The sequence below is a fragment of the Rutidosis leptorrhynchoides genome, chromosome 3, assembly GCF_046630445.1.
Source record: "Rutidosis leptorrhynchoides isolate AG116_Rl617_1_P2 chromosome 3, CSIRO_AGI_Rlap_v1, whole genome shotgun sequence".
Lineage (NCBI taxonomy): Eukaryota > Viridiplantae > Streptophyta > Magnoliopsida > Asterales > Asteraceae > Rutidosis > Rutidosis leptorrhynchoides.
The window spans coordinates 676,367,793-676,439,881 of NC_092335.1; the positions used below are offsets into that span (position 1 = coordinate 676,367,793).

General features: G+C 34.0%; 2 protein-coding genes and 1 long non-coding RNA gene across 4 annotated transcripts; 2 read left to right on the forward strand and 1 right to left on the reverse strand.

Annotated features, from left to right (window-relative positions):
- Positions 1 to 41,974: 41,974 nt before the first annotated feature.
- Positions 41,975 to 43,359, forward strand: LOC139899568 (uncharacterized). Its single transcript, XR_011777584.1, has 3 exons — positions 41,975 to 42,073; positions 42,971 to 43,022; positions 43,178 to 43,359. It is a non-coding gene; the product is annotated as an uncharacterized lncRNA (long non-coding RNA).
- Positions 43,360 to 43,683: 324 nt separating this feature from the next.
- Positions 43,684 to 46,248, forward strand: LOC139899408 (uncharacterized). Of its 2 annotated transcripts, XR_011777466.1 has the most exons (5): positions 43,684 to 43,703; positions 43,896 to 44,409; positions 44,468 to 44,710; positions 45,901 to 45,939; positions 46,041 to 46,248. XR_011777466.1 is itself a non-coding variant. In XM_071882236.1 (4 exons), the coding sequence occupies exons 1-3, from the start codon at positions 44,328 to 44,330 to the stop codon at positions 45,906 to 45,908; spliced, it is 333 nt and encodes a 110-aa protein (XP_071738337.1). In that variant the 5' UTR covers positions 43,690 to 44,327; the 3' UTR covers positions 45,909 to 45,939; positions 46,041 to 46,248. The 2 variants fall into 2 exon arrangements, 1 of the variants encoding a protein (XP_071738337.1); XM_071882236.1 differs by having other exon boundaries at positions 43,690 to 44,409.
- Positions 46,249 to 58,154: 11,906 nt separating this feature from the next.
- Positions 58,155 to 58,924, reverse strand: LOC139899409 (uncharacterized protein At5g01610-like). Its single transcript, XM_071882237.1, has one exon. It carries the CDS (start codon positions 58,908 to 58,910, stop codon positions 58,398 to 58,400), a length of 513 nt encoding a protein of 170 aa, XP_071738338.1. The 5' UTR covers positions 58,911 to 58,924; the 3' UTR covers positions 58,155 to 58,397.
- Positions 58,925 to 72,089: the final 13,165 nt, after the last annotated feature.

Below are 72,089 nucleotides of genomic sequence, written 5' to 3' on the forward strand. Positions count from 1 at the left end.
GTGGAATGTTTGTTTTCATACTTGTGTTCAAAGTATAAAAGTAAGTAGTACAAGATGTAAACAAAGTATATGTTTCTCAGCCCACAATTTAAAAGAACAAAAGTTGTTGAAAAGGTGGGACTATGATCTCACCTCGAGTGCACGAGTATAAAAGTACTTCACAAAGTAAATGTGTGCATGAAAGTTGCTTAGCCTTGACCTAAACAAGTAAGTTGTATCAATTACCGGTTACGACACAAGGTCGGGCGAAATGTGTTCAATTAGTCCTATGGCTCGTTACAACTCGATTAACATAGCATGTAAATCAAGTTGTCAAGTTTCATGCAAGATATAAGTATAAAAGCACGTTAGAACGATTGCATAAGTGTTTGGTTAAGTTTGACTAAAAGTCAAACTTGGTCAAAGTCAAAGTCAAAGTCAACGGGGTCGGGTCAGGTATCCAAAAATTTTTCTATGAAAAATAAGCATATATAAGTATGTTGGCCAAGTTTCATGTTAATCGGAGGTGCGTAGCATAGTTAGAATTAAACGTAAATGAGACTTTTTGGACAACAGGCAAATGGAGCGCCGCTCAGATTCGTGACGCACCACTCCGTTTCAAGGCAAAAGTCTCGGTACCACTTTGTAGGCATTCGGCGCTCCGCTCAGGAATCAGCGCGCCGCTCCGTATGCCTGACAGAAATTCTGGGCTGTTTTCATGTGTAGGCTCGAACCAAACTTCAAACAAACATAACTTATGAACCGTAAACATTCAAAACACGTATCTTATATCGTTGAAAAGGTAATTTAACAAGGAATACAACTAAACACATTTCATTAAACAAAAACATCATTTAAAATAACCAAAATCTCGCCGAAAGATCATTATTTAACGTTTCAAGCTCTAAAATGCAAATGGCAATTCGGGAATCCAATTTACACATACGATATGTGACGACCCGAGAATTTCTGACCAAATTTAAACTTAAACTTTATATGATTTCGACATGATAAGCAAAGTCTGCTAAACTGAATCTCAAAAATTTTGAACTGTTCAATTGACCTTCAACCATTTCCAACGATTCACGAACAATAATTTGTTAGTAGATATATATATATATATATATATATATATATATATATATATATATATATATATATATATATATATATATATATATATATATATATATATATATATATATTAATTTGATACATTTAATATGTTATAATTGTTATCATTATTAATAACATTATTGTTATAATTAATAGAAAAATTATAATGTTAGTTATTATTATTATTATTATGATTATTATTATTACTAAAAATTATCATTTTTATTTAAAAATTATTATTATCATTATTTTTAGTACTTTTATTATTATTCTTATTAGTTTTATTTCAAAATTTCTATTATTAATAATATTACTAATTCTATTATTGTTATTAGTAAAATTATTATATTTATATTTATAATTAATGATATAATACTAAACCTAATAATACAGTTACAAATGAAATTTGTTTCATTCCAAACATCATTTTTATTTTTGTGTGAATTAGTCAAGTTTGTTACACATCACAATCAATTGTTTCCATTTTTTTTAAATGAACCACACAACTTGAAGAACGAATTCGTCCCTAATTTATATTAAGTTTACTATTTGAGAACTGTGCATAATTTGGATTCACTATTCTTGATTGGATCACTTTTTCAATTAGATCCGTGATACTGAATTATGAATTGAAAGACACTGTTTTTGTTTGTGTAATCATAATTTAATATATAGAAATATACACATAGATAGATTATCACTGATATTAAACACTCATAAAAATATCATCATTCTTGCTCTATCTCTTTACCCTTCTCAATCATCATCCTCTCTATACATATACATATTACCTTACATAATAGATATAAAAATAACTACATAAAACCCGACACCATGATCAACCACCCGACCACTTTCTCCAATCATCACACCGCCACCACCTCGACCACCATCTTTGTCACGAACCACCACCTTCATCCCCTTGAACCACTCTCAAACACGAAATCACCATTTCACCAAAACTTATAGAAATTACAATTCTTGGAACTTGACAACAAAACTTGCACTTAAAATATTAACTTGGTCGTTTCCTTCAAACCAACCATATCGCCATTATCTCAACCATCCTATCACCCAACCTATGCCACCTTAAACCATTCGGTCACCACCCATACTGCAAACCGTCATCACCATCATGATCTTCACGATCACCACCTTCAAACCTTTCTTTTTTTTTTACTCGCTACTATCTAATTCTATTTTTGTTTCATTAAACCATCAATCACCATCATATTCTTATACTACTACAATCATGAACCCATAACCAATACCATCGCAACACCTTTCTTGTATTTTTTTTGTTTCACGATTGTAATCACAAAAACTACCACACCCATATCACCTAGCCATAACTATGAACCGAACTGCGGTATTTTTTTTTTGTTCCTGTTATTTTTTTTCGATTCTTTCTTTTATTCATCAAGCATCAATTATTCCACTTGCCAATTAAATAGCTAGTGGAGAATACTTTAACTTATATTATAGTGCTTGTTGATTACCTGTCAAACGAGAACTTGGGAACAATGCAAGTCTTTGTGGCCAATATCTTTAAGCATAGGAAGACTCCACTAGTTGGTTATTAAAAAAAAAAAAGAAACAGAATCCTAAGTTATGAATTGGGCGGATATTTGAGTTACCCGAATTTTTTTCATGATTGGGCCGAAGGTTATAAAGGATTTGGGCCGAAAAAAAAATTAATGGTGGACTCCAAATAGATGTGCTTTGCTATTGGGCTAAGGAAATTGGGTCACGATTAGAGGTGATCGAGCTGTTCTATTTATAAGAGAGGTTGATGATAATAAATGGCATATGTGATCAGGGTGATGTATATTGATGTTATGATTTACGATTATGACTAGGAATTAGGATTATGAATTATGATTAGGATCATGATAAAGATATCGCGATATATGATGACGAAAATATAGTATTATGAATGATGATGAGATGTTGTGAATCTAACAATAATATAAACGAGAATGATGGAAGATTGTGAATGATGATAATCACATGGTGAACACGATTTAGATGATACTAGAGGATCACAATAAATGAAAATGTTAATTGTGATTAGGATGATTTGATGAAAACTGAAAATTAAGTTAAAAAGGATTAAATCCTAATAATAACAGAAAAACATGAGCAGATGAATGGTCAAGGATTTGAGTGTTTAAGCGACAGGTCACAGGTTCGAGCCCGGGGCAGGGACATTATATTTTGAAAGCCTATTTTAGTGAGGTAGTATTTTCATCATCATTATTATTATTATTATTATTATTATTATTATTATTATTATTATTATTATTATTATTATTATTATTATTATTATTATTATTATTATTATTATTATTATTATTATTATTATTATTATTTTTAAACATTAATATTATTATTTTTAACATTGTTATTATTATCATTTTTACTACTAGTATTATTATTATCATTATTATAACTATATTATTATTATTATCAATACTACTATTAATATTATTATTATTATTACTATTATTAACATTAATATATTTATTAGCAAGAATTATTATTAAGTATTATTAGTATTAATAAATTTTATCAAAATTTGTATTTTTATTGTAAGAATGATACAACATTTTTATTTTATTATTATTACTATCTGTATTAAAATTTTTTATATATTTTATTATTAATATCATTTTTATTATCAATATTAACATTATTATTAGTATTATCAATATTATTATTATTATAAGTATCATTATTATTAATATTATTTCTATTATTAATATTATAACAAATAAATATTAATTATATAAAAATATATTTAATACATATAACATTAACTATATAGTATTTTTATAATAAATAACAATTATTATCTAAAGTAAATAAAGTGAATATATCTAACTAAATTATTAATGAAAACTATAAATTATTAAATATAATAATTATATCACTAAGAATAAATACATAAATTTGTTCGACTTCAATTATATGTGTTAATATACATATAAATGTTATAGGTTCGTGAATCCGAGGTCAACCCTACACTTATTAAATGACGTCATATGTATTTTTACTACAAAATACAGTATGGTGAGTTTCATTTACCTTTTTACCCTTTATATTTTTGGGCTGAGAATACATGCGAAATTTTTATAAATGTTTTACGAAATAGACACAAGTAATCGAAACTACATTATATGGTTGAATGATCGAAGCCGAATATGCCCCTTTTTGCTTGGTAACCTAAGAATTAGTAAACCTATCTACTAATTGACGTGAATCCTAAAGATAGATCTATTGGGCCTAACGAACCCCATCCAAAGTACCGGATGCTTTAGTACTTCGATGTTGTTTTATCATGTCCGAAGGATTTCCCGGAATGATAGGGGATATTCTTATATGCATCTAGTTAATGTCGGTTATCAGGTGTTCAATCCATATGAATGATTTTTGTCTCTATGCATGGGACATATATTTATGAGAAATAAAAAATGGAAAATCTTGTGGTCTATTAAAATGATGGAAATGATTATTTATGTTAAACTAATGAACTCACCAACCTTTTGGTTGACACTTTAAAGCATGTTTATTCTCAGGTATGAAAGAAATCTTCCGCTGTGCATTTGCTCATTTTAGAGACATTACTTGGAGTTATTCATGACATATTTCAAAAGACGTTGCATTCGAGTCGTCGAGTTCATCAAGATTATTATCAAGTCATTTATAGTTTAGATATATTATGAAATGGTATGCATGCCGTCAACTTTCGATGTAATGAAAGATTGTCTTTTCAAAAACGAATGCAATGTTTGTAAAATGTATCATATAGAGGTCAAGTACCTCGCGATGTAACCAAATGTAAGGTATTCGTCCGGATGGATTAGGACGGGTCCTTTCACGATACGCCGTTTCGAAGGTAGTTAAACATAAAATACAACTAAACACTTACTAACAATATTTCATAGCATTCAATGCGTCAAAAATTCATTTTAATATTCATCAAACCCTAACCAAGAATCATGAATTCATCAATTTTATTTATGAAGTTTTTATAAGTCAAGCAACATACCAAAACAAAGCTAATGATGCTAGTAACACATTTAATACATGAACTTTAACATAATAACAATATTTAATCAACCAAAACTCAAGATTAAACACATCCATTTCAAGTGTTCATGCTAGTTACTCAAAACAACAAAATCGAACAAACCAAACACATATTCATGTTAGACTTGAGCCATAGACACTAACTAATACCATTTCAAGTCTATAAATAGAATTTGAGAAATCTAGAATTTTTAGAAACTTTACCCCAAGTAGTGAAATTGGTACTAAAACGTAGAGGATGAAGAGAGGATTCCAAAAGTATGATTTGTTTTGATGTTTGCTTCTTGATTTGGATTTAGATGATGAATCTTTGTTGAAGATGAAAATGGTGAAAGATGGAAGTAGTAAATGAGAGAAAAATGGAAAAGAAAAAGAAAATGGAATGAGTGGTGGGGAGGAGAGTTTGACCCATTGACCTAGTTGCCACTTTGACCCTTTGGCAACCTTAGTCCCTCGAGTTTGAAAGCGGGTGCGTGAATTAACCAAACGAATTATTTTAAATACGCGAGAGTAAACGGGAGATGTTAAGATTAAATAACTGAAATATTAAGAACGTTAGTTAACGAAAATTACGAATTTAGATAACGAAAGATATTATCAAAAAAAAAATAGACGGCGTTAAAATAAATTTAACAGAAAAATGCGGGATGTTACATATACACCGTTAAATTTTGTAACACATGTGTCACAAACATAAATGTAAACTTGGCATGTGTTTGATTCCTAAAGTGATTATATATATACTTCCATAATACTTTTTTAAATTTGTTAGAATTGTAAGAAATCAAAATCAAATTTTTTTAATTTGTTAGACTTGTAAGAAATCAAAATCAAAATAAATAGAATGGGGCAATTTAGTCAAATATGAGGAGGTTAACTGGAGATTAAGGTCTCCGCCTAACATGGTCCATTTTCAATATTTTTGGATTGGTGGGAGGATGAGATCCTGGTGTTTTGTCACAAATGGGAACTCTAAATAGTCAAAGCTAGTAGGAGAGGTTTTCGAGTATATGTCTAACGAGGCGAAACTAGGATTTTTTTCTACCGGGGGCAAAAAAGAAGTTTTTATACCGTAGCAATTTTTTTGGACAAAATTTGAAGATTTTGAGGCAAAAGTTAGAGATTTTAGGGCAAAATTTGAAGATTTTGAGGCAAAAGTTGGAGAATTTAGGACAAAATTTGAAGGTTTTGGGGCAAAATATGTAAGTTAGGGGGAAAATAAAAATCCACCGGAGACAAAGTCGAAAAACCCAAAAATTTTACCCTGAAAAAAAAAATTCACTAGAGGCGGCCGCTCCCTGACCCCACACACTTTCGCCCCAGCATCTAACTAATAATAATTCATGGGAGATGAACTCACGATATATCTACTTTTATTGTATATTACTCCGTATTTATTTGTACAATACAAGTTATTGATTTACTAATAAAAATAGATTTATCAAATATGTAAATGAAAAAAGGTTCGGGACGCGCATTGCTTCGATTTAATAATCTCTTTTATTATTACAAAATTTTAAATACATCGCTCTATATTACAAAATCCTAGCTGTCAAAGCGTCACTCATTAGATAAAAAAGTTATTTTTAATCTTGGTCGTTAAAAAAAATTATACGTGACTCACCAGTTTTGTACGTCACTCGTAACATCAAATTACACTGATAACCTAATTCCAAAATTTCATACGCTTCAATTCTCTACCAAAACAGAAGAAATTCACGATCACTCTATTAAATCGTTTTCAAGATTATCTTCTCAAATCTAATTTGAGAAGAAATATCAAGGTAAATATTTCAATGAATCGGGGTTTTATTTCATTTAATGCCTTCACATTTTAGATTTCAGAATCTTTCAGAATCATTATACAGAGTAACTGTCGTATTCATATTTCATCATTTGAATTAGTGTTTTCTTTTCTGTATGCGGAGTAATTGATTAGGTTTATGTATGGTGGGTGATTTTTTTACGAATGATTCGGCGTCTTCAAAGGTATTATTCTAACAATTGATATATGTTTCATCTGCTCTATGAATTGCTAATTTTTTTACTTTTTTTTTATTTTGTATTTGGGTTAATCGATTGTTAAACTATTTAGTTTGTTTATTTTCTTTTTGTTTTGAAATCGATGAATACCTTGGAATATAATTAAGAAACATTTCATTTAAGTCTTTCAACTGTTCGCTGAAATGCTTCAAAGAATGACGAGTGTCTATTTGATTGATTTCATTGAGAAAAAAGAAGAGCTGTAACTTGATATGGCAAGCCTTCAAGTATAGGAAATTCTGTATATCAACTATAAAAAGGAAATTAGGATCGGTATTAAAACAATTTAATGTGTTATATTGGTAAAAATTCAACTGAAAGAAGATTGAGCCAATATTCCAAATCAATAAGCATGTGGTTTGAAAGTAGGCTAAAGGCTTATCATCTTATGTCAGTTAGGTTAATTCCTTTTTCCAGACTAAGCAACATTTTTTCACATTTTATTGTATGGGCAATTAGTTGATGCTTTGTCCATGGTTTAGAGACTTACCCCATGTATTCTTTTTTTTTTTCTTTCGGAAAGTCATTAACTATTTAGTTTCGTTAGGCTATATCCTCTTTTCAAAAGTCAATTAGTTTGCAAAGACTGCTTTCCATGGGCTTGGTTGTTGATACACATATCATTCTGGTACATACAGTGTGGTCAACGTTTATCCACTAATTAGAAAAGTCACCGTTCCATTGTCCTCCAGGTTACATAATGAGTAGGCTTAGGTGCCTTACTTTTACTGACCTGATGTATGTCATTAGTTAGAATCTTCTTTTTTGTGTTGAGTTTAGAAATCATAGATTCGCCCACATACTCCTCTAATTATTGGCGTTGTTGGTTAGTTCACACTCCTATGCTTCAGATATACTATAATCTACTAAGATTTTTTTCCGAACATTTTATGGATATAGAAGTCAATCAACCTGGAAATCCATGTGTTATGTGGTTTCTGTAGTTCAGGAGGTTATACTGACTATTGAGGAACTTAAAGTAAGTTTTGAATTCGGAAAGCTAAAGTTTTTCTTACTATTTCTTATGTTACAGAATGTAGTGTTGCTTTGGATGCGATCAAGCTGGATGGGATATTACTATTTTACCACGGGATTAAGGTATGTTTCATATGAACTTGGTTACACCATTTTTTGCTTTAAGTTTTTTGTTTAGATTTAAGTCATCAATAAGAAGTTCGAATTTTAAAGTAGCGAATGAAATAAATCAGGTAATGAATATCTGATTATCTTTGTATTAGTTTTAGTTACGAGCTTGACCCATTATTAAGTCATTGTTGCTGCTTATCTGTCTTCTGAACTTTTGATTTGGCTTACCATTAATTTTGTTTGAGTTGCCAGTATGGGACTATTTGGGTTGACCCATTTCTCAAGTCATTGTTTCGATTTTTTTATGCTTCTTTTGTATTTAATTTAACAACTCTGAACTGGCCTCATATAGAAGTTGTATATGGTTAGTTTTATTTACTTCTTTACTATATAGGAGTCTTACGTGCTATAGCATTATTTAGAGAGTATCTCATATTCTATACAGTATCTCATATAGCAGGTGTATATGTCATTACTTTTATCTTATTGTGGCTTGTAGCATGTATATATATTGATGATCCAATCACAGCACAACTGCTGACTCTGCAAGTTTAAAGTGTCAACCGTGTTGAAACCCTAACTCATATATGAGGATCTTGATTTCGATATGGGTAAATTTCTATATGATTTCAATATGTTGTCGGCTTATGTGTAATGTTTGTTATGAAATGTCTCATTCATATTGATTATAAACGTTCCATATTAATTGATTTCGTCGCGAGATTTTGACCTCTATATGAGACGTTTTTCAAAGACTGCATTCATTTTTAAAACAACCATAACCTTTATTTTATCGATAAAGGTTTAAAAAGCATTACATAGATTATCAAATAATGATAATCTAAAATATACCGTTTACACACGACCATTACATAATGGTTTACATTAAGAATATATTACATCAAAAAAATAAGTTTCTTGAATGCAGTTTTTACACAATATCATACAAGCATGGACTCCAAATCTTGTCCTTATTTTAGTATGCAACAGCGGAAGCTCTTAATAATCACCTGAGAATAAACATGCTTAAAACGTCAACAAAAAATGTTGGTGAGTTATAGGTTTAACCTATATATTATCAAATCATAATAATAGACCACAAGATTTCATATTTCAATATACATCCCATACATAGAGATAAAATTCATTTATATGGTGAACACCTGTTAACCGACATTAACAAGATGCATATAGAATATCCCCATCATTCCGGGACACCCATCGGACATGATAAAATCAAAGTACTAAAGCATTCCAAATTCCAGAATGGGGCTTGTTGGGCCCGATAGATCTATCTTTAGGATTCGCGTCAATTTGGGGGTCTGTTCCCAAATTCTTAGGCTACCAAGCTAAAAAGGGGCATATTCGGCTTCGATCATTCATCCATATAATGTAGTTTTATTTACTTGTGTCTATTTCGTAAAACATTTATAAAATTTGCATGTATTCTCATCCCAAAATATTAGGTTTTAAAAGTGGGACTATAACTCACTTTCACAGATTTTTACTTCGTCGGGAAGTAAGACTTGGCCATTAGTCGATTCACGAACCTATAACAAATATATACATATATATATTAAAGTATGTTCAAAATATATTTACAACATTTTTAATACGTTTTAATATTTTAAGTTTATTAAGTCAGCTGTCCTCATTAGTAACCTACAACTAGTTGTCCATAGTTAGATGTACAGAAAATAAATTGATATATATTATCTTGACCCAATCCACGACCCAGTGTATACACGTCTCAGGCTAGATCACAACTCAAAGTATATATATTTTTGGAATCAACCTCAACCCTGTATAGCTAACTCCAACATTACTGCATATAGAGTGTCTATGGTTGTTCCAAATAATATATATAGATGGGTAGATATGATATGTCAAAACATTTGCATACGTGTCTAAGGTATCCCAAGATTACATAATATATTAGAATACATGTATAATACAATAAAAGTTAGCTAGGATATGATTAATATAGATTTGTAACAATATTTCCCATAGCTACAACAATCAAAAAATATCCAATCTTGTTTTACCCATAACTTCTTCGTTTTAAATCCGTTTTGAGTGAATCAAATTGCTATGGTTTCATATTGAACTCTATTTTATGAATCTAAACAGAAAAAGTATAGGTTTATAGTCAGAAATATAAGTTATAAGTCATTTTTGTAAGAGGTAGTCATTTCAGTCGAAAGAACGACATCTTGATGACCATTTTGAAAAACATACTTCTACTTTGAGTTTAACCATGATTTTTGGATATAGTTTCATGTTCATAAGAAAAATCATTTTCCCTGAAGAACAACTTTTAAATCAAAGTTTATCATAGTTTTTAATTATCAAACCCAAAACAGCCCGTGGTGTTACTACGACGGCGTATGACCGGTTTTGCGGTGTTTTTCGTGTTTCCAGGTTTTAAATCATTAAGTTAGCATATCATATAGATATAGAACATGTGTTTAGTTGATTTTAAAAGTCAAGTTAGAAGGATTAACTTTATTTGCGAACAAGTTTAGAATTAACTAAACTATGTTTTAGTGATTACAAGTTTAAATCTTCGAATACGATAGTTTTATATGTATGAATCGAATGATGTTATGAACATCATTTCTACCTTAATTTTAGTAGGTAAACCTACTGGAAATGAGAAAAATAGATCTAGCTTCAAAGGATCCTTGGATGGCTTGAAAGTTCTTGAAGCAAAATCATGACACGAAAACAAGTTCAAGTAAGATTTTCACTCGAAATAAGATTGTTATAGTTATAGAAATTGAATCAAAGTTTGAATATGAGTATTACCTTGTATTAAAAAGATATCTTACTATAAATAAGAAAGATTTCTTGAGGTTGGATGATCACTTTACAAGATTGGAAGTAAGCTAGCAAACTTGGAAGTATTCTTGATTTTATGAAACTAGAACTTATAGAATTTATGAAGAACACTTAGAACTTGAAGATAGAACTTGAGAGAGATCAATTAGATGAAGAAAATTGAAGAATGAAAGTGTTTGTAGGTGTTTTTGGTCATTGGTGTATGGATTAGATATAAAAGATGTGTAATTTTGTTTACATGTAAATAAGTCATGAATGATTACTAATATTTTTGTAATTTTATGAGATATTTCATGCTAGTTGCCAAATAATGGTTCCCACATGTTTTAGGTGACTCACATGGGCTGCTAAGAGCTGATCATTAGAGTGTATATACCAATAGTACATACATCTAAAACGAGTACGAATACGGGTGCATACGAGTAGAATTGTTGATGAAACTGAATGAGGATGTAATTGTAAGCATTTTTGTTAAGTAGAAGTATTTTGATAAGTTTCTTGAAGTCTTTCAAAAGTTTATGAATACATATTAAAACACTACATGTATATACATTTTCACTGAGTCGTTAAGTCATCGTTAGTCGTTAGATGTAAATGTTGTTTTGAAACCTTTAGGTTAACGATTTTGTTAAATGTTGTTAACCCATTGTTTATTATTTCTAAAGAGATGTTAAATTATTACATTATCATGATATTATGATATATTAATATATATTAGTATGATATATATACAGTTAAATGTTGTTACAACGATAATCGTTACATATATGTCTCGTTTCGAAATCATTAAGTTAGTAGTCTTGTTTTTACATATGTAGTTCATTGTTAATACACTTAATGACATGTTTAATTATAATTTATCATGATTAAACATAGTGTATCAATATCTTAATATGATTCATATGTATTTAGTAAGACGTTGTTATAACGATAATCGTTATATATATCGTTTCGAGTTTCTTAATTCAATAAACTCAATTTTATGTATATAACTCATTGTTAAAATACCTAATGAGATACTTACTTATCATAATATCATGTTAACTATATATATAATCATATATATGTCATCATATAGTTTTTACAAGTTTTAATCATTCGTGAATCACCGGTCAACTTGGGTGGTCAATTGTCTATATGAAACCTATTTCAATTAATCAAGTCTTAACAAGTTCGATTGCTTAACATGTTGGAAACACTTAATCATGTAAATAAAAATTTCATTTAATATATATAAACATGGAAAAGTTCGGGTTACTACATGTTACCTGATTATATTATGTATATACTCTGTTGGTTGAATGTTGGTTAATGAACTAAACGACAAACTTAAGTATGATGATTAACCAAAGAATATATTTTGATGATGACACATACATATGTATAAATGATGACCGACATCTTAACATAAACACGCAAGGTCACTAATCCATATTTATCATGCAAATGACCAAGTCAAACATAGCTTAAAGAAAAGAAGTAAAGTTCAGCTAAATACACGGTCAAAGTACGGTCGACCGCATAGCCAGGCGCAGAACTCCAAACTGAATTGCAACGCAGTTTTGTGAAAACAAGTTGCACGGTAGTCACCACGGTCAACCGCAGTGCAACCGCAGTTTTCTCTGTTACCAATTTTGACCAAATAAAGTTTGACTAGTTCTCGACATCTATAATTCATGAAACCTTTCTCAACACGCTTAGAATAGATGCCTTATCCATACTCAATTGAGTTTTGGTCATAAAAACACTAATCGTGGTTAATTACGCCTAATGACATCTTAATGACAAATTAACCAAGATTAGGCATAACACATAAGTGTTAATCAACAACTTGTGATCTTAATTCTTATCTAGACATCCTTAGTATGATCATCAAGTACCAACACACTTAAGCCAATGTCACTAGAACAATAATTACTATTAAAGATGACTTAGTGATTAATTAAGGGAAAATAAAGAATAATGCTTTCAAGTGTAACTAGTAAAGACTTGTAATCCTAAAATACACTTAGATACATTTAAGATAGTCACCAAGTCCCAACTAGAGATTGCTCTTCCCTTGTGCATGTGTTGAACATTAATGTGTTATTACACATTAATCATGCAATATGTTATATTGCAAGTAAGCTTGCTAAAAGCTTAAATTACAAGTTGTGTAAATATCTATATGATTGATCTTAGAGTAACTATCTCTTGCTATGTGTGAGTATTACTTGCTACTTGCTAATATGTTTAATACTCATAAATTTGTCAGCTTGATTAACATGCTTGCTATGTGCTTACTAGTTAGGATTCAAGTAACTAGTCTACTCCAACAAATTAAGTGTAAATTGGTTCATAATGAAATTATGATCAATTGTTTACTTGGTCTTGTCTAAGTAACAAATTGTGATTGCTTGTTCAAGTATGACTTAACTTTGATGTCTCTATATACTTAATGATTATCTTAGAAAGACATCATTCAATTAATCTACCTAAGCTTAAAATAAACATGACTTATGATTAATTGAAACTAGGAAGTTAATGACATATTGACTAGTCTTTAGAATTGAACCAAATGCATTAAAGTGACTAACTAAGTCTTGACCAATCTGTGATTTCCCAAAATATCAATCAAGACACTTCTCCAAGAATGTTGGGTTTACCACTAATGGAGTGTTATGTCACTTTCATGCAATAAGACTAAATCTCACACACTTAATGCATATAGTACTTGTATAGGATGTTTGGTTTCTTTTGCAGGTGCTAGAAGGAGTAAAGGTGCAAAAATGTGGTGTTCAAATTTGAGTCAAACGGCTATAAAACGGATACCAATTTTGGACTGGAGCACGCACAGTCGAACCACGGTCGACCGTGTTGGTAACCGTGTGTCAACGGCTATATTTTGAATCCTACTATAAAAGGCAAGCATTGAAGAGCATTTGAAGCTGACCCTCTTGCATATTTCAAAAGCTTATTTCCAGAGATCACAAGAGCTTTAATTTCTACTCAAATGTGATCAAGCAAGAGAAGATTCTATAATCTTATAGATATAGAATTTGGTTGTTGTAAACTTACTAATCAAAATCATTAATCTTGTGAGTTTACTTAGTGTAATTGATCAAGCATAGGATAATCGGGTCGGGTTCGGTCCATGCTTGACATCGTTAAAGGGGGATTTAAGGATAAACTGAGTTTAACTCTCCAGTCCGGAGTACCGTGAATAACCCCTTGCGAGATGAGGATCTCAATAGGGGTGGTTAAACGTAGAACCACCACCGACGGGTAGTCCGGTCATCGATGACTCACGCTAAGTTGTAGGGTTTACGTTCACAGAACGTTACCTGTATATCAAGGATGTATAGTGAAATGCTATAAGTCCGGTAGCGCGGGTATAATTGCGCTATGTGCTGCTGTTCTTAGAGTATTTGTGTGTGAAAGTGAATACTGGAATGCTTTGTGTTATGGACGGAGTCTTGTATTTCTAGGATAATCTTTCTTGTCTTCTATCGTCACGTAATAAGGTTAAAAGGATCGTGGCCTGCAAATAGTACGTCTTCAAGAGAGCTGATCCGATAAAAGTAAAAAGTATTCTTGTCGGTTCTGATCTTTTGTCTGCCAGGTGCCCTCTGCCACCTACAGCATCGCCTGACATGTGGATGCTGCCAATGCGCGCGGATGGGACTGGTGTCATGGTTGTGAGTATAGCGCTCTATGCCTTAGCGCGCACCCTTGTAAATCCTTGTGGCGATGCTAGGGATGAGCACGGGACGGAACCGGTACCGAACCGTACCGGAACCGAAAAGTACCGGTACCGAATTTACCCAATTTTGAATACCGATACCGTACCATTTTTCCAATACCGGTACCGGTTCGGTACCGGTAAATTTCGGTATTTTCCCTGTTAGTACCGAATTTTGACTGCAAAAAATATGGACTTCAAACAACATCATTCATACAAAAAACAACATCAAGAGGATCACTAAAACAGCAACATTTAAACATACCAATGGCACTCCATTCATACAATCATACAAGTTATACAAGTTATAATCATACAAGTGATACAATCTGATACAAATTTCGACTGTTATACCATACAATCATACAAGTTCTCAATATTCATACAATCATACTAGTTATATCTTTCAAAGTTCAATCATACCAATGGCATCACCATACTGATTAATTGAATGCGATATCATACAATCTTTCAAACTGATATACCATACTGATTAATTGTTAGCATATCTATCTATTGTTTATACTTAAACAGCCGTAGATTTAATTTAAGCAAATAATTCAATCACACCCTCTAAGCAAATAATATAATTTAAGAAATACAAGCCAATCCCAGAAACTAGCTATTACGATCACGTCCCTCCAACTCTTTTAAGAAAAGTATAGACATTTAGGGTTTTTCATTTAAAACTCATACCCAAAAAAAAAAAAAAAACTGGAACATGATACATACTGATATACATACTGATATATAATCTGATACAATATGATACAACTTTTTTTAAAAATTAAATAACTTACTTGATAAGGTGTGTTCATGGAAGGGATTGATGATGATGGAAGTGATGAAGGAGAAAAGTCCATGTTGATTGATGATTAGGGTTTTTGAAGAAAGGCGACGAATTTTTTTTTTTTTTTGGATGATACCGTGTGTGAAAAATCTATACAAGATAAATACTTTTCAAGGGACCAAGCGGCCTTTTCATATTCTAGTAATCTAACCTTTTAAAATTTAAAATATGGGTAATGAAATCGGGACTAATACGGGAATTTCCCGGTACCGTACCGGTACCGCATCTTTTGTACCGATACCGAAAAGCCAAAAAAACTGGAACCGGAACATGTCCCGTTTACCATTCGGTCCGGTAAAACGGTACCGGTACCGGGTCGGTACTGGTACGGGATCGGGAAATTGGTACTTCTGCTCATCCCTAGGCGATGCTGTTTGATGCGCTACACAAGCTGATCGGGTATGCGTATCATTAAGTCCCCTCAGTTCAATGGTATGCGCAGGTACGGCGCATGGCGTTGAACTCAACTTGTAACCATCCGCTCAACAGTGTGCGCAGGTGTTGCGCATGGTGTTGTCCTCAACTTGTAACAACCGTTCAATAGTGTGCGCAGGTGTTGCGCATGGTGTTGTCCTCAACTTGTAACAACCGTTCATCTATTCTTCTACTTATGCTTCAATAAAATGTTTTGTCCTGTTGCATTAAATGCAAAGAAATCGAAGCAACGTTTGTCAGTTGCTACAGTTGTCATTCCGCCGTCTTCGCCGCCTTTGGTTACCTCGTACTCTTCCCCTTCCATCTTTTGACACGTGGATCCATCTCCGCCTTTCATATTTTAACTGCCCTTTTTCAACTTCTCTTGAGGCCTCTTCCATGTTTTTACTCTCCTATAAATACCTCACAAGCATCTATTTCAATTTTTACTTCAGCTGTGCTCTCTAATCCTGCGCAAATCTTATCGGCTTATTAATTCGACTATGCTTCTTTAGCTTTTTCAGGTTAGCGCGCGCTTAGTTTCTTTTCTTACGATCTTTTGAATTACTTGTTAATAGATGGCGTCTTCTTCGTCTACTTCTGAGCCTCCAAACTGCGAGGTTGTTAGGTCTATTATGACAAAGTGCAAAATCGCGCTTTTGGTGGATTGGTACCCACCTTTGGCCAATTTAAATCCTACAGCGCCCTTACCTGACCAGCGCACGAGTGATGTTATTGATGGTAAGGTTGCCGTTTATCGACAAGTAATGGTAGAAGGGAATGTGCACAATCCTCCCACTTCTTTCTTCATGGAGGTCCTTAGCCATTTTAATATCGGTATTGGCCAACTGCACCCTTATAGTGCTTGTCACGTTACCCTCTTCGAGATGATTTGCTGCTACTATCGATTTCATCCATCGCTGGATTTGTTTAAGAACGTATTTTCGTACCGTAAAAACCAACAAAGTTGGTATTCTTTTAACGACAGAATTAACTTTGTAAAGCGCCTGAAAGCCGGTGTGCACAAGAAGTGGAAGAACTCGTTCTTCTTTATTGATGATTCTTTTATCCCTCTTGCGTATAGAAATATTTGCGCATGGCACACGGACGCTACGAATGCTCAGTTAAATGTCATGCCTCCCCTTTCCCCAGATGATCAGTAGAGACTTGGGCATTTCTACAACCGCGAGCTCCGCATCCGCCAATATAGCTCAGATATTTTACGGATTGCTAATATGTGCCCCTATCTGCCTGCCCTGCCAGTTATCAAAGACGCCAATGATAATGGTAGGCGGTAGATGGGCTTTATTTTTGTACTTGTTCTCCTTTCATTACTTTCGTCTAACTTAGCTTGTTGAATTTGCAGAGATGTGTCTAGACAGACTTCTTGATTCGCGCGATATTGAGGGCTTTCGTACTGAGACGCCCGAAGTGGAGAACAAGGACGAGCAGGACATGGATGTTGATGAGCAAGTTCATGGTGATACTACTGTTGGCGCCAGTGGATCTGGTGGCTCTAAACAGCGCGAGAGTCGTGCAGGTGATGACTCTCATCAAACAGATGTTGAAGGGGGCAAGGCGAGTGAGCCCCCAACCGAGAGTGGGAGCAAGCGCAAGCGCGAGAAGAAAGCAAAAGGTAGCTTCGTTTTCACCTAAGTTATGAATACTCGTGCTATTAATTATGTTTTTTAATTAATTCTGTTTATTCGCAGAGGCGCGCTTGCAGTTTTATGGTATGAACGATCTGCTGTCCATACCAGAGAAGACGGCAACTTCTCAATTTAACTACTTGGAGGATATCAAACTCCCCAATTACTTTGGGCACCTATCGCCCGTGGCAGCGTAGCGCTTTGACGTTCAACTGGCTATGTTGAACTTGATGCGCGCTAAATGTTGCCTTAAGGAGGTCAAAGCTCGTTTGGACGGTGCCGGTTCTTCCACACCGGGCGCACTGACTGCTGAGTAGATGCATGAACGCATCGTGCATTTGAGCTCAGATCTTGAGCAGTCAGAAAGGGCGCGCAAGGAGGCGATCAGCACCTCGTCGGCTCTAGCTACGGAGAAGGCGTCTTTGGCTTCTCATGTTGAGGGTTTGGCTGAAAAGGTCAAGTCCCTCGAGTCAGAAAAGAGCTCTTTGGAGGGAGAGCGCGAAAACTTGACTGATCGTTTACCTATTTGTCAGGTTGATCGTGACACGGCAAAGTGTCAGTTCAAGACCTTAAAGAAGGGTCTCCCCACGCTTGTTGCTCATGCTTGCGACTCAAAATATGTGAACGATCTTCTTGTTGACGCCATTCTTGCTTTCAAGGCGGAGGAGAGGCTTGTTTTCTGGAAGAAGATTCAGCCTCACGTCCAACCTTCTGAGGCTTTAGATGCCCTCATTGCCAAGGAGGTGTACCCTCTTGCGACACAGAAGAGCAAGGAAGTAGAGCCGACGCTGATGAACATCATGGTCCCTTCACTTTGTTAAACGACCCATTGTAATTTTGTAATTTTCCTTAAGAATGTAATCACTTTCTTGGTAATAATAATAAAAAAGTTTATCTTGTTGACTTCTCTTTATTGTGCATGGTTTGCATGTTGTAATGCGTTTAAAGTTTACAAGTGCGCGCCAACGATTTATACTTAAGCATATTTCATCGTGAACCATAGATTGTATACGTGCGCTAGACATGATTATGTCCTTTGCGACTTGTATGTTTCTAAGTGACAATTGTTAAACATTAGTGTGACCAGGTATATGGGTTATGTTCGTGATTCTTTTATGATCATGCGCGTAAGATCGTTTGTTAAAATGTTTGGCTAAGTTTTCATTGATTTTCATCGTAATTATACTCGAGGCATGTCAACATTTAACTTATCACATATATTGTTGTGCACACAATATATGCTTAAGTTAAGCATCCGTGTGTGCGCATCAGGAGTCTTCTAAGTGCGCCAACACTTAGGATTGTGGTCAGGCGCGACCAAAACCCTCGTTTATAGTCATGACTTACAGATCTCGAGTTCTGTGCGGGTTGGTTAGGTCAACCCAATGACGCTTAACCGTCCGGTTATAATAGACTAGCTTGTCGCCAAACAAGCTTCTGTCGCACGGGTGTCGGAGAAATCAACCCTTCAAAGGCAGGAGTGCGCTGCCTAAGAGATTGTGCGCACCATTTTCAAATTAGAGAGCTACTTTGCATATAATGGCACAAAGATTATGGCAGATGATAACTTGAAGGCAATAATTAAACATAGATAAACATGCGCGTAAAGCGCTTAAGAGACATTGTTTCATCAGTACAGATTTTTAAACATGCGCTAAACATGGCGCGCTCAATAACTTCCTATCTTTCTAATACCAGTAATAGCTGTATCCGCCTTGATCATAACTGTAGCCACATGCTCTCTCCTCCCTCAACTTCTCGTCCTTGTATTCTTCGAACTCATAGTCCACGCTGGCAATTTCGTCTCCCTCGTCGTTTTCGGCTCTAGAAGAACCGACCCCATCTTTCTTCACCCTTGCCGCGGCTTAAATACTTCGGATCTGTGGATACCATTCAAATAGTTTTACAAAACAACGAATGTGCGAGTACGTGTGCAAGCGCACTCTAATATGCATCTTATGTTTCGGATTATGTAAGATTATGCTCATTTTATTGCGGTAAGCGATAAGACTGGTTGCGCGTTTATTGCATTTCATCCGGTGAAGTAAGCACCAATTTTGCTGTTATATGGCTGCGCGTGATCTGTGATTTTAATTTTCGAAACGATTAGCTACATATGTTTGCGTGTACCTGTCGAAGTCGATAGTCCTCTGCGGTCACTTTGGACTTGAGTGTGGCTTCTCCTAGCGGGGTGGGTAGAGTTATGATTCCTCGGTAAAGGCAGGTGCTAATGGTGAAGTGTGATAGCGCCGGTTGTCTAAGGATAGCGTCGTATTCCGATTCAGCACGTATCACTTTGAAGTCGACCATCATCGTGTGCGCCCTTTCCTTGTGTTGATCATCCCGCAAGGTTAACGCTGTCCCAAGTATCCCCTTTGACCAAGCTGGGTCCCCACTAATCCCTCTGAACTGTTGTTTTACCTTTCTTAAGTTGCGCTCCACTGTGTAGGTGTGATGACCCGGAAATTTCTGACCAAATTTAAACTTAATCTTTGTATGATTAACATTTTCGACACGATAAGCAAAGTCTGTAAAACTGAATCTCAAAATTTTTGAACTACTTTTATATATTTAAATACCTTTCGGTTGTTTTCGACGATTCGCGAACAATTATATGTAAATAGATACATATATACTATAACTTGAAAAGGTAACAATGTATTAATTATTTGATACCGTACATTAAACTTATTGGTTTAAATATCTATTTGAATATATATGATAAGTTGAAATATTTATTATTAAAATTTATTTATAAATAACTTCCAATGTGTATTTAAAAACTGATTTATATATATTAAAAAGATATATACATATATATAATTTTAAGTTATTTAGTAAACGATAGTAACATTTTCAAATTGCTACAGTACCCAAAATGCTACAGTGTTTTTGAAAATCACTATTTGCTACAGTGAAATTGACTTTGCTACAGTGAATTGCTACAGTAACCATGCTTTGAATTCAGAACAGTACTAGAACATCATATGATTACATTTTGCGTTCAAACCCATCGAAATTCTTGGAAACACTTCAACTAATGAACAAACGAGAAGACAAACCAACTACACGATATCTACGAGAAGAAAGATTTGTACTTATAATCATACATCTGGAAAGCTCTCGAAACCTAAGTAAAACTTTAACACGTATCTGTGATAAATCCTTTAGCATTGTTTTTATTGAAAATAACCTTGCAGTTCCTTTTTAAAAGTATCCAGTATTATCACCCATTCAACTAGTCAACGACGACCTTTCAGACTTATAACTTTGGCATATACGTTTTTGTTATTGGGGAACCTTTTATGTTCCACCATATTAGCAGTAAATGTACCAGCGACTCCGTCACTCTGCTATTTGAAACTCTCCGGAAATCACTATATATACATTGAAACCCTATCATGTACTCATCCACATCTTGTAACAATAGTTTCCATTCCAACTATCGGGAATTTGCAATCAGTATTTTGAAATCTTGCAGCACGTCTACGCCAACAGTTATATGTGTACATATAACGTCTACCTCCTCAAATTACATACTTCAAATGTGAAGTTTTCGAAAAACACCCCAAACTATGAAACTAGTTCTCTGAAATTGGAACAATGCTGATGAAGCAGCAAAAACTGTAAACGACCTTAACAGTCAAAAGTTTGATGATAAAGAATAGTATGGTGGTAAAGCTGAGAAAAAGAGAAGGTTTGAAACTGGAAAACGGATTGAGCAAAGTATGAAGGAGGGCTGTGGATAAATCACAAAGACTAAACCTGCCTTCAAAGAATACAAATGATTCAGTATCTGCTGAAGTCATTAACGAATACCTTGCTACTAACTCAAAATCCGTTACGAACAAATCTTCTTCATCATTCTTCGATATTAGAAATTCTAAGATATCATCGTATCTTTTATTATAAATATCCTCGATATTTCTGAAGATATTTTCATAAGCATTCTTATCTGAAATCATTCATCTCTTCGCGCTATCTGTATTACATCATAAAAGAAACTATTTTAGTTTCTAATTTCTGAAAATTTTGAAAAATGGATGTTTTTGAAGTAGTGTTGGGAACTGAAGCATGAGTTAGTATAATATAATGACACTTGATCAACGTGATTATATTACAGTAAGTCATGCTGAGTTTCTAATGGAACGTGATAAAGGTTCACAGATCCCACCCTCATAATGAACCATGTTACATAACTCTTTTATTCTATTTAACCTCTAAACATATCAAGAAAATATTTTCTTGATGATTTGGTCTTTTCCGGATATTCTGGTAATTTGATAAATCAAGATCGTGCCATTACGATTACCTTCTTAGAACATTAACTATGTTCATTCTGAAATGTATACCTACGAATTCTGGACCATTATTCGCTTGATTTAAAGTCGGGAAGATAAAACAAAAGCATGAAGCTTCAAAATATCAATGAAAGTATATATAAGTAAATTGGAGAGAGTATTAACTGTGGATGTCAATAATTATGGAAAGACAGAAGCAGAGACATCGAAATATAAGGGAAGATATAAAACCCAACAACTACCCAGAAATTACAAACCGTGTATATCAATGCGTATAGCAATATAAAGACACGGGAGAATGAAAAATACTATAACCCCAAGGTAATGGTAGAAGAAAATAACTTCCTCCGGTGGTAGATGAAAAAGAAGAATGACAGATATGAAAGTTAGGAGTATATCAAGAATCAGAACTGGATGAAGCATTTTTTTACAATCTTTTGAAAATAGGAAATGAGGAAGAAGATGTAAGAGTGATGAAAATAATGAAACGGAAGAGGTCAATTTATAGCGAAATATCAAACATAGCAATCGAAGCAAATTACGCATTTAATCAAAAGAAATCTTAATTTCCTTAAATTCCGAAGAATCAAATCTTATTTAGATTATGAAGATTTTCTATTCCTTAAATTATGGAAATCAATCGTTAATACGTCAAGAGTTAAGACGAATCTCTATTCTTCATTTCACTTGATTACGATAACTTCTCTCATACGCTTCGAGTAATTGGATTATTTTATCCATATTATTCAAACATAGATAAAACTCTATTATCAACTCATATTCGTCATTAAAACATTTTTATTGTTAGCCATGACGACCTCACTCAAATTTCGGGACGAAATTTCTTTAACGGGCAGGTACTGTGATGACCCGGAAATTTCTGACCAAATTTAAACTTAATCTTTGTATGATTAACATTTTCGACACGATAAGCAAAGTCTGTAAAACTGAATCTCAAAATTTTTGAACTACTTTTATATATTTAAATACCTTTCGGTTGTTTTCGACGATTCGCGAACAATTATATGTAAATAGATACATATATACTATAACTTGAAAAGGTAACAATGTATTAATTATTTGATACCGTACATTAAACTTATTGGTTTAAATATCTATTTGAATATATATGATAAGTTGAAATATTTATTATTAAAATTTATTTATAAATAACTTCCAATGTGTATTTAAAAACTGATTTATATATATTAAAAAGATATATACATATATATAATTTTAAGTTATTTAGTAAACGATAGTAACATTTTCAAATTGCTACAGTACCCAAAATGCTACAGTGTTTTTGAAAATCACTATTTGCTACAGTGAAATTGACTTTGCTACAGTAACTTTGCTACAGTGGTATATTTTGCTACAGTAACTTTGCTACAGTGGTATATTTTATGGATGATTTAAGACTATATTTTGACAAAGGTACGATTCACGAAACGTAAAGTACAAGTTTTCTCAGCGTACGAAAGGGCGTTCGAAAAACCGGAACCGGGACATAAGTCGAGTGACAACGTATGACTTATCGGAACAAAAATTACAAGTCAACTATGCACGTGAATTTAATATAATATATAATTAATTAATTTAAATTATATATATTATATTTATATTTTATTATGTCGACAAATGTTAGGACAAAAACAATGTGAGCTGTCCCTGGTCCTCATGCGAGTCGCATGGCCAGAAGGCCATTTCCATGCGAGTCGCATGACTCCAGATTTCAGGCCAAGTGCTATAAATTCTCGAGTTTTGGCCAGATAAATCACACACACATATATATTATTTTTACTCCGTATTTATTTATTTTATTATTATTATTATTATTATTATTATTATTATTATTATTATTATTATTAATAATAATAAGATTATTATTAATCTTATTATTTTTATTATTAGTGTTATTATTTTTGCGATACAAAAATAATAATGTACATAAAATATTACGACGGAGTGCTGTCCAAGTAATTTTCAAAATAAGTTTTCGAGCAAGCTAGAGCTAAGGAAATTATGGGTTATTGCCAAGGAGGTTATGGGTAATGTTCGGGGGTATTTTTTTGTGAATCAAACCTCGTGTTTATCATCTCCGATGCGTCTACGTGCTTTCCTGCAATATTGTATATCAATATTAAACAGTGAGTTTCATAAGATCCCTTTTACTCTCTACATTTTTGGGCTGAGAATACATGCAAATGTTTTATTAACCGATATACAATATTTATATGTGTGAGTTTCATATGCTTCCTTTTTAATTGCTTTTGCAATCTATATTTTTGGGCTGAGAATACATGCACTTTATTTTAAACGCAATGGATACAAGTACATACTAAATTCTACACTGAGTTTGAACCGAAAATCCCTTAGCTTTGGTAACTAGTAACTGCCAGTTATAAGAACTGGTGGGCGCGAGTAGTAGTATATGGATCCATAGGGCTTGATATCCCCGTCCGAGCTAGAGCGCTAGCCTTTTAACGGACGTATGCTATTTGAGAAGCGTACACGTTGGTTTGCGTGTAATATTAAGATGATTATACAAAGGGTACAAATTATATAAGCATTAAAGTTTAGTTACCAGGGTGCTCAATTTTGTAGAACCGATTGATAAACGTTTCGGATGAAACAACTGAAATCTTGTGATCCCCCTTTTATGTAAAACCTATTGATAAACGTTTTGAATAAAACAACTGAACTTTTGTAATCCACATTGATATACGGATTATGTGTAATATTAAAACTATGAACTCACCAACCTTTGTGTTGACACTTGAAGCATGTTTATTCTCAGGTTTCCTAGAAGTCTTCCGCTGTTTGCTTATATGTTAGACAAGCTATGTGCATGGAGTCATACATGGCATATTTTTCAAGGAAACGTTGCATTCACCAAATCATCACCATGTATCTTATTTTGACTGCATTGTCAACGGAAGTACTATTGTAAACTATTATTTACAGTGATTGTATATATGTAGAAATTATCAGATGTCGAAAACCTTTGATTTAAATATTCATTTATGGTGTGCCTTTTTAAAAGAATGCAATGTTTACAAAACGTATCATATAGAGGTCAAATACCTCGCAATGAAATCAATGAATGACGTATTGTCCATATGGATTTGGAGCGATCGTCACAGTAGGCTAGGTTCTTGAAACAATGAAAGAACATGAAATTGACACAGCTGCCAGTATCGATGAGAATTTTATCAATGTGTTGAGTACATTCAGGCATGTAACCTTCTACCACTAGCGGAGCGCATTTCCTCTCCAAAATGGGCTCGCGCGGGAGGTGCGCCTTCAGGGTCTCATACGGCAGCAATGGCTCTTTCTCAACTTCCTTCTTCTTCTCCCATGAAAAGACATAAATGACCTTGTCTTTCTCAACTCCTTCACTCTCCTTCTTATACCCTCATGATTCATCCTTCCCCGGTTTTAGGTGTTTTAACTCTCCGCACTTAAGGCACGCAACCACCTTATCAACTAATGCTTTGCAGCGATTGGTTTCATGTCCGAAGTCATCGTGAAAGTCGCAGAACTTAGACTTATCACGTCGCGCGTACTCAGACATGCGCGCGGGCTTCTCAAACGCTTTAGAGACTGGCTCAGTCACACAGATCTCCTTCAAACTCTTGGTGAGGCTCCTGATCAAAGCTTGCTTGTTTTCCCTGGTGTCACTGTCCCTGTTCCAATGATGTTGCTGGTTGTTGTTATTCCCTTGGTGATTTCGATGGTGCTTCCTATCATTGTGGTGATTGTTACCATGGTAGCAGTAGGGGCTAGAGTCGTGTTGGATTTTCCCGAAATCACATGACTGGCATCCACCCCTTGGCGAATCATAACCGTCACGCCGACCATTTCCTGAACTTCTATAATTCGAGTACCTGGTGGTGTCTTCTTCAGTGTGCATGTGTTCGTGCGCTTCTCTTATCTCTTCTGCCAGTGTCTCTGGAGGGCGCTTCCTCAATCTCTTGCACAACGTCAGGTGGCGTTCCTGACAGATTCCATGTATGAAACTGGATACCTTCAGTGACTCTGCGCAGTTGGGAACTCAGGCCACCTCTTGGCAGTACCTATCGATGAACTGCCCTAAGGACTCCCCTCTCTCATGTTTGATGTCATGACATTCAACATGCGTCCTCCGGGTTGCGTGCATGTTATGAAATTTAAGCAGGAAACGCGTTCGGAGATCGTCATAACAGCTTATAACTGGCGCTGGCAAGTTTTTAAACCACTACCGAGCTACGCCTTCAAGTAGCGGTGGGAACTCCATGCACTTTGTCTCGTCAGCCCAGCGCTGGTTTCGCGCTATTTCTTCATACTTTTGCAAGAAGTCATCTGGGTCCGAGAATCCATCATAGCATCCCAGGGTTAGCGGTATCACGGGCAGCGGCGTAGAAACATGGCTCAGTATGTGCGCTGAGAACTTTTCTCTAGTGGGTACTGTTTCGAAAGAGGGTTTGACGGGTACTCTTGTCATCCCTGCGTACAGGTTTTTGATCATGAGCTCGGCCTTTTCGGGTTGCTCAAACTCATGTACCGTATCATCTAGTGCGGCATTCATCAAAGCATAAATCAGATTGGCTTGACTGTGGGCACGTTGTTCGCTTGTCCGAGCTGGTGATGTTGTGGATGTCCCCCTTCCTACAGACGAAGTTCCCTGCGCAAAGGTGGTATTCGTAGATCCGGGGGTGGTTGGGGAGGCATCCCTCCGAGGTGAAGGTGAGGGTCGCGCGCCCTGCGAGCCAGCGGGACTGCTAGTATGGCTGGGACTATTGCGTGCGGATTCAGTCGTTGGGTAGATGGGTACGAATCCCGTGCTTGTAGTGTTCGAGGCCCATGGTATCGGCCTAATTGCTTCCGGAGTTTTGAAGGATGCCGCGGATGCGCCAGGGGGAGGCATCTGGGCGCCTCTTGGTGGCACGCTGTCAGAAGTTCCTGTCGATCCCTTGACGGCTGGCTTAGGTCCTGTAGGCGAGGTAGCTCGGGCTTGCGTGGGCTTTGGTATTTCCTGCTTGCTAGTCATTTCAACACTTGTTACTGTATCAAAAAGAGACAAGTGAGTTATTAGCGGACATACAGAAAAAAGATCAAATCAAAATCTTTTAACTCGTGTGTCCCACGGATGGCGCCAAATGATCAAGCATAGGATAATCGGGTTGGGTTCGGTCCATGCTTGACATCGTTAAAGGGGGATTTAAGGGTCAACTGAGTTTAACTCTCCAGTCCAGAGTACCGTGAATAACCCCTTGCGAGATGAGGATCTCAACAAGGGTGGTTAAACGTAGGCCCACCACCGGCGGGTAGTCCGGTCATCCATGGATCACGCTAAGTTGTAGGGTTTACGTTCACATAATGTTACCTGTATATCAAGGATGTTTAGTGAAATGCTATAAGTCCGGTAGCGCGGGTATTATTGCGCTATGCGCTGCTGTTCTTAGAGTATTTGTGTGTGAAAGTGAATTCTGGAATGCTTTGTGCTGTGGACAGAGTCTTGTATTTATAGGATAATCTTTCTTGTCTTCTATCGCCACGTAATAAGGTTAAAAGGATCGTGGCCTGCAAATAGTACGTCTTCAAGCGAGCTGATCCGACAAAAGTAAAAAGTGTTCTTGTCAGTTCTAATCTTTTGTCTACCAGGTGTCCTCTGCCAGGTACAGCATCGCCTGACATGTGGATGCTGCCAATGCGCGCGGATGGGACGGGCGCCATGGTTGTGAGTATAGCGCTCTATGCCTTAGCGCGCACCCTTGTAAATCCTTGTGGCGATGCTGTTTGATGCGCTACACGAGCTGATCGGGTATGCGTATCATTAATAATGTATGTCCTAGTATTGTCTTAAGATCATCATTACAAAGTGTATAAGTCTTGTAACTTCAATTAGTAGAAGCATAGGCTAGCTTAGTGATCTACTTCCTTAAAAGGACTTAGGAAGTTGATTAATCTTATTTGGAGATTAATACTTGTCCAAGGTGAGGACAAGTTGATCTAGGTTGGAGTTGATCTTTCAAAGGGATAGAAAGATTAGGTTTGTTGTCTACCAAAGAAGTTGAAGACTTGTAAATCGGATCTCCACCGGGTTTGGAGAAAAGTGCTTAGTGAAGCAACAAATCCCGATTAGTGTAATCGGGGAGTGGATTAAGGTGGATAAGTTAACATCCACCCGAACCACTATAAATCATTGTGTCTATGTTCTTTACATTACTTCATTTATCATTTTGAACATATACACTACACACATCAAGTTTGAGTTGAATTGGTTGATAAAAGTTAATCGAATTCAGTGATTAATCGAAAAAGTGTTAAAAACGTATTAAGTAACTATTCAACCCCCCCCCCTCTCGTTACTTACATACTCCAATCTTGTCTGCAACTATCCTAAAGTTATGTGAGAAATGCGCTTGTAAACATTCAAGTGAAGTGGGAAATTCCTTTCACAAGCAATGGGCATATGGCTACACAACTCAAAGTTTGTTGACTATTAGTGACTCGAAAACATGAAGCGAATTTGCATTCCTGACTTGACATTTCAGGTAGATAGCGGACATGATTGTGTCTTTCTGCACTACTAGCTACTGCTATTTTTTTAAATATACTAAAAACAACTTTTTTCAGGAAGCGAAAGACTAAGTTGTGAAGTTCTTACTTCATGGAGAACCAACAAAATTCTCGCATGGTAAGGGTTGGTTTCTGATACACAATTCTCTAGTTTTTTTTTTTTTAGGTGATTATATGGGTGGGTTAAGAAAGGGTTAATCAGGTGCATGGTGAAGCATGTGCTTTTATATATCGATCATTGATTGTTAGGATTAATTATTGGAATTAATATTGAGAACCATCCTTATGTCGTTTCTTACAGGTGAAACACAAACTAACTCGACAGCAGTAAAGTTCATACAGTCGGTTTTTTCTTGTCATTAGCCCGTGTAAAGTTAGAAGTTCAATACAATAGGTACTTAGGTAATGGTTTAAAACAAATGACATGACTGAACAGATCATATTTCATGAAATGATTTTGGGAAAGTTAGGAAAATTCAATTATATTCGTGGAGTCTTCCATGTTCTATTGGTGTTTCTTTTTGTTATAGTTATTCATAATTTCTTTCAAGTTGATCCAAGTTTTTGTTGGATTATTAGGATGCCATAAGATCATCACAGTTGCAGCTATCAGCTTGTGAATAGCTTATGGAAAACCAAGTATGAGCCTGAAAGGACCTTTGAAGTCTCATATCTTAAATTACAATTTCTTTGCTCAAAGATGGTTAGTTTACTGATTCATATAACATTTAAACCCCTTCATTTTGTATCCACTTTTGACTCATTGATGAAAACAATATTGTATTTCGTTGGATTGTTTTTTGTTTGACGTATAAGTCCTATTATTACATGATCGATTTGTCTCTCTCCACATCTACTTATGCTTCATTTGTGAATGGGTGTTCATTCGTATACACTTATTTTACATTTCAAGCACATTTTATATTCTCTTATTCTAAAATCTCGCGAAGTCGCGGGTTATAACCTAGTTTAATCATTATTTTGCATTTGATAAATTTTTAACAATTGTAGTAGACATTACATATATATACTTATGTCTTATGGTCGATATTACTATTAGGAAATGATTTACATGTATACATAAATGGGGGGCGCCAAGCATCCCGCCCACCTGTGCGCTGTTGACAGCGAGCCGCCCAGGACTCCGCCCAGCTCCTTGCCCACCTTCAATCCTTTTTCAGTCATGTTCGAGGATGAAAAAATCACAAAAGTGACGGTTAGAAAAAAATTAATATTGAAGACTATTTTTTTTTTCTAACTCTATATATACATATCTGATAAGGCTAAAAAGGAACATATATTTCATAGCAAAATCCCCCAAGAAAGACAAGATTTTAGTTGCAATTGTTCCATTTTCGAGTAATATTCGTTTATTTTAAATAAGTGCGAAGACAAAAGACGAAAACGAAGATTTGAAGACGCAAAGGTCCAAAAAGCTCAAAAGTACAAGATACAATTCAAAAGGTTCAATTTATTGATGAAGAACGTCTAAAAATGACAAGAGTACAAGTTACAAAACGCAAAGTACAAGATATAAAATTGTACGAAAGGACGTTCGAAAATCCGGAACCGGGGCATGAACCAACTTTCAGCGCTCGACGCAACGGTGTAAAAATTACGAGTCAACTATGCACAAGAATAAAATATAATATTTAAATAATTCATAATAAGAATAATATTAAATAATAAAAAGTTGTTAATTGAGCATAGTTCAGGGGTCGTAAATGAAAATTCAATTTCTAATTTCGCTATAAAAGCGATGATTTACGATCAAAATTTGGGACGATTTTTTTTTTCTTCGATCATTTTTTTCTATCTTTTTCTTACTTTTCTATATCAAATATCAATATCTATATTTATAATTCTCTATCATAATGTTAATGTAATCAGATATAACAATAATCTTAATTTTAATTTTAAATTATGATAATAATAAGATTTATGATAGAGATCTTTTGAGTATGTAAGTCGAAATTCTGTCCGTGTAACGCTACGCTATTTTTAATCATTATAAGTTATGTTCAACCTTTTTATATTAATGTCTCGTAGCTAAGTTATTATTATGCTTATTTAAAACGAAGTAATCATGATGTTGGGCTAATTACTAAAATTGGGTAATTGGGCTTTGTACCATAATTGGGGTTTGGAAAAAAGAACGACACTTGTGGAAATTGGACTATTGACTATTAATAGATGGGGGGTATTGTCTAATTGAGTGACAACTCATTGGAGTCTGTCGAACCTATCTTCAAATTAATTAACCTAATAATTAATAATGATTATGGTTGTCCTATTTAGTGACGTTCATATGGAATCTGTTATAATCATTTAATTAATCAATTGGGTTGGGTAATTGATTATTCATTCTGATCAAGTGGATGAATTAATATTCATAAACTAATTAAAACAGGGGTGGATTACATACAGTGATAACTGGTGTAATTGTTGACAGAAGTGATAACTGCGTCACAGTTTAAATCCTTAATCAGTTGGAATATTTGACTTCGGGTATAAGGGTAATTTGACGAGGATACTCGCACTTTATATTTATGACCGATGGACTATTATGGACAAAAACCAAATAGACGTATCAAATAAACCAGGACAAAGGACAATTAACCCATGGTAATAAATTAAAATCAACACGTCAAACATCATGATTACGGAAGTTTAAATAAGCATAATTCTTTTATTATATTTCTCATCGTATCTTTATTTACTGTCATTTTATTACTCGCAATTTTATTTACTGTCATTTTATTTATTGTCATTATTTTACGCACTTTAATTATCGTCATTTATCTTTACGCTTAAAATATAGAATCGACAAACCGGTCATTAAACGGTAAAACCCCTCTTTTATAATAATATTACTACTTATATAATTATATATATTTTGTATAAATATAGTTAAAAATATAGTAAGTATCACCAGCTCCCTGTGGAACGAACCGGACTTACTAAAAACTACACTACTCTACGATTAGGTACACTGCCTATAGTGTTGTAGCAAGGTTTAGGTATATCCCATCCGTAAATTAATAAAACTTGTGTCATATTTTGTAGTATTTTGTATTAAAAATAATACTATTTCGTACCCTCACGCTACCACATCAAGTTTTTGGCGCCGCTGCCGGGGAGCACTAAAACGCTATATTTTTAATTTATATTTGCAAATATATATAAAAAAAAAAAAAAAACGTAAAAAAAAAAAAAAAACGTAAAAAAAAAAAAAACGTAAAAAAAAAAAAAAAAAAATTTTAAAAAAATATTTTTTTTTATAAAAAAAAATGTTTTTTTTTTTAGTTTTATTATCTTTAGATTTTTAGACTATATTCGCAACTTTTAGTATTAAGTTTAGTTTTGCCATAGTTATTTTCATTTTTAGATTTTTAGGCTTTGCCGTAAAATCCCTTAAGTGCTTATTCCTTAGACTAAGTTTTAGGTGCTTTAGAATTTTGCGACGCCATTTTTCGCGCTATTTTCTTATTTTTATTTTTCGACGCGTTTACCTATGTATCAATTACAATTCCAATTAGTAATCTCTATTTGTAGTTTTAATTTTAAGATAGTGATAGTTATAAGGTTGGATTAATCGCGTGTTTTTAAAGTCTTATAAGCCACTCTTCGCCTTTTTCGTTTTTCGACACTTTTCGACGCGCAATCTATTTCTTCCTTATTTCTCGTCATTCTAGTTATAGGACATAGAATTTTATCTACATCTAATCTAATATTTCTTAAACGGAAAGAGAAATTATTTAAGCGGTTAAGTTAATAGACGTTGACATTTTTCTGGTTCGTAGTAATAGTTGGATTTGTACGTGGACCGGGTTGTTGGAGCCAAACAGTCCTCAATTATATTGAGACCAAACGAATCATGCCCCTCTGCTGCATCTTTTGGCTATTCGAAACGTGGGCAAAATCAGAAAAAGTCTATTAATTGGACAACTTATATAAGTTTTTCTTATTTTTATAACTAATAGGATATTCTGTGAATGCACCGAGCAAAACGTTCACCACCTTTCATACGTTCACCACCTGTAACTCGATCAAGACATCTAGCAAATATTGTCGCCGTTGATTTTTCTTTAGAATCGTCATCTAGTCGAACAAGAACTCCAACTCAAATTTTCGATAATCCATCTTTTGAACCCGACTTCACAATTAAGAACCCGGAGGATACTCAGGGACAATTCCGAGATCCTGATCCACTAATTATTCCTCCTGAACTACAAACCGTTAAATCAGAATCCTCTAGTGATTCGTATTCAACAAATTCAATTATGGAAGTAACGGAACCTCTAAGTATGGAAGATCGAATGAGAGTTACACGCACGGGCCAAGGTCACGCCATTATTAAGCCAGAAGTTAATGCTCCAGATTATGAAATCAAAGGACAAATTCTACACATGGTAACTAACCAATGCCAATTCAGTGGTGCGCCGAATGAAGACCCAAACGAACATCTTCGTACGTTTAATAGAATTTGTACACTATTCAAAATCCGAGAAGTGGAAGATGAGCAGATCTATCTCATGTTGTTTCCCTGGACTTTAAAGGGAGAAGCCAAAGATTGGTTAGAATCGTTACCTGAAGGGGCGATTGACACATGGGATGTTTTAGTTGAAAAATTTCTTAAACGATTCTTTCCGGCATCCAAAGCCGTGAGACTTCAATGAGAAATTGTTACGTTCACGCAAAAGCCAAATGAAACATTATATGAGGCGTGGACAAGATTCGGAAGGATGTTGAGAGGATGTCCTCAACACGGATTAGATACTTTTCAAATAGTACAAATCTTCTATAAAGGCGTAGACATCGCCACACGAAAAGACATCGACATAACCGCTGGTGGATCCATTATGAAGAAAACCGCAACTGAAGCTTACAAAATTATTGATAACACAGCCTCCCACTCGCATGAGTGGCACCAAGAAAAAGATATCTTTCGATCATCTAAAGCGGCTAGAGCCGATTCTAGCCATGACTTTGATTCCGTTTTCGCAAAAATAGATGCTTTCGAAAGACGAATGGAAAAGATGAATAAAGATATTCACGCAATACGAATCAGTTGTGAGCAATGCGGTGGACCACACTTATTGAAAGATTGTCACATTGAACCAACGATGGAACAACGAGAGAATGTTTCCTATATGAACCAAAGGCCGGGAAATAATTATCAAAATAATTATCAACCGCCAAGGCTAAACTTAAATCGAAATCAAAACATTCTTTACAATCCAAAAGGACCCGAAAATAACTGGTATAACCAACAAGGTCCGAATAACCAACCAACTCAAAACAACACTTTCAATCAACAAAGACCTGGCTTATATAAACCACAACAACAAACTGAAGAGAAAAAGTCAAATATGGAAGACGTGGTATTCAAGCTAGTTGAATCTCAAACACAATTTATTGAAACTCAAACCCAAACGAACGAGAGGTTTGATCAGTCATTAAGAACTCAACAAGCTTCCATTTTGAATCTAGAAAAACACGTAGGTACTCTTGCTAGCATGATGAGTGAGAGGGAACAAGGAAAGCTACCGAGTAATCCTGAAGTAAATCCTCGGAATGAAAATGTTAATATGGTGTCAACAAATTCTGAAAAACCAGCTCCAGAAGATGGGAAGGTTTTAGATGTGAGTAACAATGAAGAAGTTACACCACCACCACCATCCGAGTATGTAAAGCCAGTGGTGACACCATACAAACCACCCATCCCGTTTCCAAGAAAAGGAGTTGAGTATGAGCAAGTAATAAGTAATAAAGATTGTGATACTTCTGGAAAGAAGAAGAAGAAAAAGAATAAGAAAGTACAAGAAACAAAAGCCGTAGAAGTAAACCCGGTGAAGACAGTTCCACCAAAACCTCCACCTAGGGTAGGTGATCCGGGTGAATTTATTGTTCCTTGTCTACTTAGTGATTGTGTCATGTATGATGCACTAGCAGATTTAGGTGCAAGTGTAAGTGTTATGCCTCTTTCCTTATATAAGAGATTAGGTGTAGGTAAGTTAAGTCCAACGGATATGAGTGTTCGACTCTTTGATCAAACCATTAAGCACCCAGTTGGAATTGCTGACAACCTACCCGTTCACGTAGGCAATTTAACCTTTCTAGTCGAATTTATTGTCATTGACATAGAAGAGGACCCAAACATTCCTCTAATTTTAGGTCGGCCATTCTTAGCGTCCACCAAGGCGTTATTTGATGTAGGAAATGGAAGAATGACACTTAAAAGTGGTGACAAATCGATCACCTTTATGATTCGAAAGTCTAAATCTCCACCAGCCAAAACCGTTGAACCAGTAAAAACAATTGGCAAGAACCATGTGGTTTTACCGACTCCAACGGTAATACTTAGCAATAATGAAACGCCTAAGTGTGGGGAAAATGAAGTAACACCTAATGATGACATGATAACAAAGAACCCCGTTGTTGATACGAAATTAAATGACCCCGTTATTAACAGTTCAATGAAGAAACTTTTTAAACGGGCTATTGATGCTAGAAGTAAGGGGAACTTTAAGTTATGTAACCGGTTAGTATCCAATCCGTCGCCTAAAGAAAGGGCGAAGCTAGTTGAATTATGGGATATTACGGAAGAAGCCGGGCACTGGCTTAAAGAAAAAGTCACGGATATGCAAGTTGATTATGGACCAAGAGAAATTAACGATGAAGTTAATCACAATTTTGACACCACGGCTACCTAAGTGTGGGGAGATTCAAATGTTCTAAAAAGAAAATGCTATCTAGAGTTAGTTGTTCTGTTCTCGTGTAGTTCCGAGAATGGAACCCGATTGGTCTTTTCCGCTAGCAGACACTAAAGAACTAGTTTTCTCCCTCCATTCTGAATCTTTTTATTTAGTAGGTTTTATATAAAATTAATATGCTTTTTAAATTTATGTTTTGAATGATTTTAAAAACAAAAATTTACTTTATTTCATTAAGTTTAAAAAAATGATTTCTAAAATTCGTCGTGAGTTAAAGACTAGGTCGTTGAGCCGAAATTGCTTTACCCGAGGGCGGGGCGACAAATTTTGTTGTCATTATTTTTAATTTTATTGATCTAAAGGATGCCAAAAATATTATATATTATAAATTTTTGAACGTGGGGTTATGTACCAAACTTCAAAAATATGTATATATATGTTTGTATTTTATGTTATGTACACAACAGGGTAAAACAGCGCACTTTCAAAGACTGTCATTAAGTTCAACAAAAAGCTACTAATTTTGATGACAAGGCGCAAAATATCAAATGTGATGTAAAATAATATGCTTACAAACTGGGTATTTTTAATCACTTTTCTACACTAATCACCCTCATGAATTTATAATTGTAGTCTGATTTCATGCAAATGAGGGCATTGCATGATCTCAAGTGTGGGGAAGGATTATAAATTCTCTCGGGTTTATACTTAGTTTATTTGCCAAATTTTGTGAAAATTTGAAAAAATTTCAATTAAATGAACTCAAAATCATGTTTATACATATTTATGAACGATGAAAACTAGGTGATAATACCGAAATTATCGTTACCTCGAAAAGGACATAAATTGAGAAACACCCTAAAACGCTTGAATTCATTTAAAATGAAATAGAAGAAAATAAAAAGGCAAAGAAAGAAACTAAGTGTGGGAAGAATGTACCAAGTTATTCAATTTAAAACATATATCACATATTTTTGTACAAGATTATTGCAGGTACTTTTGCTTTGGACGATTTTAATCAGTTTTACCCGATTTACTGTAAGAAAGATGGATCTACACGATGAATCAATTCCATCATTAAAAGGAAGTAAAGTCTTCCGAAAAAGAAACGCGCTTCTTGATTTACGTCATGAAGTTGTCATCTAGACCAGCTGTAGGTTGACGAAAAATCTAGAAAAGTCATCTCTAAAATCAGCAGGAAATCCACGGACCTCAGCATCAAACAGGGTCGCCATGTGGTCAGATTTATCCTAACCATGAGAAGGATTTATCTCGTACAATGGGGAGGCACCGTGCAAATTAGCTTGATAAGACTAATGAATCAGATCCCCAGAAAAGGATAATCTCCTTAAAGATTAAAAATCAGCTTTTAAGACTGATAATACTCAATCCTAGAGATTGACCTTAAAGATTGAGAATTCAAACTCATGGAATTCGATGATATCTAAACTCGAGCATGAACGAGAAAATATTTTGATCAAAAATACAAACCGATTTGTTTTCTGAAAAACCATTTTCAATGCGTTCATTACCATTGAACGTAAAATCCTAAGAAATTCACCTGGAATTCATTAGGTCACCTGAACCAAATCGGGTGTCAACCGTAAGAACGGTGGTTGCATAGCATGGTCGGAGACAGGACCTTGTGCCAGACCGAAAAATCATAGGATGATCTTTACTATCGCTCCTACCAAGGATAGTTCTAGCATCCGACACGTTAAAAGACCATAACCAAAAGCATGTCATTAGACATTGCCTTAACAGTTTCTTGTTCAACGCTTTCCTTTACAACCGGACGGTAGTTTGCCGAAAGGTAATATACGGAACAAGTAAACTGGATGTGTGCTTTCCGATACCGGGATAGCAGTGGATTACACGAACCTAAATGTTTTTAGCCAAAATATTGATCCACAAATATATTTTGCAACACCAATGGTGGATCAAATCAGAAAACTTATCTAGGGTAAAAGCTAGATTGAATTTTCAAAAGATCAAATGTTTTCATAAAGATCCTATTTCCTAAAGGATCTAAATTTTTATAGTCATGTGGGACTGTAAACCGCCTTTCAAATGTGCACTTTGCTTTGGAAACCGAAAGTAAATCGGCTATTTGATTGCAAGTGTCGTTGACCTAAACCCGAGGCAACTGTGGATGACACACCCACCTTTAACCATGGTTCTATTGTTAATATCATTGTTTATACCGCTCTATCAAAATCACTGATGTACAAAGTGTGAAGAATAAAGAAGTGATTCGTGTGATGTATTATATTATTTCAAGACTGTATTGCTTGAGGACAAGCAACGCTCAAGTGTGGGGATATTGATAAGGCTAAAAAGGAACATATATTTCATAGCAAAATCCCCCAAGAAAGACAAGATTTTAGTTGCAATTGTTCCATTTTCGAGTAATATTTGTTTATTTTAAATAAGTGCGAAGACAAAAGGCGAAAACGAAGATTTGAAGACGCAAAGGTCCAAAACGCTCAAAAGTACAAGATACAATTCAAAAGGTTCAATTTATTGATGAAGAACGTCTAAAAATGACAAAGTACAAGTTACAAAACGCAAAGTACAAGATATAAAATTGTACGAAAGGACGTTCGAAAATCCGGAACCGGGGCATGAACCAACTTTCAGCGCTCGACGCAACGGTGTAAAAATTACGAGTCAACTATGCACAAGAATAAAATATAATATTTAAATAATTCATAATAAGAATAATATTAAATAATAAAAAGTTGTTAATTGAGCATAGTTCAGGGGTCGTAAATGAAAATTCAATTTCTAATTTCGCTATAAAAGCGATGATTTACGATCAAAATTTGGGACGAATTTTTTTTTTTCTTCGATCATTTTTTTCTATCTTTTTCTTACTTTTCTATATCAAATATCAATATCTATATTTATAATTCTCTATCATAATGTTAATGTAATCAGATATAACAATAATCTTAATTTTAATTTTAAATTATGATAATAATAAGATTTATGATAGAGATCTTTTGAGTATGTAAGTCGAAATTCTGTCCGTGTAACGCTACGCTATTTTTAATCATTGTAAGTTATGTTCAACATTTTTATATTAATGTCTCGTAGCTAAGTTATTATTATGCTTATTTAAAACGAAGTAATCATGATGTTGGGCTAATTACTAAAATTGGGTAATTGGGCTTTGTACCATAATTGGGGTTTGGACAAAAGAACGACACTTGTGGAAATTGGACTATTGACTATTAATAGATGGGGGTATTGTCTAATTGAGTGACAACTCATTGGAGTCTGTCGAACCTATCTTCAAATTAATTAACCTAATAATTAATAATGATTATGGTTGTCCTATTTAGTGACGTTCATATGGAATATGTTATAATCATTTAATTAATCAATTGGGTTGGGTAATTGATTATTCATTCTGATCAAGTGGATGAATTAATATTCATAAACTAATTAAAACAGGGGTGGATTACATACAGTGATAACTGGTGTAATTGTTGACAGAAGTGATAACTGCGTCACAGTTTAAATCCTTAATCAGTTGGAATATTAGACTTCGGGTATAAGGGTAATTTGACGAGGATACTCGCACTTTATATTTATGACCGATGGACTATTATGGACAAAAACCAGATAGACGTATCAAATAAAGCAGGACAAAGGACAATTAACCCATGGTGATAAATTAAAATCAACACGTCAAACATCATGATTACGGAAGTTTAAATAAGCATAATTCTTTTATTATATTTCTCATCGTATCTTTATTTACTGTCATTTTATTACTCGCAATTTTATTTACTGTCATTTTATTTATTGTCATTATTTTACGCACTTTAATTATCGTCATTTATCTTTACGCTTAAAATATAGAATCGACAAACCGGTCATTAAACGGTAAAACCCCTCTTTTATAATAATATTACTACTTATATAATTATATATATTTTGTATAAATATAGTTAAAAATATAGTAAGTATCACCAGCTCCCTGTGGAACGAACCGGACTTACTAAAAACTACACTACTCTACGATTAGGTACACTGCCTATAGTGTTGTAGCAAGGTTTAGGTATATCCCATCCGTAAATTAATAAAACTTGTGTCATATTTTGTAGTATTTTGTATTAAAAATAATACTATTTCGTACCCTCACGCTACCACATCAATATCTATATTACATATTCCATTCACACAATATCCATATTTCAAATTCGACAGTAAGCATTCCATTTTACAATTCAAAAATGTGTTTAAAAAAAATCCTGAAGGAAAATTCAAAAGAAATGAACAAGTTCAACATCGAAGCGGGATTGAGCGAGATACGATGCAATAACTAATCGAATCTACGCAACAAACTACCAGTTTTTCTCAATATGCAAATATCAATCCGTTTGCGAATATGTTTCCAAATGTTCACACTCAACAAAGTAACAAACACAACTTTCATACTACCCGGACCTACAACAAACAACTTACTATCCAACACTTCCCGACGAATCCGATGAAGAACATGTTCCCGAAACTCTACGTGCGGAACCCGAACCCGAGACCGAACCCGTAGCCGATCTGAAAGGAAAGAAAGTGAAGTGTCCGAAAGTTGCTTGGTCGGACTTGGGAACTATAATTTTAGCCGAGCATTATGTGTTCGTTTTCGAACATCCGGATGCGGAAAACGACCAAACTTATAATTCATTTTGGGGTGAAGTTCGAAGACAATACAATTCAGTAGTTTCGGAGCAAAGACGTGCGGATCAAATTAGTTGGAAATGGAGTAAAATTGCACGGGATGTTAAGATATTTATTGCAATTTATTCAAAGCTAGAGAAACATTGGTAAAGTGGTTGTGCGGGAAAAAAATATTATGAACGCAACCCGAAAACAATTCAAACAACAAAGCAAAAGGGTGTTTAATTTTGAAGATGCGTGGCGAGTTCTAAAAGATTGCCCGAATTTTTTACAAGGTGAAGGTATCGCGACTACAAACATAAAAAAACAATCGACGATATACCAATGGGGGATGATACTCACACACTCAATACCTTCTTGTGTCTTTTTAGAGTGTTTTCTACAGTGACATACTTTTTTCATGACTAACTGTTAAATTATCGTCACATCCCCACTTTCTTTTCAGGATTGAATTCAGAACTAAACACCATCAATGCTATATTTTCTTAATATTTTAATTATATTTTTTATGTTATTTTTTAGTTGTATAATCAAATAAATATAATTATTTAAAGTATAAACACTTATTAGATAAAACTAAATTTTCATCTTAACTAATAGACAAAAGTTATGAATAGTACAAGGGGCATTTTCGACTTTTCACCTTTTTTTTAATTTTAACTAAATTTTATTTTACCAACAAAGGCCCCCACATTTTTTTGAAAAATTCAAATCGACCCCCCAAACAGGGGGTAAAGTGTCAAATAACCATTTTCATAAAAAATCTTAAATAAACTCCACCCAAATATTCAACGGGTCATATCTTCTCGCTCGCAACGAGTTAAATTTTTCCGACACCATCGTTAAACTCGAAATAATTTTAGGAACACAATGTCACTAGCTATACGCAAAACGGACGCTTTTTAAAAAACGCTAAATATTTGGGGTACTTTTCATACACGTTGATTTTGCGTTAAATTTTTAAAAGTCGACAATTTCAAAGCGAAACGCGGAGATGCACATATATTGTTAATTTAAAATAACATTTAAATCTCTCACGGGTTATACCTTTTAGTTCGACTCGAGTTGCGCTTCAACGACATCATCGTTAGCCACAAAATAATTTTACTAAACGCAATAAAATACATTAAAAATCGAACCCCGGCGAAGCAAGGGTTCAATAACTAGTTTTCATCAAAAACTAAGAAGATTACAATAAATAACTACTTTAAAACGTTACGATGATAATTAAAATGCGACATAAATTAAAATAAAATACTAGAAACTAAACAATCAAACTACTCGTCTTCATCCGAAGCTTCCAATTCTTTCGCATATCTTTTCTTAATTTTCACCCGAGCCCTCATCATCATGTCGTATTCGTCGTGCGACACCGGTTTGGAAAGAAGCTTCAAACCTTTGAACATTGTCGCATGTCGCTATCTTCACATACCTTTTCCAAGGCTCAATTCGCCGCTAGTTGTGAAGCTTCGGCGGATTGAGCTATCTTTAATCGTACTTCATCGGATGACATACGGCTCGCGGCATCCGATGAGTACAAATCCCCTTGACTTTTAGCTCGACTTGGAGTGCGTCGGATTGAGTCTTGATCCTTAAACAAATTTTCAAATTGCCTTGGATCCGGGTTCGTGCTTGAGTTCGGGATGGAACTTTCATCGGTTAAATTAATTGGTATAGAGAGATGATACCTACACACCAGTTTTTGATCCATAAATACTTTTTACCATTAACTTGCAATTATATTCTTAAATTTATCACGGATTTAAACCTCTACTATTGTAATTAAGTACATAATAATAGGTCATGTGTGTACGAATTAATATTGAGTTGAGTGTCTCACTATCATCCCGAAGAAAAAAAAGATAAGCACCCATAAACACACTTTTTACATGTATTTCAAATTTTAAATTAGTACAGGTAAAAAAACTCGTGACTCCATACCTAATTCAACAACTCTTCACTTTCATCAAGTCTCCACCAAATCATTTGTTCACCGACTCAAATGGAATTGTTTCAAGGTATTATTTCTGTAATATTTTCCCTCAATTGCATGTTTAATTGTTTAATTATCAGTATTTGTTTTCTAGGGTTTTTGCTTAAGATGGTTCAACAACTGATAAATAGTAACATCGATTCTGGTATCAGCCATTTATAGCTTATACATTTACGTGTATACATAAACCATTCCAAGGTAGCTCAAGTGGTTGGGGCCCTGAGATCGAGGTTTCAGGTTCAATTCTTGGGGTGGCCAGGGAATGGTTGGAAACAGCCAGGGAGTATTCCTGATGGGCTGCGTACACTAGAGTATGGGGTTGGATTACTCGCCTTTCCCGGGTAACCCGAACAGGGAAAACCTTACAACTTTCAACTTTCATTTACGTGTATACATGTACATTCAATTTTTTTAATTTAAATTCATATCCATACCCATTGATAACTTTGGTAAAGGTATTTATGTGTCTTTTGCCTTCATATGTTTCCTGTATTAATTTGTTTGTAACATTTTTTAAGCCGATGTAGAATTTTTTTTTATCTACTGTAAGTAACCTTGTATATGGATTCATTTGCTAATGTAGTTTGCAAACTAATAAAGGATTGATATTACTTCTGCACTAATTTTGTTTAACCATATTTGTATTGCTGAGGTTTGGTTGGTTATTGTTAATATGTAAGGTCAATAATTGTGTGCACACTGTTTATTTTCTTAATAAGGGAATGCTACTTGTTTTCAATCAAATTAAGCATGTATATGTATTCTGTTATTTGTTTTAATAATATCCTTTGGTAAAGGTATTTTCATACTCGTCACATATATTAATGTGCTGTTTGTATTTTTGTTTATTTTGTGTATCTCCTCTTTATCGTGATTTAGGCAACTGTTCTAACATATGTGTTCTTTGCAATGCACTTTTCAGATGCTGCAGAAACACAATCAAAGAAGAAAAAAGACTAGCACAATACTGCAAGGTAACTGTAGCAAATGTATTTTGAAGTGTTTATTGCAGTCTCAGTTGCAGAATACATAAGGAAAAGGAACTTTCAATTTCTTTTTAAATTGTTTGATTTAAATGTTAAATTAGTTGTATTACTGAGATTTTGATTATTATATATTTATAATTAAGGTTTAACCCTTTATCGATGGACGTTTGGTCGGGTGTGGTTGTCGGATATGAAAGAAATAGGATTACATGCGTTTAACCTCAACCCTTTACCTCCGATTCATTTTCCTGTGATGCCGTTGGAGGTAGCGTTATGGTTGCTGCCTGTCGGCACTAGCATCGCCGCCGGTGCCATCGTGGCCACCGCCCAGGTATTTTGCCTGTTTTTTTTCTTTGAGAACGAAATCGTAAACACGTTAGTTGTATTATTTTTTTCTTCGTGAAGAAGATATTACGAAGGATAATATGATGAAAAAAAAGAATAACTATATGCCAAAATTGTATAGGTTGAAAATTGTTTAAATGTTGTTACGCATATTGACACATGCAAGAAGTTTAAACTAACAATGAGATATATCTCACTAATACTACTTATATGGAGGAACTTTTACTCCGTTTGTTGATATCTATGATACATATTGAGGGTAATATTCAATTTCTGTTGTTTTCATTCCAGAATGCCATTTACAAAAATGCAGCAAAGTAATATGTAAGTTCGTCATTCATCTTTCCACATCAATCATATCTACATTAATAAATGTTTGCTTAACTGAGTATCATCATACTCTTTACCTTATAAAGTGTTTCAATATAGTTGCATTTTTCTGAAATTGTGAATTTTTCATAGGATTTTTTTTCATCTACTAATGGTATAGACTGATTGGTTGTTGACATGATGCAGCTTGCTCCCTTTGATCCTGCAAATTAAAGGAAAAAACGATTTTTATCCATGATCATTCAGGTGGTTCGATGGAACAATTGCTTATCAAGTGATCATTCCTACTATATACTGTTACCCAACATTACCAAAGTTACATCTATGTGTGTTCGTTCACTCAATACATATTAGATCTTTTATGTGTATCATTATCGATTGCGTTTAATCTTAGGTTTATTAATGACAATTTCTGAAGCTCTTAAATATGCTTGATGCTATTGTGCAATCAGGACTCGATTTCGTTAGAACGTTATCTGAAACTATTTTTTGGAGTAATATTGGTAGTAACTGGTAGTTGTCTAATTAATTTATCACCACTTTCTTATGTATTTTTTAACTTTGTTTGAAGTCTACTTGTGAAAACCTGATGGTATTATTTGTTATTTGTTGTTTGGTATGCATCCTTTTTGTTGTGTTCTATGTTGCTTCTCTTTTGCGGTTATGCAAGTATCTACGGATTACACGAAGACAATCACAGGTATAAACAAATACATTAATACTGTGAGGAACACCTTCTAACAACAAATATTATGCAGATACTGCTTCAAAGCCTACTTTTCAGATGGTTGGGGGACTCACTTTTTATATAGACCAGCAAACCGAACTCATATGCGAGCCATGCTGGTCACTAATATCAAAAATCCTCCCTGACAACCACCATAAAGAAATACCACCACCCGTGAAAGCACTGGAAGAGCACATACTACAAATTCACTATGGCTCCTCATACAACAAGCAAACAAGCAAGGGAGATTTTACCGTAGACACGGAAAACACAGGTAATACTTGAACGAGAACTTATCACATATATTATCCCAAAACAAACAGCTAAACACATCAAAACAAATCCTTACAGGAATAACAACTCTTGAAGCCTTTTTATCATCGACCAGCAATAGACCGGACGATAGCAAGACGCAAACAAAACGATCCGACCCATTTGAGCCAAGTAATTTACTAGATACTACTACGTAAACAAGTCACTACTATTTGACGAAATCCTAAACCCACAATAACCAAATCTTATACACTGCAGATACGCCCGCAAAAGACTTAAAACCCAAAAACCCTAGAAACACGGTCAATATAATACTTTTTTGTAATTAATTAAATATTTAATAAATAATTACAAGTATCTGAACATATGTTACAATACAATCCCTATTCAACATCCTGGTATGACTATTGCAGTACAGTTTAATCCAAGGCTGTTGGGTAGTGAAGCTCTGTGTACATCAACGATTAATATTATTATTATATTCTATATCTTGTGAAAAATTAAGGAAAATGGAATTCCTTACCTTGCAGATCAGGTCGCCTGTGTAAAATACGTCATACACCTAAAAACATATAACAAAAATTATATTACATATATAATTAATACATGTGTTTGTTCTCACCTCAGAAACACCACCGACGTCCAAGGGAAGCCCAAGAACGTATAAATTTGTGCTTTTCTGGGAGTGAACCAATTCTTGAGGAGTCTTTTTACGCCTCCCATTAGCATTAGAACTTTCACCAACAAGCATCCGTCTCCTTTTATTATTATTAGAACTTTCACCAACAAATGATGAAGGGGCAGGAGCATGGGCTTTTCCATTAAATAGTAGATGAGTTAAAGTATGAGAGAACTAACTTTTCCTTTAGATATTCTAGTTGTTTAATTAGCTTTAAATTGTAAAAGTTAGTTCTCTTATAGTTTGACTCATCCAATATTTAAAGAGTGAATCCATGTTCCAGCATTGTTGCCAGTTGTTGATAAAAGTTCAATGCTAATGGGAAGCATATGCTTGTTGGTGAAAGTTCTGATGCTAATGGGAGGTGTAAAAGGACTCCTTAAGAATGATTCATTCCAAAAAAACACAAATTTATACGTTCTTGGGATTCCCATATATGTCATTGCTTTTGAGATGAGAACACACACATGTATTAGTGTATATGTAATATAATTTTTGTTATATGTTTTCAGGTGTATGACGTAATTCGCAAAGGTGGCCCGATCTGCAAGGTAAGGAATCCCATTTGCAGATCGGGATCCCATTTTTCTTGTTTTTTCACAAGATAAAAATATAAAGTATAATATTTAATCGTTTCACATGATGTACATAGGACTTCACTATCCAACAGCCGTGGATTAAATTGTATCGGAATAGTCATATACCGGGTTATTGAATGGGGATTGTATTGTAACATATGTTCAGGTACCCGTAATTACTTATTAAATATTTAATGAACTTTTATAATAACATTATTGCTGACCGAAGCTAGCATGTAATTTCGATTGTATAATACTAGGTATAACATATCGTGATCCGTATTGAACACTATATATGTACTACAAATCACGTAATATATAAAAAAATAGGGGCTGGCCGCTGCATTGCATCGCGCGACTGACCTTTTGCTTGTTTGGTTAAATTATCACCTTTTATGAGTAAGGTACAACTAACAAGTATAAGATGTTCTTTTGTTTTAGATTACTCGTATATATGATTATTCATTTTTACAATTTAATCAAGATTATCTTGTGATCATTTCTTTGGCTATTTCAAGAGTTGTTGGTAAGTTCGTTTTTGATCATTTCTTTGGCCATTTCAAGAGTTGTTGGTAAGTTTAAACACAGACTTCTAATGAAAATGGTAAGTTTCTGAAGAGTAAGCTCGAGTTAAACAAAAGTTATCGCTATTTTTTATACTTTTGGCTTTGTAAGCTTGGGTTAGATAGTCAGATGAGCAACCACCTAAGCATCTATGCTCTCTAAAACCAACTCTTCTTGCACATCTGCTTACATACTGGCCAGTGTTATATTATTCGGGCCTTTGAGAGTTTATTGCCTTTGCGGCCGAAAATCTAGGCATGGTTTAATGTCCTTGTAGGCTCGTTGATTGGGCGTTTGTTGGCTGTTTTGGCGTGTTTGTCTTTTTGGTTGCATGTTTTTGTTTAGTTTTTTCTTTGTCTTCCTTTGGTTGTTGCTAGCTTAGGTCATGTTTGTTGTCTCGTATTTTAGTCCGGTTAGGCTCGATCCTAGATAGTGGTTGCATTTAGTTTAGTTTTGTTTAGGTTTTATAGTTTCGAGCCTTGTTGTTTTGTTGTTTGTAATCCTCTTTAGTTCATTGTTAAAAAGTTTTCGTTTTTTGGGAAAAAAATCCAACCAATTAATTATTAGGTACCTATTATGTGTGTCCTTCCCACAGTAATTGACGGTATAAACATCGTCACTAAAGTCAAATATTAGGTTTACTTTGAGATGAAGAATTATACATTATCTTAAATATTAAAAATACATCATAGTATTAAGAGAGGTTCTAAATTTATAATAAATGCCTAAATTTAAATATATGAAATATTCACACGCCTATATATATATACATACCATAAATGATTGTCATACGTACCTATATGCATACAACATCAACTTGTACACGAACGATAAAAGGTGAGTAAGTTGTGTTGGAGAGTAAGAGCACATGCAACACGAATCACTACTTATTTTAACAAGTGTATATGTTAGTTCCTTGCACGTGCCCTGCTTCTCCAACAAAAGTCACTCACCTACATATATTATATATCTCGAATTTCACAAACAATAATAGACACGTCGACCACTAAAAGAGTGAAAAAGTGATTGAGTTTGTAGTAGTAGTAGTTGTTGTCTTAGATAGTCGTGCATATTTATAGTTGCCAGCAAAAGGTGTTTAAGGTAGATGATGATAGTGTGGAGTATAAGGTAGTTTATGTTGTGTGGGACCAACACAATGATATCACATGGGTATATAAGAAAACTTGTAACATGTGCTTTCATGAATCATGATGTAGCTACAAGACACGATAACTGCTGGCGGGTTTGTAGGGTTGGAGCGTGGGGTGATAACGTAAGGATTCATGTTAATATACATATATATTTGCATTTATAGTTTTATGCACATGTGTTTTATACATATAAGAAATAAGAAATCAATGTGGTGAAAATATATTTGTTTGACTCTCGTGTTAGACCAATCCTAACCCGGCGTGAGATGAAGGGCGTCAGACATGCTAGCAGTTAGTTTTGATGGCGGTGACTAGTGGTAGAACTTGAACCCGAGTACAGATGGGGCGGGTGTAAAAATTTAATAAATTTTTAATTGTCGGCAGGGAAAAACACTGAAAAAACCTTATTTATTAGTAAAATTTTCAATTTTTTAGTAAAAAAAAATTTCCCGTTAAATCCAGGTGGGGATGATAGCCCCTCCGGAGTACACCATATTCCGCCACTGGCGGTGACGCCAGGTAACCGGGCGTTAGTTTTTGACGTCAACCGGCGTTGGTCATGGTTGCGAGGGAATATTGAATCTTGGGTGTGAGTTTATTTTCATGCGATTATAATTCACCACACATTTATATATACTCCGTATTTAATTTATTTTACTCCACCAATTTCCAATCATATTTTACCACATCACTTAAAATCTTTAATTCACTCAATTTCAACACTCGCTTTTATTTAACTTTAGTTAGGAACTTGCTTTTTCATCAAAAAACGCATCATCTGACTCCACGTCACAATGAGGGTTAAAAGTGGTCTTAGTAAAATATGGTTTTCATATACAAACTTATATTTCCTCCATCCAAAATTAATTGTCCACATTACTACCTATATATATCTCAAAATATTTGTTCAGTAATTTAACTTTCTAGTTTTCCCTTAATCATTACTTCCAATAATTCATATATTAAATAAATTCAGTTAAACTTACTTTAGAATAACCATTAAAATCATTGAACTCTCTAGTTTTTCCTTAATCATTACTTCCAATAATTAATATATTAAATAAATTCAGTTGAACTTACTTTTAAATTAATACAATGACTAAACTGACATTTATCATATTTATCTTAAATATTAACAAAATTCTCCAATACACTCTTTTAGGGACGGAAAAAGTAATATTAACAACATTATACATTGTTATTACAAAGATAAGAATGTCGAGTATGATGATCGAGCTTATAAGCACGATTTCTTAGAATCGCAACACCTATCTTCGACAGTCACTATCGATACAAACATGACAGCGTTAGCTAAAGAAGCGTAAGTATAAACAGTGTCATTCCTAACAACATTTTGTACTGATAATTGTAGATTAGACGATCATAAACTAGTACGTGTTGGCGTTATAATATACTTGCAAGAGGTTGCAAGAGGTTCGAAAGTTCAAACTTTACAAGTAGTAAATCGTTAGGTGTCTAGCTAAGGTTAATATAAGTGATTACTTAATAACCCGATTCGATCGTGTATATTTGATTAAAAATGCCAGTCTTTCTCGGGTAACTTGTAAAGCCAGAAACAAAGAAAGATATAAAAAGGCAGAAACAAAAAAGACTTTAACAATGTTATGTTACGATTATAAGAGCCAGAGTCCAACGTAATCATATTATCATGTCTTTTACTTCAAGCAATAAAGTGACCTCATGTATATACTTAATTTGAAAAAATAAATTAAAATAATATAAATACAACCATTTTTCAGTATATTACAAACTAGATTCTCGATAAGTCATACTACCATCATAGTAATGTAGTGATGTAGATTCCATGAGATTTGAGGGGTAGAGTTGGCGTGTTGAGATGCATTAGAATTTACTTGTTCATAAATAGCAAAACTGTAAAAACAAGCATAGTACTATTGTAATTCAAGGTTCACTGCCAAGAATTGCCAATAGTGCCCCCTTTACAACAATGCATGCGCTTGACTTGCTATACAGCTCAAACATCCTTAAATATACAAATAAAAAATCTTGCTTAGCTATTTATGATGTGTCTGTTTACCTCTTAATTGAATGGTTCAGCGTTGAATGCTGAACGACTGAACTATTAAGCACCATCGTTAAATTAATGCAAAAAACTTATAGTACACGGGGTGGTTATTTTCTAAAAAGTGATTAATTCTTATTAATGTACAAGTTTTCATGCATGTCTTAAATTAGCATTTTCCATTTTTTATTTGTATTTGTGGTATTGTTTGTGAGTAATTGCCTTGGTAAGTGTTAATTTTTGGGATTCTTGGGTGGGTGGGCTTTGGATCATCCTGAGTTTGCTGATGAAGAGTAGCCCATTATATTATATTATATTATATTATACTTTACAATAATTGGGCTAAATGAAATTCAATGAAGAAACGCCACGTACCCCCAATTTTACTGTTATATTAGTAGCACTTTTTTTTTTGCCAAATACATAAACCCGCCTCATCTCCTTTCCAGCACTCCTCTGGAACCTTCTTCCCCAAACTCTCCAAATCAAACATTTTATTCATATTGAGTACTCACTTTTACTTTGTACATGTGCCAAATAAATTGTACATCATGGGGAAAAAGTTGTACATCATCCTTAAAAGATTGTACATTGGCCAAATATGATATTTAGTGAAATGTTGTTGATGATTTTTGCCGAAAGATTGTACATGGGCCATTAGGCCACTTCCAAGTTAAGCAAGGACGCAACGTGCCTCTTGCTCCCTTGCTCCCAGGTGGAAGCAAGGACGCAACGTGCCTCTTGCTCCCAGGTGGAAGCAAAGACCTAAGATGCCTCTTGCTCCCAGGTGGAAGCAAGGTGCCTCTTGCTCCCTTGCTCCCGGGTGGAAGCAAGGACGCAAGGTGCATCTTGCTCCCTTGCTCCCAGGTGAAAGCAAGGACGCAAGATGCCTCTTGCTCCCAGGTGAAAGCAAAGTGCCTCTTGCTCCCTTGCTCCTAGGTGGAAGCAAGGGAGCAAGATGCATCTTGCTCCCTTGTTCCCAGGTGAAAGCAAGGACGCAAGGTGCATCTTGCTCCCTTGCTTCCACCTGGGAGCAAGGAGCAAGGCACCTTGCTCCCAGGTGGAAGCAAGGGAGCAATAGGCACCTTGCGTCCTTGCTTCCACCTGGGAGCAAGGGAGCAAGATGCACCTTGCGTCTTGCTCCCAGGTGGAATCAAGGACGCAAGGGAGCAAGAGGCACCTTGCTCCTTGCGAGGGCAAATTGGCAAAAAAAAAAATGGGCTCTCACGCAAAAAAAAAGGTAGAAAAAATGGGCTTTTTGGTGATAATCCCTAGTAACAATACAAAATAGTAGTCTGCTAATCTGTAATTTTAACTAGCATAAGTTAACTAGGAGTTGTTACGGGCAAAATGATTATCGTTGTACAAAACTAAGGAGTATTTTTATTGCTAATATATTTTACTCAAATTATGCTTAACTATACTATATTAGCACGCAAAGGTTTGAGATAATATATTTTTTTGTATGTTAGATACATTGAAGATAACATATTATAAAAATATATGATGTGAAACAAAAGATATATTATATAATAAAAAGATGAACTATTAAATGGGTCAAAGGGCTAATGAAAGTTGCTTCTAAACATGGAAGGGTATCTTCCTTATAAACAACTTTAGCAACTTAATTTATACAGTATAATTAAAAAATTGATTTTTTTAAAAAGAGTCATTTATGAGACAATACTGTAATGTAATTATTGATACCAAAACATAAGCTTATGTTTTGGTTGCTTGTAATTATTAAATATACATGTTTAGTTGTGTTAGTCTTTAGCGTTTGTGGTGTAGATTGCTTCGATCTAGTTCTGTTGTAGTGACCTTATGTTTTGGTTGCTTGTTTTGGTTTAGCTCGGTAGTTTGGTTTTGTAAGAGGTTTCATTTTTCGATGAACTTCCTATCTGTTATATAAATTTTTCTGTTTTTCCTTAAAAAACTATAAAATATTGATACCAAAAGTATATATATTTAATTAGAGAGGTCATGAACAATTAATGGCAATTGGATTTCAAATCATGTAAAACTCGATTTTTTAAAACGATAAATAATAAATGTCATAATTATAAGAAATAATTGTGCCGTTGGTCCCTCCATTTTATCCCAAAAAGCTAACAGCGTCCCTCAAGTTTTTTTTTTGGCTTTCAGTGTCCCTCTATTATCACCTTTTTTGATTACGCATCCCTCCGTCAACTTTCTGTTAAAAAAGTCCGTTAAGTCATGCCATGTGCCTTGCATGTGAGGGTAAATTCGTCTTTTTACTCTTTCTTCACTAAAATCGAGGGACCACCGGTGCAAAAAAAATGAAAATCTTATAATTTATATATATTTTTATCTATATATTTATTATATAATTTTGGTATTTTAAATACTAAAGATATACCAAACATATCAATCATCTTCATCATCTACCAAAATTCATCAACTCCGTCAGCAGCTTTGACTCCAACTTCGGCATCGTTGACGGTTTAATCACCATCACCATCCTTTTTTCTTCCTTTTTCATCTATTGAAATCTTCTTAGTTTCAGTGTATATGTTTTTTCTTTTAGATCCAATTTAATTTTTTGGTGTAGATCCAAACTGATTTTAATTTTTTAGATCCAAACTGATTTTAATTTTTTCATCTCTTCATAGTGGGTTTTATGTTGATGATGATGGAGACAACAGAGGCAGATTCAGTCAAGGGTTTCGATGACACCCCGAAACCAGATTTACCAACATCAAACCATGTTTCACCAATCTTATAAAGTCCATCATAAACATACACTTTCCCGCTGATACTACCTTCATACCGAAATTCACGAATCACCCTTACCTCAATTCCATAATGCATACTTCTTTCCATAACAAGATTCCCACCTTCTAGTTTCTGATGAACCAATTGTCTTGAATTTATATCTTGTCCACCATGACCAGTATAAACAATAACATCACCAACATCTTCATCGTCTTCATAACCACCTGAAACAATCACACTTGTAGCAAATTATTACCATTCTCGAGGATGCAAAATTGGATTCAAATTATTACTACTAGAATTAGAATTAGGGTTAGGAAGGAAATTATTATAATTATCATAATTTGAATTTGAATTAGAAGGTGGCGTCGGTGGTGGTTGGATATCAATCTGTTGTACGTCAATTGGTTTCGATTTAGGTTCGATTTTAGGGGTGATGATGAAGGTTGAAGCAGCAGAAGTGGTTGTGGTTGTGGTTGCGATATTAGGAGTCAGATGAGGAGGATCAGGGTAAAGATTCAGATCTATTAACGAAGCCATTTTTAATCGGTTTTAGTTTCAGTTACAAAATAATTAGATGAGATTAATTGAAATGGGATTATGAAGAAACAAAGAATTGAAGTGATAATAAAAGGTGTTCTGAGATGGAAACAAAGATTTAGGCTCGATTTTAGGGGTGATGATAAATTAAAAATATATAAATTATAAGATTTTCATTTTTTGCACCGGTGGTCCCTCAATTTTAGTGAAGAAAGAGTAAAAAGGCGAATTTACCCTCACATGCAAGGCACATGGCATGACTTAATGGACTTTTTTAACAGAAAGTTGACGGAGGGATGCGTGATAAAAAAGGTGATAATAGAGGGACGCTGAAAGCAAAAAAAAACTTGAGGGACGCTGTTAACTTTTTGGGATAAAATGGAGGGACCAACGGCACAATTATTTCTAATTATAAAACAAAAGCAATCTTTTGTAGAGTGCTCATGTGGCGCTTATCAACTTATGGTCGCGGGTTTGAAACCCGGTGGCCTTTTTGTTTTTTCATTTTGAGTTGGAGAAACTAAAAATTCGATTTATTTAAATGATAGATAAATTATGTCGTAGTTAAAACACAAAAGCATCAATGGATGAATGGTTAGGCGTCTTTCACGTACCTGATGGTCGTCCGTTTGAGTCACAAGAGCTTTTTTTTTTCAAATTATTTCTTTTCTTTACAAAAATATTGCGGTGGCTAACCTAAAATTTATTCGTATTCATTCATAATGTATGGAGAGGAATAAAGTACTCAACATTTAATGCTAAATTTATCTATATATATATTTTTTTTGGCAAAAAATGAAAAACTTAAATAGAACTCAGGCCTTTCATCAAGGATGAAAGACCCATCAAAGAACATGATACAAAACCGACTCGAACAACACCCCGTCCAGAGAAAACATAATCGAACTACACTACCAACACAAAAGTCCTATAACTATCTTTGAACGAGCCGCAATCGAGCAAAACTACACAAATACAACAATAGCAAACCCGCTGGTAAAATCAATAAATCTTACCCGCGGGCACGGGTACGGGTAAAAATTTATACCCGCCGACGGGTCGTGGGTATATACTACCCGTCACGGGTAAAACCCGACCCGTGAATACATGAGACTTTTCTTAATTTACCCACAAATTAATACTTACGATTATTAAATTTAAAATTTTACTAGTATTTGAATAATCATTTAAAATATAATATTATATACAAGTAAAAAACTTAATTTTCACGTCATTATACATATAGCTTGTAAATATGGTTTTATAATTAATAAAATTATTTAGATTTTCTAATTGAAAGTTTCATATTATTATTACCCGCGGGTCACGGGTTTCCGCGGGTCACGGGCATGGGCGAAAAGTTTTTACCCGTGAGCGGGTAACGGGTCTTAACGTGCATAAAAGAAACCCGACGGAAGCGTCGTGGGTATATAGAACCCGTGTCCGTTACCCGCAGGCGCCATCCCTAACACCTACAAACAACAAAATAAAAACACCAAGAAGCTAAATGTCGCATCTATCGCCTTCTTACCTAGATGGTAATAGTTTTGCTATAACCCATAAACGATGAGTCGACTCATTAATTTATAAGATGCTATTTCGGAATATAAAAATGGACTCGTATAACGGTAAATTATTGATTATTAAAACACAATACTACTAATTGTAAGATAAATAAATTTTTGTAATTGAAATTATTTGATAAAAGAATTTTAATGATTAAATTGCTTGATAAAACGTATTTTTGAGATTTGATGCATGGAAAAACATATAAATTAATGGATTATTATATAAGATTTTCAAAACTTTTTTTAACGGCGATATCTACATCGAATACTCTCATTTGTCACCCACAGACGCGTTAGGAGGAAACCCAATTTGCGACGATGTTGGCAATACCGTCGAATGTTGGTAAAACCCCTCCGAGACCTTCCCAAATCGCATTGATGTTGACATTACTATCAAAGGTTGGAAACTCTTTGCTTGGAGTGAGAATCGAACGTGGGTTAGCATTAACCCAAGTTAGATCTCACTCTCATACCACTCAAGCCAAGCTTCGGTGGTATAAGATTTTCAAAAATTTGAGCCCTTTCATAATTTTGAGATGTGTTTGATTGCACATTTTGCACATGCTTTGGTACCTTTGGATAGATGTTTCATAATCTGAATAGATTAAGGTTCTAATTGAACGTCATTCTGAATGACAAAAATCTATTTAGTATTTGATAATTATTCTAAATGATAAGTAATGTAAAATTGCTATATAAACTCTTTACATGAATGGAAAAAAAATATTCCGTATAATTGTTTGATAAATATTCATTTAAACTAGATTTGTGGTTCCCTCTTTGCGGCGGATAAGTGTCATTTTAACGCTACTATATCGTTAGACAGTTTTCGGCCTGAAAGTCATCAAAATGTTGTCCACTCTTTCCAGACCATTTACGCAATGGCCGGCAACTGTTATGGTAATATTCTACTATATAAATGAAATATATATAAACAACTGGATATATGTTACAGTCTGGGTTGCAATGCTCAATTTAACAACAAAACGAATCAAAACAAATTAAGTTTTGAGGCTTCTAAACAAATTACTTATTCGGCAAAACCTTATGGTCCATATAATTTTAGTAGGTATTTTAAAAGATAAAAAATCAAATAATATATAGTATATTGAAAAAGGTGATTATTTACCTATATTTTTTTAGGCTTCTATTACGATATGATTGTATTAGTAAATTGGAATTCGATTTGTATGTATTTGAAAAAAAAAATGTATTTGCAAAAAAGAAAAAAAAATTGCTACATTGCTACAGTACTGCTACAGTATAACAGTATTTTTGATGACGTGGCGGGGTGTGATTGGTGGGTGATTGTCTTTATATATATATATATATATATATATATATATATATATATATATATATATATATATATATATATATATATATATATAAATGGTGTATTAAAAAATGCATGTATTTAATGACAAATGATAACTTTGATTATGAATAATACTAACATATTAGTTTATTTTATTCAATACTACTTGTCATTTAAAGGTGATATAAGGCCACTTCTTATAAAGGTGATATAAGGCTACTTCTTATGTACCGCCACCGACCCGTTAACGATTTGTGACCCGATAATATTGATTGGTAGTTGTCAGTTAAATGATCCGTTAGTGAGTGCTCCAACGGAAATATCAAATGTGCAATTGGGCCCCTGACTATTTTATTTAATTTTAGTACATGTACACCCTTTTTATGTGTTTATTAATATTTTAATAATTAAAACTTAAATGGGTTAAAGTTTGAAATGGAGTGTAAAATAGTTAGGGTTTAGTGAAAAGACAGTGAAAGGAATGTTAAAGTGTTTGTACTGATGTGGTGCTGATGTGAAGGAGAGAAGTTCAATGAAAATGGAGAAGGATAGTAAATGGCCTAAGAATGCTGTGAAAACTAAACTATTAATTTAAAAAACACATATCTCAAGTTGAAATCATCTAATTAAAAGGCAAATCAAACACTCTCAGTTTTAACGTACGTGAATAGAAGGTAAGACAAAAATAAGTTGAAAAACTAAAAACGAAAACGCCTCTTTATTTCCTGTTAGTATAGACCCCTTTGACCATGGGCCAGGTGACAATGCTTAGCACCTTTAGTTGACTCTTTCAAGCTAATCAACTCTATAAATACCAAATAAGTGTGTCTCTTCTACATTCATCGTTCAAAATTTTCAAAAACCACAAACTAAAAGCATCACCACTTGTTTATATTCTTGCTATTAATAAATAAAATTATTAAGTGACGATCGAAATGGCTAGCACTAAACTGATCGCAACTTTGATCATTAATCAACTAAGTGTTATTACTAGGTAAATACTCTTCGTTACAATTGTATGTTTAGTTGTTCTTTTTTAAAACCTGACACTTCTTATTAATCTGCTACCGTATATAGCCCAGTTTTTCATGTGTCACGCTCAATAGATAAAAGTGAACTTTTTATGTACGAAATTTTACACATATAATATTAAGTCTAATAATATTAAAAAAGAACGACATACCATACCGGTATCACTAAAAATAATGGAGATGATTCTCACACACTACTTTCTGATCCATCTACAATTTTATTTCATAAATTCACAGTTATACTCCTAAATTAACCTAGGGAATTGAACTTATATTATTATTCTAAGTATAATTAAGGGTATAATAATATATTAGATGTAGATGGATCAAAAAGTGGTGTATGAGGATCTCCTCCCTAAAAATAAATGTATATTTTAGGCTCATTGAATATTGAGCCCTATTGGATATTGGCCTGTACGATCGCATATGTTGTGTACCCCAATATCCAGCTCCGCCCGTTTGTTAATTTTATGATCCAACAATAATGTTTTTTGTTAAATTGTATAGACGTGGATTCAGTTCAGTGACACAATGGAGTGTAACCGGAAACATGAGGGGAAGTGGAGTTGCGATAATGAAAAAAGGAAGTGAAGAGTCGAAGAAATCGACTCCATGGGTTCCAGATCCCGTTACAGGTTATTACAAGCCTGAAGGTCAAACTAACCAAGTTGATGCGGCCGAGCTACGTGAGCTGCTTCTAAAACAAAAAACTCGTGGACAATAATTGAGTTAATTGAATGTTTGATACGTTAAAAGATGAATATGAAGTAAGAGGATGAAACTGTGTCACCAACCATACTTCAGAAACAAGAAATAAGTGCAGATAACAAGATTTTTTTAATCTCAAATCACATCACATTAGTATGAAATTTGTTGTGATAATGTCTGTTTGGAACTTTCGATATTCACTCTGTAAGATCCATTACAGCTTAAAGTAGCTACTATTAGTGAACTCTAATCCTTCATTGAGCTCATGTTATGCCATTCAGTTACTTTTAAATCATGTATATGATAATAGATATTACACAATTACAAACACAATCTTCAGCTAAAACTAACTATCAATCATCATCCAGATTCAAGAAACGCTACGAATTCAGACACGAAAACATGACAAAAGCATCCAAAACAGACTCAAATCGTTCTTAATCTATCAGCTTATCAATAAACTCTTAAACGGCATCAAATTTACTTTGTACCTTCTAAGCAAATTCAATAAACTGATAAGTAGTGCATATAATAAGCTAGAACATAACATTTATTTGCCTTTTTATCAAGATCAACCTTAACAACCATTGGTCATCTAAACAAATATAGATCAAACATAAAAAATACAACGAAATGCAACTCAAATTGCAATTGGGTGTCTCTAAACTGATCCTACATTACAGACTTATCAGCTTACTTTTATAAGCCTTTTCAAATTTGAATAAACCCATAAGCTCGTAAACGAGCGAAAACCTGCTTAAACGCTAAACCCTAAATCCTAAACAGAGGAAACGACCGATTTCTCCCAATCTTCAATTGACTAAATTCACCATCACCAGCACCATTACAATCCATACCACATCCACATTGGGGACAATCTTCAAAATTACCAATCGGAAAACTAGCAGAAGCAATCCCAACTGAAAAACCTAACTCACTATCCGTAGTATAAACTTCAACAATATTTAACCAAAAGATAAACACTTTAACACTAACTCCGGTTAAATTCTTTAACTTGCCGTTAGATATAACTCCACTAATTGTTGATTGATATTTCAGATCATAAGTACCTTCTAATTTAAAACTACAAGTACCGTTGAAAAAGGCTTTGAATTGTCCTGTAGATTCATCGAGTTCGTAACCTGTGACGTCGATTGGGAGTATGCCTTTTGGGAATCCGTACGATTCGATTACTTCGTAGACAGTAAGGTTGTTGACGGCGGCGTTGGTGATGGAGGTGGCGATGAGGATTGAGATTGTGAAGATGATGGTGATCGATGACATTGTTGTAATATCTTGATTTTTGATCTTAGGGTTTGATGGGTTTTTAAATTTGGGGGTTTTGGTGTGCACGTGGTGCGGTGATAAAGAGATTGAGAGGTGGATAGCTTAACGACGTTATTAGGGTGTTCTCAATGGTGACACACTTTCTCTTCAGGATTAGTTGTTACATCAGCACTTTTTTTCTAGAACTAACTAAAGACTAAACACTACTAACAATGACATACTTACTCAAATAATTTGAGATTCACTATACTAATTAATTAATTAAATGTACAACTAAAGAAGCAAAATGTACCAAACATATAACAAGATTCCTACGTCCACAAATCTGTGATGACCCGAAAATTTTCGACTAAATTTAAACTTCAATCTTTATATTACTCCGACACGATAAGCAAAGTTTGTTAAGTTGAATCTCAAGGATTTTAAAACTGTGTTCATACATTCATTTAACCTCGACCAAATTTCGACGATTCACGAACCAATATATAAATAAATATGATTATATATATATATATATATATATATATATATATATATATATATATATATATATATATATATATATATGTATATATATTATAACTTGAGAACGTTAATAAGGTATTAGATGTATAATACTTTACATGAACGTACTTTGTTTCAATATAAGTTTATTATATTTATCGATGAGATTAAAAGATATTTACAAAGTCCCTTATGGATCATGTTATTATTACAAGTCTCTGTTACGAGGCCCACGTTGATTTGAGAAATCGTTTCTTTTTAACGGTATTCGGAATAAATGGTAAAGTAATTTACAAGTGAAAACAAAGTGTCACTTATCGAGAGTTAGATAAAAGTTAGTGGAGGACTAAATTTCTTATATCTACTTGATTTAGTTCCAAACGTGCGAAAACGTTTTTCGATATAATAGAATTTGATTAATAAAATGTCTTTGTTTAAATAACGTAATTTGAATATACAATAAGTTGTAATATTAATTATTAGAATTTGATATATAAATAATTTGCAACATATATTTAAACATGTTGATATTAAATATATATATATATATATATATATATATATATAACGACCCGACTTTTTCGACTTGCTTTTGTGCCTTGTGTTTTAGCGAAACTGCGTATTTGTGCGTACTGTGCTACTTTATACTCTGGAATCTTTATACACATGGCTTACTTTCATTTATGTGTTAAAACGTGCCTTTAAGTACGTAGGATACTTAACTTGATCACCGAAAACCTTTATGACCGTTAGTGTCACTTGACGTTACGAACAAACTGCGTACTTCGTACAAGTTTAACTTTTGTCGTAATCGAAATATTATGACTACGAAATCTTAATTATTATTTCATAATAATAATTACTTGGGTTTATGGATGCTTAATTACGCGTAGTAATTTACTTATGCTTACTAGTTAGTCTTGTTGGACTTTCTACCTTGTTGGGCCTTAGCCCACCCTACACTAGTTAGTGGACTATATAATTAGCCCAATTATTATTAGCTAGTGACCCATTAATATGTAAGACAAATGCCCATTTATTAGAGGGAACACGCTAGCATTTATGTCAAGTATTATCATTAATGTTGCATGAGATCCTAACATAAGCACCAACTTTAGACAACCATTAACCAAAAAGCAATCTTTTGTCCCCCTTGTCCCCCCTCTACATCACGGCCCAAACCCCCTCCCCTCACCCCATTCACCTATAAATACTAGCCTTATTCCATCCATTTTACACTTGCTTTTACTTGTAATTCACACACACTCACTCTCTAATTCTCTCTCTAGTCTTTCTCTCTCTAAAAAGTGTAAGTATTTTGAATTTCTCTTCTTCTTCTTCTTCTCCTTCTCATCATCACGAATTCATCATCATCATCATGGGTCTAGCTTTTTAGCTTTTGATCTTGATTACATCTTGTAGATTCAAACATGGATTTGAATCCTTCAAGAACATGGAAGATTCAAGCTTTCTAGCTTTGAATCTTCACCTACTTTGTAGATCTATATCTTTTAACTTTAAATCTTGTTATTTTGTTATAAAGATTCAAACTTGTGTTTGTAATCTTCATGTAACTTAAAGATCCAAGCTTTATGCTTCAAGATCTTCAAGAACAACCAAGATGCAAGCTTTCTAGCTTGGATCTTCATATCTTTTGTTGGATCTAAGTTTTCTAACTTATGATCTCATTATTTTGTTATAAAGATCAAAACTTGTGTTTATGGTCTTCATATAGCTTAAAGATCCAAGCTTTATGCTTCAAGATCTTCAAGAACACTAAAGGTTCAAGCTTTCTAGCTTTGTGACCTTAAAACTTGTGTGAAAGGGATCTAAGCTCTCTAGCTTAGGGTTCCATCACTTAATTTGACTTAGATTATGTTCACACTTGCTTGATTGAAGTAAAGTTTGTAGCTTTAGTTGTAAATGTAACTTGTAATTGTGTTAAGACTAAGGATATGATGTTACCTTGGTTCATCATCCATCTAAGACTCTTAAATGAGTTGTGTTCTTACTTGGTCTTAACATATTATGTGTTGATGGTAGAATCTTGGTCAAGGTGATGCTAACCCGTCAACGAGTTGTACACTTGAAGCTACAAGCATCAAGGATGAGAACCGTGATGAGCATCAGGCACTAAGAACCCCACCGGAGCACCTTGCTTACTGTTTTCAGGATCTGATCAGACCACCTGGGCTACTGGAAAGTTAATTTTCAGTTATTTCGGTTCGAGTAGATGATTTTCCGTTTAGACCTCGTCTTAATCCGAGTTACGGTTTAGGATTTATGGCCTTCCGAAAGTCATTACACCCTATTAACGTTGTGCTGAAATTTCTGACCTACTCGCACTTAAACCGTCTCCACTGTCAAACGAAGACGAGTTTGGTTCTGTAAATTGGTCAGCAACTAGGGGACTCATATACGGAGCCATAGCCACTGATTACGCATCTTTTTGATTTAGGTCGTAGCAGCTGACCGAAGTCAGCCTATTGTTTCGATCTCTATTCTTGTCAAACTTACTTAGCTTTTATGATGATGGACGATGATGATGATGATGACACTTAAACTTATTTTATGCACTATTAAAACTTATGAGGATAACATACTGACCTAGTAACCTTTGACTTAGGTTGACAACCTTTCGGACCGACTTACTACTTGCATACTTTCATTATCGACTTTACCGCTCTTATCACTGTGAGTTATAGCATCCCTTTTTACTTTAATTATTTTGGGACTGAGAATACATGCGCTTTTTACGTTTTACATACTAGGCACGAGTACTTAAACTTTATATATGTGTGGGTTATACAACGGCATAAACTTTCCCCTTAGCTCGGTAACGTTTAGTCATTGGTCTTTGAATCGGTGAACGCGAATCTTAGATATGGATCCATAGGGTTTGACATCCCCACTCGGACTAGTCGCGCTAGCATTTAACGGGTGTTTAATACTTTGTAAACATACGCACTCGCCAACTGTACTTTTAGGAGGTTATAAACGTTAAGTTAGTTACCAAGTGCCCATGGTTAAGCATATACTTTTCATACTGTTTTGGAACACTGAAATCTCGTGGCCTACCTTACATTACTGTTACAACTTAAACTATAGCTCACCAACATTATTGTTAACGTTTTTAAGCATGTTTTCTCAGGTGCTTAGAGGTTTGTTGCTTCCGCTGTTTAGACTTGCTGTCTTGATGTTTAAACTTGCTGTTAAGGACCTGATGTGCTAGAATTCCGCTGCATAATCTTAGAGATGTCTCAATCATGGAACTTTTTCTTTTGCATTTGTAGTTTATATTATTTACAAATAATGACTTTGTAACGACCTTTGTGTCACGTTATCTTTTGTAAACGCTATGTTTTTATGAATGCAAACTGGTTTTCCAACAGCATGTAGTACTTGACCGTGTAAAGATCCTGTTGTTGACGAATCGTACACGATGGTTTTGTACGGGGCGTCTCATTTGGTATCAGAGCATTGGTTGTAGGGAATTAGGTTGCATTAGTGAGTCTAGACCGGACCAAGTAGTATTCACTAATAGGACTAATCTATAACTTGCTAGTTTACTTGTTTTTGTGGAACTTACTGCATGCTGCTGCTTACTTTTACTGCTATATGACGTATACTGCTACTTGATTTTCATTACTGCATGCTATTATCTGCTTTCGATTTGCATGATACTTCTGTACGACTTGCTATTATTGCCATGCTATTTACTGTTATAGATGACCTAGACTGTCGTAGTTATTTTGCCTAATACGTGCTTGCTTTATGACTTACTGACATGGAAAAAGTCATTTTTCCTTGTTCAGATGTCGGATGTCCCGCCCGTTATCATTTTGGAGAGCGACTCAGATTCACCCTCCACCTCGCCTGCCATTATTGCCGATTCACAGATCCAGTCGTCGACATACTCCAGTGACTCTGGCGCTTCGTACTCTGGAGCCAGTGGCCATGCACCCGACCCAGTGATCACCACAGACGGACACGAGGATCCACCAGAGATTCCAGCTCCACTCATCCCAGGACCCTCAGAGCCACATCACCATTCCGGTGGTGTTGTGATTCCCGGGGAATACGGGGACGTTCCGTTCCGTAATGAGCATAACCATTGGGCTAGACGCCTTCCTGATGGACGTGTCGTGCCGATTCCGCCTTTCAGATATCGGATTATGACTACCGGCCGAGCAGAGCCACCTCCAGCTATTTTCGACGACTCATCATCCGACGACTCACCCTCTGATGACTCCAGTGACGAGGATTCTGTCATACCCCATCCTAATCCATCCAGACGAAGTCCATATCGATTATAAATGATTCACAACAGTTGATTACATCGCGAGGTACTTGGCCTCTATATGAAACATTTTACAAACATTGCATTCGTTTTTGAAAAGACAAACTTTCATTACATCGAAAGTTGACGGCGTGCATACCATTTTATAATATATCTAATTATAATTGACTTAATAATAATCTTGATGAACGCAACGACTCGAATGCACATCTTTTGAAATATGTCATGAATGACTCCAAGTAATATCTCTAAATTGAGCAAATGCACAGCGTAAGATTTCTTTTGTACCTGAGAATAAACATGCTTTCAAGTGTCAACCAAAAGGTTGGTGAGTTCATTAGTTTAACATAATTAATCATTTCATAATTTTAATAGACCACAAGATTTCATATTTCCATTTCTCATAAACATACGTCCCGTGCATAGAGACCAAAGTATCATTCATATGGATTAAACACCTGGTAACCGACCTTAACAAGATGCATATAAGAATATCCCCATCATTCCGGGATCCTCCTTCGGACATGATATAAATTTCGAAGTACTAAAGCATCCGGTACTTTGGATGGGGCTTGCTGGGCCCGATAGATCTATCTTTAGAGTTCGCGTCAATTAGGGTGTCTGTTCCCTAATTCTTAGATTACCAGACTTAATAAAAAGGGGCATATTCGATTTCGATAATTCAACCATAGAATGTAGTTTCACGTACTTGTGTCTATTTCGTAAAACAGTTATAAAAACAGCGCATGTATTCTCAGTCCCAAAAATATATATTGCAAAAGCATTTAAAAAGGGATTAATGAAACTCACACATATAAATATTGTAAAACAGTTAATAAAGCATTTGCATGTATTCTCAGTCCAAAAATGTAAAGAGTAAAAAGGGCAAATGAAACTCACCTAATGTATTTTGTAGTAAAAATACATAGAACGACACTGAACAAGTATAGAGTTGGTCTTGGATTCACGAACCTATATCATTTGTATATTTATTAAAGTATGTAATGGAAATCACATAAATTCATTTATTAGTATTTGTTATTTATATACCTTTTAGTTATATATATTTCATTCTAAATTCCATTAAAACATTTACCTATATTATATCTTACTTTATATGTTATATATATTTATTTTGTATATATATTTAAAATGATTAATATCTATATATTTAGTTATATCAATATATCTATATATATTATATGATCAGTAATATATCTAAAATCATTAGTTAGTTATATGTAAATATTTGTCTAAATACTACTAATATATTTGATATATTGTATATGAAATATTAATGTACTTTTAGTATATGTAAAAAGTATATTTTATGTAAAAAAAATATTTGTCTGAAAAAAAAATGATAGTTTTGATAATAATGAATTACTCATAATAATAATAATAATATTGATAATGATAATACTAAATACTCTTAGATGATAATACTCATAAATGTAAATTATATTAATGATATTGATAACCATAACAAATATAATTATAACAATAATAATCATATCAATAATAATAATAATAGTAATTAATATTAATAAGTAATAATAATAATAATAATAAATCAATATGTAAAGACTACCTCAAAATAAGCTTCAAAAAAAAATATAAGTTGCTGTGCCAAGGTTCGAACCCTGGTCCCCTCGGTAACTCAAAACCCACTCAACCATCCAGCCATTCACGTTTTTCTGGAATATAACCCAACAATTATGTATATAAACCCATATTACATTTGTTCTCTATTCTTCTTCCTCTTCAAGAAATACAATTCGATCAGAGGACAAACAACCTAATAATATCATCATCTGTAACACCATCATCATTATCAGTAACTCGTATCTCTACCAATATTATCATCATCATTATATTATCATGATCATGGTAATGATCATTCCTCATCCTCCTTTCTTCCATCATTCGAACAAAATAGAAAATTAAAGGTAGAAATTAACAGTGGCAGTAATAACAACGAACTAGAAAGGGTTTTGGTTTCTTTTGATATCCCAACTGTTGTAATAGAATTCAGATATTGGGTTACGGTGGTTGTCGGCTTTGTACTGGAAGAAGAAACAGAGAGAAAAAAACAGCAACATTTGATATCCTCACATATCACGATCGATTTCCAGTTTCTATCTGCATCTTTTCAGCCCAATAATTTAAATACAAGGCCCAACAACAATTACTGATCCAACAACAATCAAGTTACGGCCCAAGTGTGGTTTTAATTCGGCAAGAAAAAAAAAGAATGAACGTGATAAACCTATCCTTTATGAAATTACAAGTGGGTTTAATTAATTTATAGAGTGTCGGCCACAAGAGGGAAAAAGAAAATGTGTGGGGTTCTTGGAGATTGACATAAAAATGATCCAGACTGCATCAATTATCCCATCAATATCGTTTATTAATCCTCATCAATTATCACGTCCATTATTGCTATTGTTCATCACCACTCTCATTAACTTCATCGTAATAGTGAACAGCAAGGAACAAAGCAGATACGTCGGTTTACTGAGCAAGAATAATAGTGAGGGAGAGATATATTGGTGATAATGGTGGTAACCAAATGGGTGATGGTTTAACGGTTTGAGTTTGGAATGTTTGATCGAAAACAAAAAATTTAAATAGGTGATTCTTGGTGGCGTGTTGAGAAGTCTTGGTGATTTGTTGGTGGTGGTTAACGAAGGTGAAGGTGAAGGTGATCAATGGTTTCAGTGATGTCATACGATGAAGGATATGGTAATAGTTTTAAATGGATGGCGTATCAACGAGAGATAATGGTGTATGGATTTTACGTTGTGTGCATCGTTCATGTGTGTGGCATTCAAGCTGCAGCAAATATAAAATAACAATTGAAAAGAACAACAAGCGTGGTGTGGTGATGTGGTGGTTATGGGTGATGATTAAGTGGGCTTGTTAATGATGAAGGTTCTCATGATTTTGGTTAGAGATGATGGTGTTCGGTTTGATTCATAGAACAAGACAGAAAATAGTAGGTGATGGGTTGTTGGGTTGGGTCTTGATTTTCGTTGTGCAGAAATAAGTAGAAGAAGAGTTAAGTTGGTGATGGTGGTTGTAGTTTAATCAAAACAGAAAAATAGATTGTAGTAGTAAATAATATGGGGTTGTGTTTGAAAGGAATAGATGAATGGTTGTAGCAATGATAATTTGTGATGATGAAGGGTTTACATAAGGTGTCGATAGAATTGAGTCAAGAAGAAAACAAACAAAAGAAAAATAAAGAAGATAAAGACATGTAACAGATTTTGGATTGATTTACTGAATGAGCTCATGATTTGTACGATTAATCACATCATCTACAGATTGAAAGTGAAATCAAATTGAATTACTTTGGATCGAGTGATACAGATAGCTAAAGGATAGAGGAAACAGCTTTTTATATTTATATCTTTTTTTATAGATAATATTAACAAAGAAATATAATGATTTGTACTGAATTTTGTATTGTAATGAAATTCGATTCTGACCTCTAACAAATCTTAGACAGTAACAAAAAGATAAAAAGTGTGAAAGTGATTTACAACCGATTCAAAATCCAAATTGAGTACGTATGAATTTATTTATATTAATAATTAAAAAAAATTGTAATTATATTAATAATAATTAAATTTCTATTAATATAGATTTAATAATAATAATATTAATTTTATCATTATCAAATAATTCAACATGATTTTAGTAATATTATAAATAATAAATTGTATTATCATCTACTCTTTATAATAATGATAATAATTTATAATAATAATAATTATGAGTAATGTTATCTAATAATAATACTAATAATAATCATAATAACAAAACTTAAAGTTTTACTACAAGCTATAATAATAATGATATATAGATTCATTTTTAATTAACAATTTTATTATATCGTTTACTCTTTTACAATTAAATCATATATCATTTTATATTTCAAATTGGCATATATATTTATATATATTTATATTTATCAAAGTATCTGTTTACAATTGGTTGTTCATGAATCGTCGGGAACAGTCGAAGGTCAAATGAGTTCATGAAACAGTTCAAAAATTTTGAGACTCAATTTTACAGACTTTGCTAATCGTGTCGGGAACATATAAAGATTAAAGTTTAAATTTGATCAGAAATTTCCGGGTCATCACAGTACCTACCCGTTAAAGAAATTTCGTCCCGAAATTTGAGTGAGGTGGTCATGGTTAACAATAAAAAATGTTTTCATGACGAATATGAGTTGATAAATAGGGTTTTATCATCATTGAGTAATATAGATAAAATAATTCGATTACTCGAAGAGTACGAGTGAAGCTATCGCAAGAGATTGAAATAAAGACATAGAGATTCGTCTTAACTTTTGACGTAGATAGGATTGATTTCCAAGTTTCAAGAGATTTGGAGAAAATCTTCATAATAAGATTTGATTCTTCGGTAATCAAGGGAATTAGGATCCGCTTTAAATACGATCATCTGTTTTGCTTGTTTCTGTCGGATATTTTACTATATATCCACTCCCATCATTTCCTTACAACTCACACCTTTTATTCTTCCTTCCTCAAATCATACTTTAAAACATTTGTCAATATGCTCCATCCAGTATTGATTCTTGATATACTCCTAACTTTCATATCTGTCATTCTTCTCTTTCATCTACCATCGGAGGATTTTATTTACTTTTACTATTACCTTGAGGTTATAGAAATTTTAATTTTCCCGTGCCTTTACGTGGCAATACGTATTTATATGCACGGTTTGTAATTTATGTGTTGTTGTCGAGCTTTAAATTTTCTTTTATATTCAAAAGTTCCATAGTTTTGTCTCCTCTTCCCGACTTTAAGTCAAGCGAATAATGGTCCAGAATTCATATAGATTTTGAAATGAACATAGTTAATGTTCTAAGAAGGAAATCGTAATGGCACGATCTTGATTTATCAAATTACCAGAATATCCGAAAAGATAGAACTATCAGAAGATATGTTCTTACTATGTTTAGAGATTGAGTAGAATGCAAGAGTCGTGTAAATGGTACATGATGATGGTACTGTGAATCATCACGTTTCATTAGGAACTCAGCATGAATTACTGTAATATAATCACGTTGATCAAGTGTCATTATATTATACTAACTCATGCATCAGTTCCCAACATTACTTCAATAACATTCATATTTTAAGCTCGAAAGTTTACAGAATATAGAAACTAACAATTTCTATATAATGTAATACTGATAACACGAAGAGATTAATGATTTCAGATAAGAATAGTTATAAAAATATCTTCAGAAATATGGAGGATATTTATAATGAAAGATATGATAATGTCTCGGAATATCTAAGATCAGAGGATGATAGGAACTATTGTCTGCAAGGGTTTAGAGTAAGGAGCAAGATATTCACTAAAGACTTTAGCAGACATTGAATCATTTGGATTCTTTGAAGTCAAACTTATTCTTTGTGATTTGTCCACGACTTTCTTCATAGTTTCGCATAATCTGCTTTTCGGTACTAAATTTTCTATTGAATGTTTTCAATATATGATACACAGGAAGCACGAAGAGGTATATAATTTCGGACGAGAATATTTATGAAAATATCCTCAGAAATATCGAAGATATTGATGATGATATTTTGGAATTTCTAAATTCGATGATTGATGGAGAAAGATTTTCCGCAAGATTTTAACATGACTTCGGAGCAAGATAATCTCTAAAGATTTCAACGGATCCAGAGTTACCTGGATTCTTTGAATATATGGTATGGTCCTTGTATTTGTCTTTGATCTCCTTCATGGTTAGCTCAATCCGTTTTCCAGTTCCAATCTTTTATGAGCTTTTCCAACATACTATTCTTTATCATCAAATTTCCGATGATTAAGGGCGTTTATGGTTGTCTATGGTTTCTGCTGCTTCATTCAGCTTTCTCAACATTCAGAGTATTGATTTATGACTGAGTGCTTTTCAGAATTCCAGAATGAGAGATCATAATTCTAAGAGATAAATGTCATACATATAACTGTTGATGTAGATATGCTGTGAGTTTTCAAAGTACTGATTGCTGATTCCCGGTAATTGGTATGGCAGTTTTCGTTACAAGATGCGAATGAGTATATGATAGGGTTTTAATGAATAAATATAATAATTTGTCAGATAGATTTAAGCCAAGAAGCAACGAGGTTGCTGGTACGTCTGCTGGTAATATGGTGGAATATAAAAGAATTCTCCGGTATCAAAAGGGTAATCGTATATATCAGGATTTATAGTAAGGCTACTTTGAATGAAAAGTCGAGGTTGACTTGTTGGAGCTGTCGCAAAATTGGCTACTTTGAAAAGGGATCATAAGGTTATTTTTGATAATAAATGTCAAAGGATCTGACGCGGCTACGTATTAAACTTTTACTCAATTGTCGAGAGTTTCTCAGGTGCATAACTATATGCATAAAATTTTCTTTCCGTAGATGAAGTTCGGTTGGTTCATCCTCCCGATTGAGGCGTTTTCAAGAATTACGAAAGGTTTGAACGTAGATTGTAATCGTCAATATACAAATGAGATTTAAGATGAAATCAAGTGGCAAACTTGAAGAATTGTTTAGTTTCATATGTTATAATCAATATTTTAATTCATTTTAATTGTCCACTGTTGGTAGTCCTCAGTTGATTAGTCCACAGTTAGCTAGGATTTTGTTAGCGTGGATTCTTAACAAAATTTATCATAGTTAATTTGTTTGTTTCTAACAAATTTTATTCCGTCAAATGTTTTCTTCATTATGCCACTTGTTGGATTTTGATAGGTCAAAATCCAAATATGAAATTTGAATGGAAATGCTTATTCTGTGGTGAACGGATTCATTTATCTGTGGATTTAAGTAGGATAGGAAATGACTGTTGAATCAGATTTGAAGAATGTACAATGTAACTTATTAATGTGAAATCTTAAATATTCCTCGGATATTACCTACCCGTTAAAATATTTTCATCATTAACAGTCTATACAAAAGAATTTTTTTTTAATCACAATCTTTATGAAAATATATATACATATATATTTTCTTCAGATATAATTATGGATTTAATGAGTCTATATGATATTAGACTCATTTGATTTTCGATTTGAGCTAGAATAAGTAATCTCTAAAACTATTAAGATCCACATATTCTTCGCAGAATATTAATAAAGTTATGGATCAATACTTCATCGTTAATTGCTGTTGGTACCCTTGGTATCCATGGTGCGTATGATGTTGATGTTCGTGGAACAGATTGTGAAATTGAAGCTTGGGATGCGAATGTTGTTGTTGGTGGTACTGTTGATGTCGGTAATGTTGCTGAAGCTGGTACATTTTGCACCATATTTTTTTTTAGGCTACAACTCGGGTGCAAGGCTCGTTGACTTCTTATATTATTCCGGGATATTGTCGGTTGGAATGAGCGAATTAATAAGGTGTTGAATCTGACTTGTGATATAGTTGTGGCGAGATACTCTGGAAATGAGTGAGAAAATGGTGTTTACGAACAGGTTCGCCGGTAAGTGCTTCAGGTTCATCGTCAAGAGGGTAATTTGGTTGGTGGAAAGGATCGCCTTCTTCGCGTCTCCCTTGATTAAGTCGACTACAAACCCATCAGATGAATTGGGGATGGCTGATTCATTCTGGGGACGCGGTTTTCGGAGCCTAGGTGAAACTTCATATCGGAATAGTTGTCGGAATTCGAGGAATTCGAACTGGTTGAGGGATTCATCTCGTATAATCAGATGAAGGATCTTTCGATAAGAAATAGATTATAGGATGTAGATTAGTACCCTGCAATACATAATTCACATATGCATATATAATACTAAAATCTCATAAGTTACGGAGGAATCTACGAAATATGTCAGGCAGAGTTTACGGTAATAGATATGCTAAGATATGAATTAGCGGATACGCTAATATATGAGTTTGTCTATACACTATTTATGCAATCAAGGCAGTAAGATGTGTCTAGACTAAGAACGATAAGCAGGTAATTTTTTAAGGAGGATAAGCAGATGATTTCTGACTAGAAATAATAAGCAAAACTTTTGACATGCAAACACGGTCGAAGTCCAGACTCACTAATGCATCCTAACGACTATCAGTTAGACTCACTAATGCAAGACCTGGTTCGCTAAGACCTCCGCTCTGATACCAACTGTCATACCCCGTCCTAATCTATCCAGACGAAGTCCATATCAATTATAAACTATTCACAACAGTTGATTACATCGCGAGGTACTTGGCCTCTATATGAAACATTTTACAAACATTGCATTCGTTTTTGAAAAGACAAACTTTCATTACATCGAAAGTTGACGGCGTGCATACCATTTTATAATATATCTAATTATAATTGA

Excerpts from the sequence above, each read along its gene's own strand:
- LOC139899408 (XM_071882236.1), top strand. The coding sequence starts at position 44,328 with ATGCATCCTTTTTGTTGTGTTCTATGTTGCTTCTCTTTTGCGGTTATG. Across the intron at positions 44,410-44,467 it reads TTACACGAAGACAATCACAG|ATACTGCTTCAAAGCCTACT; the intron begins GTATAAACAAAT and ends AATATTATGCAG.
- LOC139899409 (XM_071882237.1), bottom strand. The coding sequence starts at position 58,910 with ATGTCATCGATCACCATCATCTTCACAATCTCAATCCTCATCGCCACC.